The sequence below is a fragment of the Suillus subaureus genome (genome assembly GCF_016647635.1).
Source record: "Suillus subaureus strain MN1 chromosome Unknown BJ212scaffold_96, whole genome shotgun sequence".
Lineage (NCBI taxonomy): Eukaryota > Fungi > Basidiomycota > Agaricomycetes > Boletales > Suillaceae > Suillus > Suillus subaureus.
Window position 1 is genome coordinate 1 of NW_024538652.1, and position 62,404 is coordinate 62,404.

A 62,404-nucleotide genomic window follows, 5' to 3' on the forward strand; every position below is an offset into this window, starting at 1 on the left:
CTATGCGCAATGTGCCTAGGCTGCTTAGTTACTTAGAGTCCGTTCGGGAGCGCTAGCGATTGCAGAAATTTAAAGCACCTGCCAATTGCATGCATATCGAAGCAAGGCCAGAAGTTCGCAACGCGAACTCGTAATTGCGTATCACCCAAATTCGCAGCCTGCCATCTGGATGTAATTATCATACTACATCATCAGCTGTCTACAAGTTAAATAGAAAAACATAAGCAATGCTCTGAGAGAAAACACGAAAGCACAAGGTTACTGTATTGTGTACATTAACATGAACGTTGACGGCACCACCATGAATCTAGCTCGAGATGAAAGTGTATGCTCAAATGGCTAGAGACGCAAGATTGAGATAATGATCCACGACCAATCCTGCACAAACCAACGCTGCGCCATGACGACCTGCCTGTAGTACAATAAGATATCAGAATCAGCTCGTGGTGGTATCAGTTCAACGTACTGTAAATTTCTCCCAGCTGTCTTTAGGATCATTATGATCAAATGACCATATGTGCCAGAGACAGAGGAGGAAGGGCGCAATGACACTCATCACGTAGAATGGGAGGTGCTGGTCGTTCAAGTACCCGGCCCATAGAAGACATGCAAAGAAAATGACATCGAATACGCTCAATGCCAGACGAATGCCATCACCAAGACGGACCGCCATGGACTTGACTCCAGCCTTTTCGTCGTCCTTCTTGTCCTGAGATGAGTAATTAACACCCATGTTTCCATGTAGAATTAAATGGGCTAGTTACCTGACACGCGTAGATAGTGTCGTAAAGACACGTCCAGCTAGGGATGCACCGTCAACCTCTCGAAGAAAAAATGTCTTGCTAGCACTTACCAGCACGACGCAACAGCGACGTTCAGGATCATGCCCCAATCGAACTGACCCGTAATGGCCACCCACGTGAATGGGACGGCCCAGCTAGCAGCAAAACCTTGGAACTAGATAAGACAGTAAACAAGTTTTGATTTCAAAAAAGCCGTACCGAGGTACAAAGACGGCCAATACATCCAACGCTTCATCAGCGGATACGTCCCGCCACAAGCAGGGAGTCCAACAAGACCAAGTGTGAGACTAGAGCAGCTTATCAGAGATGTCTTAAGACTAGTTGAATGGCCTACTCACGCCGTAGGGCCAGCAGTTGAAAACATGTAAAAGATGGCAGCAACGAGCACAAACAGAAGAACCGAGGCCTCTGTCATAGTGACAGCTCCAGACGCGATCGGTCGGCCTTTCGAACGTTCTGATTGAACAGCATCAAGAGATTGGTGACAGTCAGGACGGAATTGACATACCAACTTTGCGATCGAAGTCGCGATCAAGCATATCATTTATGACACAGCCCGCACTATGTACCAGCGTGCCCAACAATGCATAGAACAAAGTGTTCATGATGACCTCATTCATGGGTAATGCAACATGGTATGATGCTGCCAGGGAGCCCCACGCTAGGTACGATGAATTAAACCAACAAGTAATGTCCCACATGCATCTTCTAACTCACCAAAAGGCCAGAACATGAAGTCGGACCCCACTGGAAACCAGTGAATCCTGGTGAGCTCCACCAATGATCTTGCCTTGGAGGGCATTGTGACAAGTGTGCAAGGAGGTAAAAAAAAAGTGGAATGGAGGACCAGGTACACCAGCCGTGCTCGTTTTATATGCCTACATGAGCGCTAGGAACGAATCTTCGAATGTGCTGTTAAGCAGAGCCTCCTAACAGATGTCCCTGAGCTTGCAATACCGGAGGGGGGTATGGCATGCTACTTGACATGGGAATTCCTTGTTCTCACTCACTAATAACATCTTCAATAACGTCTGATTTACGGTGACTTCCCGTAAGAATTCACATCTTTATTCTGTCAATTCTTACGGGAAGTCACCATAAATCAAGCGTTCACCTGTAAAAGTTTGAGCGTGCGGTGCCCTGTTACCACTCCGCCATCATTCGGCTGCTAAGTCGCGGCAAAAACTATTAGGTTCCAGCAGTGTAACGTAGGAACGTAATGAAATGACCTCAGGGATGGCTCAAATTCAGGCTCCTTCCCAGCCGCTGTGTCGAGAGAAGCAAGGGCGGCATCCCAGTACCATGATAGAACTTTATGAATTTCGGGACCCTGGTCTGGGTGCAAAAATGTGAAACACTGATCGTCCCGGACTCTTTATATCCTTTGTTGTTGTTTGTCCCTTCGAGGGCATCTATCGGGAGATGTTGAAAGTCTTACAGGTATCACGTGCACCCGGACAATCCAGACACGCTGAATAGGTTTTCATACTACGAGATGGTCACGCAGGTTCGTGTCTCATGAGTTCGTGTTTTCACTCTAGCACATGCAATTCTACTTATGCACATCATACATGTGAAAATGTGAAGGGGGAGTCAGAATCGTTGAAGTGTTTGATGCAACATACATCCATTGCTAGAAGGGAAGCCATCCTTACAAGGCCATCGAGTATTAGACTCTGAGTCGTAACCAGTCCGAGTCTAATGGATGAACTGCAGACTTCAATAGCGCTGTGGGTGGTTATTGTAGATACATGGAAATGATCCTACTACCTGACCACAGTGATAGAAATGATCGATGCATTGATGAGGACGGTTGAGGCCTAGGATTGATTACAAAATTTGCAATTGTCCATGAAGGTTTTACATAATGTAGCATCTTGATTCAAATGAGGTCTTCAATTTTACATTGGGATGTCTTAATGAATCAATTAATCACTATGTGCAATGTGCACTTAAGTTGCTTAGTTACTTAGTCTCTCCTTTCAAGTAAATCATGATGGAAGGAAGGAAGGCAGGCTTGTTTGATCTCTCTGTAGCCGGACACATTGGAGCAACTCTCAATATTCTACATCATTGTATGTAGGCAGACTACATTAATATTTGCCAGAGTGCAAAAACTATGCATGGCAAGAGACATGTCACTTTGTGGAGCAAGGTCATGTTGGATGGAAGATAATTTGAAATCACATGAGATAAAAGAACATCATAGAAAACAAATGACCTAGATCTAAAATCTAGAAACTCAAAACTGTAGCAATTCCGAAAGTTCAAAGCGCTGGCCAATTGCTTGCATATTGGAGTAAGGTCAGAAGTTCGCAATGTGAACCTGTAGTTGCATATCACCCACATTTGTAGCCTGCCATCTGGATGTAATCATCATACAACATCATCAGTTGTTTGCAAGTTAGATAGAAAAACATAAGCAATACAAACATGAAAGCACAAGGTTATTGTAGTGTATGTCAACACAATTGTTGAAGGCATCACTTGAATCCAGCCTGAGATGAAGGTGCATGCTCAAATGGCTAGAGATGCAAGATTAAAGTAATGATCCACAACAAATCCTGCACAAACCAATGCTGCACCATGATGACCTGCCCACAGCACAATGGGATATCAAAATTAGCTCATGATGATATCAGTTCAATGTACTGTAAATTTCTCCCAGCTGTCTTTAGTATCATTATGATCAAATAACCATATGTGCCAGAGACAGAGAAGGAAGGGTGCAATGACACTCATCACGTAGAACGGGAGGTGCTGGTCATTCATGTACCCAGCACATAGAAGACATGCAAAGAAAATCAAAAATCACATTGAATATGCTCAATGCCAAATGAATGTCATCGCCAAGACGGACCACCATGGACTTGACTCCAGCCTTTTCGTTGTCCTTGTCCTGAGATGATGCAATTAACACCCACATTTCAATGCGGAACAAAATGGACTAGTTACCTGACATGCATAGATAGTGTCATAAAGACATGTCCAGCTAGGGAGGCACAGTCAGCCCCTCGAAAAAAAACACCTTGCTGGCACTTACCAGCATGATGCAGCTGCAATGTTTAGCATCAAACTGACCCGTAATTGCTACCCACATGAATGGGATGGCCCAGCTAGCAGCAAAATTTTGGAATTAGATAAGATGGTAAATAAAATTTGATTTCAAAAAGCCATACCAAGGTACAAAGACAGCCAATACATCCAATGCTTCATCAGCGGATACGGCCCTCCACAGGCAGGGAGCCCAATAAGACCAAGTGTGAGACTATAACAGCTTATTGGAGATATATTAATACTTGTTGAATGATCTACTCGCACAGTAGAGCCAGCAGTTGAAAACATGTAAAAGATGGCAGCAATGAGCACAAACAGAAGAACCGAGGCCTCTGTCATAGTGACAGCACCCATTGTGATTGGTCGGCCTTTCGAATGTTCTAATTGAACAGTGTCAAGAGGTCAGTGACAGTCAGGATGGAATTGACATACTGACTTTGCGATCAAAGTTGTGATCAAGCATATCATTTATGACACAGCCTGCACTATGTACCAGCATGCCTAACAATGCATAGAACAAAGTGTTCATGATGACTTCATTCATGGGCAATGCTACATGGTATGATGGTGCCAGGGAGCCCCACGCTAGGTATGATGAATTAACCAACAAGTAATGTCTTGCATACATCTTCTGACTCACCAAAAGGCCAGAACATGAAGTCGGACCCCACTGGAAACCAGTGAATCCTGGTGAGCTCCACCAATGATCTTGCCTTGGAGGGCATTGTGACAAGTGTGCAAGGAGGGAAAAAATTGGAATGGAGGACCAGGTGCACCAGCCATGCTCATTTTATATGCCTGCATGAGCGCTTGGAATGACATCTTCGAATCTGCTGTTAATAGTGTTGTTGGCAGGTTACTGCCATTCTGCCATTCACCATTGCAGAACTTGAAATGGTACTGGAGCTAGTGTTATTGGCAGATTACTGCCATTCTGCCATTCACCATGGCAGAACTTGGCAGAACTTGAAAAGGTATGTCAACAAAAGTAATATCATCATATAATCACAAATAATCAGTAGAATAGGTACCAGACATGTGACCGGAGCACAGGTGAGATCCCTGACTCCACTTTAGTGGAAGTGGGTTCTGTGGCAAGCAAATAAACATTTCTCTGTAAATGGACTTGTGGGTGTGGAAGGAGTGCTTAGTCAGTAGTTATGGGAAAGCATTGTGCTAGCCTTTTTCTTTCTCAAAATTAAACACTTGCAGATCCAGATACTATACTTGTTCATACATCAGCAAAACCACTGAAATGAACACTTACAGTGTGTTGCATGTGAGATTGCAGTACATGTTTTTCAACAACTCGGTTTCATTACCTTTACTGGCACTTTTACACCCTAATTAGGTCAAGGGATGTGACATGTCACTCTATATGGTGTAACACCTGCACATTTATTATTTGCGTGTTCCACACCTTGTGTGGTGCATGTTTTTGTCAAAAATTGCATGGTGCATGTTTCCCACTCCCAAATTTCCTAAGCAATTCTGCATACTGTCTTTGTATCAGCTGATTGTTCACAGCTACATCAGTAAACTCACATGCTCTGTACAGAGCTGTACAGGGTCACACAGAATGCCAGGTCTACAACCTGGTCCCCTTTGGACAGCCATGTACAGTATCTGACAGAACCTTACAGAAGGCACTCTTGGGACTCTGTATATCATTTTTCCCAGTGCTTCCCAATAGTATAGAGTGCCAGCAGTAGGAACGAATAACAGATAAAATTGATCATATTGCACTGACAAACATGACACAGCTAATTCTACAGAATACAGTGCTGGGTGACACAAAAAAACGATACAAAAGAACACTAGTCGAGCACCACCTTCAAGTGATCAGGTCTTGCTTGCAAGCCACAGCCATCGAGCTTTAAGCTTTGTGACCTGTATCATACAATTAGTGTCATAAAAAATGAAAGAAGAATCACTCACCAGCCATATGCAGCCCACTCTTCAAGCTGTTTGATCAACTTTGGGCTGTGGTATTCATCCTTCAAAATGAGCTGGATCATTTCCATCATCTCTTTGTAGATTGGTTCATACTCCTTCACAGTGAACTTCAGAAAAATCTTGCCAGATCCATTCTTTGAGAAGCCAAGCAGGACACAATCGAACTGCAAATGTAGAAGTCAGTGACTTTAATATTCAACTAGAATAATAAATACCACAGTGGTGATGAGAGCTAAGCATGACAAAGGTAGCTGATGGCGAAATAAATCTAGTCTTTTCTGAGCAATTCTGTATGATCCGGTATAGTAGAATAGTGCAATGACTTCTCGAAGTGCAGGATTTGCAAAGTTATTGGTCTTTCCCTGTTTCCATATGTTAGTGTCATGGGGGATGAACAGGAGAGTAAAAACAAAAACATTTGAATCATATCTGTTTTGCAGGAACAGAGAGTTGATGCATAACTCTAATGCTGCATTTTGGACCCATGTTAAGTGTTCATGTGCAGGTACCTCATCAGGTGGGATGAGATCTAACATTCTTGGGACCAGGGAAATTATGACCTTCTTCAATTCAGACCGCTAAGTTGCAAGATCATTGTAGAGCTGTGATGATAGTGTGAGAGCAGGCCTGTGCTATGACAGACATACTTACCAGCCTTGCCATGTTGAATTTCTGCACAGGCCACACACCTACACTAAGATTTAGACACTACAAGTCAGAAGCATGTGAAGACGTACTGCTCTCAACCTGCTTCCCAGTCTTCTCCCACTTGGTCTTGAGGGACACGAGGACTTCAGTTATTGAACATGGTAAGTCCTTGATCAGATTTGGAAATGGGTTGTCCAATGTGTGGACTGTGTGACACTCTCCCTTCACTTCCTCCAAGAAGCTTTTCCACCCATTCTTGTACCACCCAAGTTGAGTGAGCTTTACTTCAGATCTTGATGGTGGAGCTTCATGTTGAACATTGGTTTCAGATTGCTGGCAGAGTATTTCAAGATGCCCAGGGTCAGGGAGATGACATCAGCCATTCTTCTTCTGGTGTTGCTTGAGGACATTGGTTGGCTTTGGCTTTGGCTGTGCTGATGTGAGATTAGTTATTGCATTGTCTTCATCGTGCAAATATTGAACATTCCACTTTGGCTGTGCTGAAGCCAGAGCAGCTGCTGCATTGCCTTCATCTTCATCATGTGAATATTCAAACTCAAACTCGAGCATCAAAGGACGTGAGTTTCAAGGTGGCTAAGGAGGTTCCTGGGGAAATCCTGAAGGTAAAGTAAGAACCAACAAGGGAAATTTGTGAGTAGAACATATAGGTCACCTGGATGAGATGTGCAGCATCCACCAAATGCTTCCCAGTTACCAATGTCAGTATCTCTATCAGCACCTTCATCTTCCTCTTCAGTGTCCTCATGTGCTGAACTCTCGTCACTGTTTGTGCTCCCACTGTCCTCAGGGTCTGATTCATCACTCATCAAAAGATGATTCTTAGTCTGCAGTGCCGGGCCTGTAACAGGCTTTAGAAGCCTTTGGAGCACAGCAGCCTGAGATTGAACAAAAGACTGATTGACATACTGGGGGGTGTTTGAAAACCTTGGTGCACTTGCACCAGTTGAGGACACCTGAGTCTGTAGCGCTGGATCTATGAAATGCTCCAGAAGCATTGTGGGTGCATCAGGCTGATAGGTACACTGCAAGGTGTTTGGAAACCTTGGCTCCAACTGTGCACTCGTGGCATGTGATGGTGCTGTGCTGGGAGGGAGTGCTGTTACACAGGGATTGATTGTACTAGTGGTACATGAAATTGCATTGTTCCTATGTGGTATCTGACCCATGGCAGCTGCATAAGGGTTATCTGTACCAGGTGGCACAATTGATGGAGGCTGCAACACATCACATTGCAAGTCAGATACCATAAATGATTCTAAAGGATGATAAACCTTACCCCACATATATCCATGGAATTCCTTTCAGCTGCAGTATATGGAGGAGGAGCAATACCCTGAGAATTGAAAAAAATAAGTCTCAATTAACACCTCATGGGGACACATACCTTTTTAGATTTGTGAACCCTGCAAGGTTCAGGAGCCTGTGGATTGTTCAGAATATTGGGGCTGAAGGATGTAGAGCCTTTTGAGAATTGTTTGCGAGATGATCCTTCAAAAACTGTTTCAAGTTTTTCTAACTGCACATTTCATCCACCTATCCCCCCATTTCAACAACCAGAGTGTTGAGGGCCACAGAGTTCATCCGAAAGAGCAGGATGACTATCAGCAGCTTCTACATTGTGAGTACGTGGAGTTTGTATTTTCTTGACTTGTCCAGCTGGAGGTCCATTATCGAGATCTTGACCTTTTCTCTTGCCTCTAGATTTCTTTGGGCTAGGCATGATCATAGAAGGCCAAGGCAACACTGCCAGTGGAAATGTGAATTAGTTGTCTGGACTCATCATTAACTTCTTCAATCCATTGTTTATACTCCAGTGACAGACTTTGAAGCATCTGATGTAATTGTAGCAGCTGCTATTATGTTGTCATGCTATCCAATCTCATATTTCACCTTAAAAACTGAGAATCAGCATGAGGCAAACAGATTGAGCAATGCACCTCAAGGTACACATGTAATATTGTAGCACCATAATCCAATCTTATCTGGTGTCGTGTCCTTTGCCAAAGAAAAAATGAAACATCACGATTGACAATGCAAGGAAAACAAAATGAGTAATGCACATGTAGTAATAATGTTAAGGTTGTACTCAAGGGTTAACGGATCCTAAGGGCTTCAGCCTCAGCTAGTGTGCTGTGCCCCTTATTCGAGTATTGCCCCTTATTTCAGGAAGGCAAGACTAATGCGTCTGGAGGGTTGGACAGGTAGTGTAGTGGATCTGGATGACTTCCAGATGAGGGATAAGTATTGTAAGACTAATCCAGACAAGTCCAGACTAGAAACTAGTGGTAATGGCTGTCATAGACAGAGGCAGATGTGGATAGACTATAAGAATCAATCCTAAGTCTTGGAGGGTGATGAGAGTAGTGGTACTCAGGTCTGGAGGACGGGAATGAGCAGAACTAAGTTGATATTCAAACTAAGGTACTACAGAGAGTTACAGGAGGTTATATACTATAGGTATCTAATGGAATGGTCAATCAGCAGAGTCCAAGGCTATGTATGAAGCATATGGATGGTCTATTGGTAAGTAGAAATGGATCACAAATAATGAAATGGAAATGAAGCATAGGTAATGGATCAGGGAGCAGGACAGATATACAGATAACTGAAATACCAGAGTTAGGGGATTACTGAAAAGAGATGAGCGCTGGTTGTGGATTCAGATGAGTTGTGGACCAGACTGGACAAGTGGACAGAATGGATGATGAGATGTTGGAGGGAGATAAGATGTGGATAGGATCTGAGATGAAATAAGGATCGGATCTGAGATCCAGATATGCGGATATGACAAATAATGATAATACCATCCAGCATTGCCAAAATGATGACCTTTGTGAAAGAAAAATGGTGCAGTGTATATGGACAGTTGCAAAAAGTCTGTGAATGAACTCATCAGTGCAATTGATGAACCTTGGTGAGAATTGGCAAGCATGAGTGTTGTGAGATGGTGGGCAAAGACCATTGTGACGAGGAAGAAATACAAACTAAGACATACAGTTGAATTAGCTACCACCAGCAGCATATGGCTATCATAGTACAAGTACAAGTTCAACCTACACACTAAAAATCATGCTAAATCAAATGGTATGAGTAGTATTCTAAGTAGCCTTCACACGTTTCTTCGAAAGATAAGTTCCCTCAGATTCAGGGACCACAATTCTTTTGTGCTTCACCTCAACATCTTGCCCCAGAGGAAGCTTTAGTGCCTGCGATGAGATATGTCATTCTGGAGAAAATTCATCTACCTGGTATTCCAACAGAAAAGAGTCCAGGAGTTCCAGCACTGTGTCACAGCTTACTGGCTCCTTGTCATTGTGTTGCATCATTTCCAACCAAGTATCCATGAGAGTCATAAGGTCTTTGAAGTATGGGTGGATTTGTGAGAGGAGAGTTGCCTTTCCCAAGCAGTAAAGGACATATTTGGCTCTGATACATGTTGTGGTGTCCGGGTTAATCCACCCATCTGTCATCAACCCTTTTTTCCCCCACTCCATCCCAAGAGGGCCTGAGTAGTTGAGGAGGACCCAAAGAAACACCCATAGCACTGACTCAAGGTCGTCTATGTAGCCTTGTTCTATGGTAGGAAGTGTTTTGGGAGTAGTACCAGATGCTCTCTTATGAGAGTGACTCAAAGTGGTGATGGACCAATTGGCCATGTCAGCCTTGACCAATTGACTGAGCAGCTTGCACAACATAAATAGTATTGTGCCTGTACCACCCCTGGTGAGGATTCTTGTATTATCAGAGGGAGGAGTGCTGGGGGCATGGATTGCAAATTTCCAGTCAATTAGGCACCCTTGAATGGTACCCTTGAGGTCTTCAATCATTGCATTGTGAAGACTACAATCACGATGGACAATATTACACTTTGATGCTGCATGTATGACTGAGGTAGGGAGTGGGGGTGATCAGAGATTAGCTTTGAGTGATAAAAGCATACATACTAGAAATGATATTGTGTAGCACTGTCACCAATTCCCTCTTAGATCTGAATTCATGCAACAGGTGGGTGCAGGGTGTTAAAACAAGATGCACATGTGTGTGATATGACTTGGATGTGCTCTGGAAGTCCATGAAGTGAAGGTGGTTGGTCTGGTCCTGAGTTTGATCACCTCACTCAATGACCCAATAATCTACAAGCTGAGGGACTCCAGCAATGCCCTGCATCCACTTCAACATCTCTACCTTGTTGAGAACATCCTCTACATCCTGTCCTTGTACCCAATGATCCTTGACAATGAATTCCTGGTCTGCAAACTTGACCAGGTAACAGATGGTTCCTTGACCAGTAAGCCCTCAGTTGTAGAATAGTATTTGCAAGATATCATATATCTTCTCTCTGATGCGAATTTTGCTGATGGGGTCTTTGTTGGAAGGGGGAGGGGGGAAAAGTGATGTTGGTACATCTTGTTTGTCTTCATCAGGGTGAGTTTCTGATGGAAGAATTCCCATTGAAGTGAACACAGGGTCAAGGTGAGATGGGCCTTCAAGGTATGACTCATGCTCTTGAACTTCACATGACTCCATAGTATGAGTCACATATCCAGAATCATCTGTGTGTCCAGCAACAGAGTGATTGCAGTCACTGCTAGATGGGCAACTTGCTTCAATGATATTGGGCCCAATCTTGCTCTTCTCTTTGGAGATACCTTCTTCTGAGTTAGGGATGAGGTTAGCTTCTCCGACAATGACATTATCTTGGGCACCATCACATGTAATGGCCTTGTGAGGCACTGCAGTGCGATGGGAACTGCTGGCACATGTGGAGGGGGTAACATAAAATACAATGGTTTGGTCATAACCGAGACACTTGGGAGATCCAAAGACAACAGCACCAAGTATTTGCAGATACACATCTGCATCTCTGTCGATGTTGAATGTAGGGGATACCAGGCCCCCAGAGTGATTGTACAGGTGAACACAGAGTTTGTGGTATGACTTGGAGAATGATAAAAAGAGTATGGATTGCCACCAGGGTTGTTCGCACATTAAAAGATATGCTTTGTGTCAATAGAGTTGCCAAGGTGTCCAGCAGATGAATAATCACTGAATGTGAGTTCAGCACATAGCAAGATATTCTTCCACCCCAGATCAATGATATGATCTGATAAGACCAAGTCAGGCTTCCACATGATATCTTGACTTTGGGCTGCTTTGGTAGAGAAATTTGAGTACCAAATCCATGATGCTTGAGTGAGCTTCAGCCCTGGCTTTGCAAGCAGTAGCACCTCTGAGATGACATTGAGATATACAGTAAACAAAAATTTGTTTGTCTCTCAGGCTCCCTACCAATATAATTTGATTAGACTCACATCCATGGAATCAGCTACATACCACTGGAGTCACTGATGATACAGGAAAGTCCCAGTTCCAATGCATCATCTGACTATCATACAATGGCACCATTTCATCCTCTTTTTGCCCCTGGAAACACACTTTTGCTATACTATTACATCTTAGCTTCCTGAGCTTGATCTGAAGGTCCCAAGTGCGGGGAACATCATTTAGCTTGAAAGATTTGAAGATCAGCAGTAGAAAGTGACCCAAGCCAATTTCTGCAGTTTCATAGCTAACCAAGCAATCTAGTTCTTTACTGGTGAGTAGATCCATGGTGGAGATGTTATGTTTTCCAGGAGTGACAATTTGGGCTACTACAATGACCATGATAGTTGAAGGCACAACCCAATGGGACTAGTAATTGAGCAAAAACTTGTCCTGATATGACTAAAGACTATGTAGATAAGGAGAAAAATAGTTGTTTGTTCCAATATTTATTTAGCCAGAACTCTGAACAATGTTCCAGACTGTTATGAGCAGTGAGATGACTATCTGCGGTGATGCCAAACCGAGGGATGAGGTTCACAGGAGCCTTGATTTGGGATAATGGTATTACATTGCCAAGGCAAGTTCCATTAGATTGCTTCGCTCTCTTGAGGATATGTAACTGTGTAGACAGGTCAGGAGTATTGGATCCCAAGACTGGGATAATATCAAAGCATTGAGCATAAGCAAGGAAGTGATTGTGACATGTGTTCCCTGCAGTTTGAATAGGGTGTGTGATGAGTCTCAATTGAATAATGCTATGACCTAGATATAAATATTAAAAAACATATCAAGTGAATGACATGTGAGAATGTACCTTGGAGGCCACTGGCAGGCCACAAGAAACCTACTTCAGTGTTGACAATAACTGGATCAAAATGCCCGCAAGGCCAAGTATCACAAGGAGGAATGCAGTTGAGTGTTTGTGCAGGTTGTGTGTTGCTGTTTTCATGGAAGTCAGTGTCTTGCAAGCGCAGTTTGAACCACACTTGCAATTTGTTGAATGGAAGTTGCACATGAAGGTCAGCTCTTCATCCTCCACCTATTGAATGGACATGATGTTGCCCATGAGTAGCCTCACAGTAGAGAAAATCAGTGAGGGCAGCATGTAAGTCTGGGAGACCAAATTTTACAGCTACCTCATTGACAGTGATGGTCCTAATGGATGGACTGTATGCAAGATGGAATGCAGTCTGTCCAACTGTGAAAGTGCATAATGGTAGAGGGATGGAGCCAACATCTTTGTAGCATAGACACTGCACAACCACAAAATAATTTGTGATTAGCCAAGAGCAACCAGGGACAGGGATAGTGAATAACAGGTCTGCTGGTATATCATCTTCATCTTCATCAGCCTCATCCTCATCATATCCTTGTTAAATCCACCCAGGGCCAATTTTACTTTGTAAGGATCAAGTAGACCTGTGGCAAGATCGAAGTGATGGCACTTCTCCTCACAATCAAGATAACAGCAAATCTGTGGATTGTAATTATTATTATTGCTGGATTGTGCTGGATCTTTGATGGCAGTGATGTGAGCATGTTCTGTTGTGTCTGCACTCTACTGCATGGGGACACCAGTCTTGCAGATACTGGGGATAATGCTCTGTATGAGCTCAATTTTAGGGATGTGCCAATTAGTGATAATCTTTTTACCCTCCCCACAATGAATACCGGCAGTGATTATGGCATCTTTGTTGGCATGAAATTCAGCCAGTGCAGAAGAGATACACTTAAGATTGTTATCATCAATGCAGCTAGCTTGAATAAGATACCAGAAGTCCATGAGAGCACATACAGCAGTAAGGATGGTTTGAGGTACAGTGTCAGTGCTGACTGCAATGATAGAACATTGGATGTCATGATGACATCAGCCAGTGACCTGTTTTAATTTTGAGATGCCTTGGTGGAAATGTCAAAATCCAGTAACATGAGGCAGGACAGAAAAACAGAAATCAATCTCAAGTTCACCAACAGTGTTGATGAGCCATCTCACATCATGGTCATAAAATTCTTGGTGAAAGTGATGCAGCATTTCAGGAGTGAAAAAGTGTGATGGTTCTGCCAGAATCCAATTGTTCCAAAATGGCTTAATGACACCATTTAACCAGAATTTCTGTGCTTCATGGAAAAACACCTCAAGATTGACAGGGTCTGCATGTGAGCAGACAACTTTGAGCTGTGTAAGGGTGAGTGACTTTGTGTGGGGTTCATAGTGAAAAAGGTCCCCAAACTGCTTAAACATTGCCACAGTCAATGGTGATGTCTTTCCCCCAACAGTAGATAGCATCATCACTTCCAGTGTGTCAGCAATATAACTCACAAGTCCAGTGTAGCAATGCCAGTTATTGCCTGCAGGATCTGACATCATGATGCCAACATGAGCAGCTTGCTTGAGCAGTTTGAGAATGATGTCTAGGCATTGATGGATGAGATGGTCCTCTAGTATGCCTCGCATATGTTTGTTCTTGTGAATGAACTTGGGCACCAGAAGGAGGGCAGTAAGGAGAAATGAGTTGGATGTCATTTTTGCATGAGTCTTCATAGATATATTTGCAAGACTAATAAGGAGAGGGTGCACGACTCTATTGCCAGTCAGAGTGGAAATAGTTGTCTTATCTGAGGACAATATAGTTCCAAGGAGCGTGGCACCATTGGGTAGTGTTGACTGAGATCAAATATGAGCAAGCAGAGGCAAAAACAAATAATTCAGCTTACCTGCATGTTCCATGCATCATCACTTGTCATCCATTCTGAGTAGATACAACAATTCCACTCTGCAGTAGCGTAAACCTTGTGAGGTGTGAAGTGAAAATGATCTTGAAAGGAAGGGTCATTCAGAATGCTGGCGATGCATTCTACAGGATTATGCCAGTACAGGATCATGGGGGATTTTGTGGGATAAGATGTTTCAATAACCTTCAACATCCATTGTGGGCCACTTGGTAGTTGTTCTACTTGGCTTTGTAGTTCCTTCACAGAGCAAAATGACAAGGGAAGGGCCTTGATCTAAACACAAATAGTAAGGCTATCATGGGGGAGATGGGACAGAGTAATACTAACCATCTCTAGCAACAAGAATAAGTCAATTTTGCCCATGCTCAACCCTGAATGCAGCAGCCAAGATTCAACTTCCCAATCTTTCCAATGCACACTGTTTTCATCTTCATCAAACAAACTGAGAAAGGTATGTCCACCTTTGTATATTTCTGCAAAGCCCAGGAACGTGTTAATGAATTTTCTGCTGGATAAATGCTTGTCTGAAAACCCTCCAGTATTGGTTGGATAGTCATTGTAGTGAGTGAAATGTTCCTGGTCCACTGACATATCAATTGGATCATCTTCTGGGGACCATAAATTTGATCTCAGGTGGATGATATCCTCCATCCAGGTATTGCATCCTGATCTGGGCTGGCTCATGTGATGAGCAACTGTTTTGTGGGTATTGAATCTGCCTCTGTGGCATGAAGGACATTGAAGCATTGCTGAAAGATGATACCAGCATTTGCCATGTCATGTGAACTTTGTTTATCACTTACTACTAGTCACTTACTCTAAGTCATATTTCTATTCACCATGCCTTGTGAAGATCTCAACACAGCATGCAGTCAGATTAATCCTATATTGACACTCCCAAATCATTCACCCAACACTTGCACAACTCAAAATTCACACACTAAGCTACATGATATTCTTGAAAGTCTCAATTCATTGGTACATCAGATGTTTCTGATATTTGAAAGGTTAGGTTAATGGCAGTTGTGCAGACAATCGATGATCCAAACAACCCTTGATCACATCTTATAATGGATCTAGCAAGTGTGAAGTGCAACATTTTCAGAGCAGAGTGGCTTCTTGCAGATTGTGTGGCATGGGAGCATGAGGTCATGGCTAGCTTACTCAAAACCAAAGTCACCACCTCACAATGTAATTTCAGGTGGGGTGATACTGGTGATGAGTCCCAGGTTGATTGCAGGACTAGCATAGTAGTGCCACTGAGGCGGCATGTCAATGGTATGTTCAGCCTGTTTTTTCTCCTTATTACACTACTGACATTTTCTAGGGTCCTGTATTTATCGCATGTGCAATGTCACCATTCAACTTGATTAACCTGACTGAGCATACTATGTACTAGCAACCAACTTGGACTGACATGTGTACTATTAATAGTATATACAGTGGCTCAAAAAAGTGTCTCAATGTTTGTGACTTTTCATGTAATTGCTGTATTATGAGCCAGGGCATGAGAATATGACTAAGCCATAGGGAGGTGTGGGAAAGCTCTGCTTCTAAGCTTCACATTTGATCCCTATAGTGTGGGAAGATTATGTCATCAAGTGAAGATATGGTTAATTTAATTTGGTGACTCATTGAGACACTTTTTTGACTTTTAGTTTGGCCAACACAATCTCTATAATTCTAGTATTTGGTGCTTCCTTCTGTTGCTCTAATTACTTCCACCACTCTTCTATGCATATTATCTATCAATTTGAGGCATTCCTCATCAACAATCTTGCCCCACTCTGCTGCAACTCTCTCCCACAGCTGAAATAGCCCCTATTATTATCCTCAGCTCTTCTAATCTGTACACCAGGCAGATTGCTATCAAAACTGGTCTGAGCAGGGTTACTATCATTAGGATCATAAAAAAGTCATGCCAGATAAGAAAAATATCAAACTAGATTGTCCTTTCAAGCTTACACCATATAACAAAAAATCTCTTGTTCATAATATTCCAACTAGGCAGGCTGCCAATGCTACTCAAGTCACCAAACTTATTAATTACATCATCTACACTGCTCTCCACTCAAATAGTCAAGAATACTCCTAAGGCAGCCAATCTTAAAGCTATAAACAGGCAGAAAAAACCTTTCCTGTCTTCAGCCTATAGGAGACCAGCCTTGGCTTTAAAGCCTCAATATTGGATTGTTGAGGACTGGAATAGGGCTACCTGGTCAGATGAGACCACAATCAATAGGATGGGGTCAGATGGCTAGGAATATATGTGATGGAAGGCAGAAGAACTACTAGAAGAAAGAAAAGTCAAGAAAACACTAAAGTATGTAAAGTAGGAAACTTGATGGTATGGTGTTGTATGAGGTGGAATGGAGTAGGAATTCTCTGTGAGGTGGGGGGGAGGATGAATGCAGAGTAGCACATTTCAATTTTGGAAAACTATCTGCTCAGAAGCATGCAAGAATCAAGAATTATTGAATAAGATGTTACCTTCTATCAAGACAATGTCCCTGAGCATACTTCAAGTTGACCATAAAATGGTTTGAAAACTATGGTATCAGTGTGCTATCATAGCAAGTCCAGTCCTCAGACATCAACCCTATTGAACAGCTCTGGTAATTACTCAAGATATCACTTGCAGTTCATCAAGATCCTCAATAGGGGCTATTTCAGCTGTGGGAGAGAGTTGCAGCAGAGTGGGGCAAGATTGTTGATGAGGAATGCCTCAAATTGATAGATAATATGCATAGAAGAGTGGTGGAAGTAATTAGAGCAACAGAAGGAAGCACCAAATACTAGAATTATAGAGATTGTGTTGGCCAAACTAAAAGTCAAAAAAGTGTCTCAATGAGTCACCAAATTAAATTAACCATATCTTCACTTGATGACATAATCTTCCCACACTATAGGGATCAAATGTGAAGCTTAGAAGCAGAGCTTTCCCACACCTCCCTATGGCTTAGTCATATTCTCATGCCCTGGCTCATAATACAGCAATTACATGAAAAGTCACAAACATTGAGACACTTTTTGAGCCACTGTACCTCATTGTATTAGTATTACCTTTGTTCCTGGCTGCAAATAATATTTACTTGATGATCATGATTTAAGCTCTCCATGTGACTTGAGCCAGCACCATTGAAATTTGAGTAGCAGTATGCCAATGTGTAGAGTCTATAGTAGTGTGATATTATTGTACTACAACTATAATAGCCTTGGTACAAACTTCATTGTACTTTGAATATCTGAGTCACATTCAAGTTGTTACTGTAAGTGACTGTGGGCATCTGTAGTCCTTGCCTGTGAAATAATTGTGTGGCTGGGTGAGCTATTGCAGCTGTGGGACTCTGTCAATACCTAGTCGCTAAAGTCAAGTCTGTGGGAAATTTCTGGTTTACTGATGTAGCAGGCCAAGTCACTACATCATGCTCAGGGACAATATATAAAAGCACAACATAGACGAGTAAGTCTGTTTCCTGCTATTTTGTGATATCCTTCTTACCTTGTTTCACCTACAGGAGCTTGTGTTCCATCTCTATCCTGGCTCTTGTTTATTGTGAGTGATGGACAGATATTATATAGTACATGCATCTGACATGCTCTTCTTGCCCAAAGCTTAACACCACAACATGACCTTGGGCTCCCCACACTTCCTTGTCTCCATCTGTTACTGCCTGTAGTTCTCATAGTACAACTCCTTCATCAAACATATGGTCAAACATGTGCATATAGACAAAGTAGAGAGTGCAACTTGTGGAAATCAAAATAGTTTTCATTCTCAACTTCAGCGACACCCCAAGGGTACTCACTGTGACCCTTGACAAGGTGACCATAAAGGGACTGGGCATCTTCAGTTAAGCCAATGATTGAGAAGGGGATGAGCCATCAGTGAACCAGCACTCAGTAAGCCTAAGTGACAACACATCTGCATCAAATGAGTGCCTGCAAAGTAGTAACAAGTAAATCATGTATCTGACTGCAAGATATCATTAGTAGGTGAGGCATTATGAGGGTACAAGTTGAATGTAGCAATATGGAATGAGATGATGAGGATACTAGTATGAATGGCAATGCACAAAGAACAAAAACTATGAAATTAATGTGCCTGTGATTTGGGAAACAGACCTGGTTACCATCAAATGTTGTGCAACATAGCCTATGCCAACTCTCAAATTACTCAGAGGTTGGCAAGATTCAGCATAGAGTAACGGGAGTCCCAAGGATTGATGTATTCTGCAAAAGGGTCATCGTCCTGTATCTTGTCACGCCACAGGACATCTGCTTCACTGACCAAGATAAAGTCTGGTGGAGCAGATATCTTGTTCTCTACTTTGAGGGTAGCTGGCACTCAACCAGTCATAGTATGAAATGATACCATTTCTGAAATAACAGCAGCATAGATGTTCATCAACAAGTAGTGTAAATGAGCAGAATGGTAAACTCATTATAACTATTGGATTGAGCCCTGATCTGGGTTGATGGAGGTGGTTCAAGTTCAGAGGCAGATTCAGAGTTCATTGAAAATAAGGGAACAGCAGTGCCACTTGCAGGTTCTAGAACAACAGATAAAATAAGCTCAGTTGCCATAATATTTGACAGATGAACCCTTTTTGAGTTTCTTCTGAACTGCTTTCCTAGTAGCTTCTGATGGTGATGGGGAAAGTAGAGTGTGACTGCACTTTGCTAATGAAATAGATGAGTTCATCATACTATAATTTGAATCACAAATAGTACTCACCATTCCATCTTCTCATGGGTAACTTAGCAGGTGCTGCCTTGCCTTTACCCTTTGGTTCCTTGGTGTCTGAATCCGAAGACATATTGAGCTCCATCAATGAACTTGCAAGATCATTATCCAACTTGATGTTAACTGAATCATCCATGTCAGACAAAAGGATGTCATTACAATCGTCACATTCAGAATCTGATCCAGCTATCACAGGCTGAGTGTTCCAAGACTCATAAACACTGCTAGGAATCCAGTTCTTTGTGACTAGTGCCAGTAGTATTCCATGAGTACAACTTGAATGAAGCAAAAAACAAATGAGAACACACCAAACCAAAGATGACAATCAGTAACACTTGCTTTGTCCCAGCCCTTATATTTTGCAAGATCACTCCCAGCTGGAAACCCAATATCAATGACTGTTAGTGTTTGTCTGCATTTGTTGAGGAGCCACCAAATTGGCTTCTCTTCATGTTCACACTGTGATGTAGCTGATTGTTGTTTCTTGGCTTGAACATTGAGGTAATTGAAGACTTTATGAAACCAGCTTTGTAGCTGACTAGTCACCTTGTGATAATTCCATCCACTTTTGATGATGAGCTGTTGTTCAAGGTAACAGCCATGGTTTTTCATAGCCTGGATTTCATTTTTGCTGTTCTTGGTTGGGGCTTTGGACACTCTGATAAGACCATCCCTCTGTCAAAAGCTGAGTTAGCAAGTTAACCTGTTTCTCAAAGGCACTTGACTGACATCAACACCACAAGTCAACATGGCCACTGACACAACACAAAACATGTTCCCTGATGTTGAGATACTAGGGATGTGCCTGCCAGTGCATGCTTGGCTTCCAACCATTTGTGAGCTAGTAATTTCCTTATGATCCTGAATGTAATTTTCATGTGAATCTATTTTCATGCACTACTAGGACAACACTTACCTTTCACAAGCCTGCTGATGGTGCTGGGCCCTTGGCCAGCTTGTAATAACCAGCAAGCCGAGTTGATGACATAGTTGATAATGCTTCCTCTCAAGCACTGGTGAGTGGCACTAGGCTTCCTTGCTTGCCTATAGTGGCAAGCTTCAGGTTGTCATTCAAGTTGGCAGTTTTTCCACTAGTGATTTGAGTAAAGATATCCTTGATAGTGGCTGCTGAACTTGGCCAAGGTTGTTCATCAGCATCCTCTTGAACTTCCAGTACTGGTTCACAACTCATTGGAGCTTTCTGGGGATGCTTGCTGCGACCATGGCCACACTCTGTGCAATGGCCTTCATCCTGTGTGCAAGGGAAAAACTCCTCACAGTCACATATTTGACTGTCAGACTTGGGGCCTCTGCAGAAGAGTTCTTGATTCAAGTTGTTGCCTTTGGGATCCATGGCTTGGGAATCGGAAGGCACTAGTGAAAGGGAATGTGGAGACAACTTGAAGCAGTAGACTCAGATGTGCAGATGACCTTAAGCAAGGTAATTACACAGATAGCCTGGCAGTTTATATACACCTAACAAGGATATGACAATTTACATTGATGTGTAGTACTCGTAATTAGTTGCTGCTGGTAGTTAAAAAATATGATAAGACTAATAATGCCTGACACCATAATTTTGCTTGATCAAACCAGATCGGTTCAGCAAGTGAAACATAAAGTTCTTTTGATCCTCATTGACCAAAGGTAATAGTCTCAAATTTCAGGTAGTCATCTCCATCCCACTCATCTAACATTAGCCTGCAATTGTTTGGTGTGATATCCTTGGCTATAACTTCATCAAGGGTGGCAGAAAACTGCTGTCATGTTGTGTTATCAACAAAAGGGTTCTGTTGTGATGGCACACTAATAGCCTCATGATGGACCTGGTGTCTTTGCTGATTGTTGATTGCCTGTACCATAGTATTTAAATGTTCATCATCACTATCTGGGTTGCTGTCTTCTTCATCAGCAGGGTGTCCAGCTCCTGTTTGATGATGCTTTTGAGTTATCATGTGACCATGGACTCTGTAGTACTCATTAATTATGTCAGGATGCATGCCTTCACAGTCATCATGATAGATGCCAAACTGCAAGTGCCCTAAAAAATGTAAATCCTATGTGTCTGTCCAGTAATTTGTCAACATTACATCAAAAATTCAGCTGTGAGTTTACCTTGGGACTCTTATTGTTGGTGTTGGGACCACAAATGGGATGACAGTTCCACTCCACCTGAAAACTTGAGCAATCTAAATTGATTTCATCAAGAAATAAAGTCTGGAGCAGCCAGATGTGATTTGCAGTCTGAGGGTTGAGCCCATGATAATTTTCAAGTCAGGTAAAAAATGCTCTCCATCACCTAGTGAATTGTGTGCCAACCTCAACTCACAAACATTCAATTCAAGTGTTCTGTGTAGAGCTTAGTACATTGGGTGTTAGTACTAAATAACATAAACTAATAGGATCACAACTCACAATCCCCACATGAAGGAGGTATGGTGTGGTCTGTTTTTCATTATCATGTAAGTTGCTATATCAAGATTCTCTCCACCCCAATCTCCTCACACTCAAGAAGGCATCCCAAAAACTTATGTTGCTTGCTTAAAAACATCCAGAACAGTTGTTGAATGATTGTTATTACTTGCTTGCAATCCCATTATCTGGCAGAAATACAAATGAGAATTAATAAATTGTACAAATGAAAATATCAAACTGTTCTGCAGAAACCATCAATAAAACTATGAATGACTATTTCCCAGTGAATTAATTTATGGTGTCCATCTATGTGCCATAATGCATTAGGCCACTTAACATAATACTTATGCTGATGTTTGACCCATCAGTCATGCAACACCTGACCTAATCTGTCAACTCTGCAGAGCGATTCTACCACATGTTGATGCTGCACTCACAGTCCATGCCTGTGGAGAAAACTAATCATGTATCTTATACCTGAATCAGGCTGCTCTTTCTTGAACTCAGTGACAAGATAATCAAGGTCAACATTAGTAAGGTTCAAGTATTTTCTTTCAATTCCATAGCACTTCATATGGCATTGTAATGTGTTCCTGTGGACTCCAAGCATTTCAGAAAGCTCAGTGAGTTTAATTTGTTAGGAAGTAGAGACTGCTTCAGTGAGGAATTCAACATTGATCATTTTTTTTTGGATGGCCTGGATGGCCTGTGTGCAGCAAGGCCACTGGTTCTGGAATCATGACATTGTCATCCATGCTGTTGCACAATCAATGACACAAAATACATACAGTGGCTCAAAAAACTGTCCGCATGTTTTGACATTTTTCACTATCTATGATATTGTGTGAGAATGAACAAATGCCTCAAGGACATGCTTATACCAAATTGTAGTATGGCTTCAGGGCTTTCATTTAAGCCCTACACTGTGGGAATCGGTGGAGATATGGTGGAGACATAAGGCTTATAAAATGATGACTCATGTGGATAGTTTTTTGAGTGTATATTAAAACTATATAAATCATTATTTATGACACCACAAAAATCATGCCACTATTATATAAATTATGAAGTGGTGTCATTATGTTATTTTATGACTATATCTAACTATATAAACCAGAATATCTCATGTATCATAGTCATAATCACCATGAAAGCCATCTCCTCTGCTCAAAGAGATAATATCCTCTCTCTGTCTTATGCTGGCCTCTCTGCTCACCAAATTTCCTCTAGAACTGGAGTATGCAAGTCCACTGTGGCCAAGTTTATCAAAGAAAGCCACCCAGACAAGGAAAACTCTTATGGAGGATGTCCATCCAAGCTTACCTCTACTGACAAAAGGGCTATTATTCAATATATCACTACAGGAAAGGCTGATAATGCTGTCCAAGCCACCCATTATATCAATTCCACCATCACTACCCCTGTCTCTTCACAAACTGTGAGGAATGTTCTCAAGGCAGCTCATCTCAAGGCAGTAACAAAGAAGAAAAAGCCTCTTCTCACCATCAAACATAGGCAGAGAAGACTAGCCTTTGCCTTAGCTCATCAACACTGGACTGTAGAGGACTGGAAGCATGTTATATGGTCAGATGAGACCAAAATCAATAGGATTGGGTCAGATGGAAAGGTATATGTATGGAAAAAGAAGGGAGATGACCTAACAGACAGAGAGGTTAATGGGACTGTCAAGTTTGGAGGAGGTTCTTTAATGGTATGGGGCTGTATGGGATGGAATGGTGTGGGAATGCTTGCTGAGGTTGAGGGGAAGATGAATGCTGAGCAGTATGTGGACATTTTAAATGACCACTTGCTGCCTAGCTTGGCAGAATCAGGGATTGATGAAGAAGATATCATTTTCCAACAGGATAATGATCCCAAGCACACATCCAGAAGAGCTAAGGAATGGTTTGAAGAACATAACATCAATGTTCTTGACTGGCCAGCACAGTCTCCTGATGTCAATGTCATTGAACATCTCTGGGGAACACTCAAGAAAAAGCTTCAAGCCTATGAAAACCCTCCTAGAGGAGTATGGGAGCTTTGGGAGAGAGTAGCAGTGGAATGGGGGAAGATCACAGCTGAGGATTGCCAGAAATTAATTGAGAGTATGCCTAGAAGGATAGAGGCAGTAATTAAAGCCAAGGGAGGTCATACAAAATACTAGAATACCTGGTTATTATTGTAAAATATTTGAGTCAAAAAACTGTTCACATGAGTCACTATTTTGTGAGCCTTGTATCTCCACCATATCTCCACCGATTCCCACAGTGTAGGGCTCAAATGAAAGCCCTGAAGCCATACTACAATGTGGTATAAGCATGTCCTTGAGGCATTTGTTCGTTCTCACACAATATCATAGATAGTGAAAAATATCAAAACATGTGGACAGTTTTTTGAGCCACTGTATAAGAGATGTTATGATATGCCCTGCCCTGCTGTACTTTTTCTTCTCTCTTGTCATCTATTGTCTCCATCTGACTCATCTTACATTTACTGTATTATGTCATGTGCTGCTACTGTTGCCATTAGATGCCATCTATGTGTCCCATCTATGTGTACATTTCCTTTCTGGTATCTCTGACCTCATCGCACCATGCATATTAGGCATATGCTTGTATCTTTACTTACTCATACCTGCCCTAAACTCCTCCCAGTATTCCCTATAAATATGCGACTCATAACTGTGTAGTTTCCTTGCTTTAATCTTACTAGGTTTTACCTGGAATATCCTTCACTTAAGACCCCCAATCTTAAGTCATCTGAACAGTACTTTAAGTCAGAGGCACTCCCTCTGTCTTAGCTTACTCTGAACACCTGGCTTATCACCTTGTGTAGATTCTCAATGGAGGTTCTGACTCTTATTGAGTTGTCCATTGTTAGAACTGTCCTAGTTTGTAACAAGAGATGGATTACCAATTCTGCAAATTGTACTGAAATGATGAAAAAAGTACAGAGATATTTCCCAGCAAATGCACTGTATGAGAGAGCCAATCTTGTATCTCAAGTCCTTGAGGGTCATGTGCATGGGCTTCAAGTAATGGGATAGCATCCCCTGATACAGTGTCTATATGAAATGTGAGCTGGATTGGGTCAGCATCCTCTTGATGAAGAATATGATGGGCATGTTGGTACATATCCAACAAAGTATCATGGGCAGTGAGAATATTTGCAGACCATGGATTCTGATTTAGCATGCAAGATGGTAATTGAGGCAAAGCTGTTGGTAGCGCAGGCATCACAGTAGATTGACTTGAAGACAGAGTAGCATTTGGATGATGACAACACAATCAAACTTTGCATGAGAAGACAAGCAAATAATAGTCACTAATAAAGACATAACAGCAGCAAAAAATGCACCATCAGCAAAGGCAAAAAAGATCCAGGTGTTGATGGACACCATTGGGTGTTACAATATGAGGTGAGGCAGTCCCAAAAAATGTTGCAGGACCATCACAACAGTTGGCAGTGGGTGAAGATTGTGATAATGAGTAATATACTCTCTATAATGTTTATATTGATCAATAACTTAATAACCTTGTACTTTGACAGTTATATTGAGTAGCTACTTCTGTAAGCTTGTCGTGCATTTGCCACTTGTACATCAGTAGTGTTGATTACATAATGCCATGCTTTGTTTGCTGGCATTGCCCATCCCCACTTCCTAGCTGATCATTGTTCTTGTAAAACCTCTTGAATCATCAATATGTCAAAGGCAACTCAACACCCTGTTTACTACTTTCATGCATCAAGCCATATCTTGCAGGTGTGTTTTACTAATTTATTCTTCAGTTTGGACTCACAATTTGAAATATTTTGTGCCAGCAGGTTGAGAACATACTGTACAAGCTCTGCAGTTCAATTTTATCCTCAGCTTCCAATGTGTTTCATGATATGTTTGCTGCTACTCAGAACAGCAGTCAAATGGAGCTGGACAGCATGAGTGATAACAAGCCCATTCACCTCAAAGGAATATCCCAGGATGCCTTTAAGTTGTTTCTTGAGCTTACATTTGGAAGGTATGTTGATGCCCTTGCTCTTCTATTTAGCCACTTGACAATTTGTACTAGGATGCATGCTGGCTCATATACACTCAATGAGCTTACAAAATTCCTCCATTTCTGCAACATGTACCAATGCTGCCATGCATGAGAGTTTGTTGTTTCCCACATGTTTGCAGCATGTTTCTGCTTCCACCCAGCTCAACTAATAAACCTGGCTATCAAATATCATGTCCATTCACTTTTTCCATTTGCTTTTCAGCAACTTGCAGAAACTCCCATTACCAAGATCACCCATTGTTAAGAACCATGTTGCTCAAAGGAGAGAGAGACTGACTCAGAGGGGCTTGGCCTCAGCTTGTACACTGTGCCCCTTACCTGAGTATGTGCCCTTCATTTCGTATGAGGTCCAATGATGGTCCAACGAAGTCCGGAGGACTTCTGGAGGCTGGCTACTCTGCTGGAGAGTGCTAGAGGACTTCTGGAGGAGCACAGGAGAGTTCCAGAGGAATGCAGGAAGTGCTCAGGAGAGTTCCCACTGCAAGGTAATACTTCTACAGGAAACAGGATGGAAGGATAGGAGGTCCAAAGGTCCGGAGGACTGGAGGACAGGAGGGCAGGAGGACAGGAGGACAGGAGGACAGGAGGACAGGAGGACAGGAGGACAGGAGGACAGGAGGACAGGAGGACAGGAGGACAGGAGGACAGGAGGACAGGAGGACAGGAGGACAGGATGATGGAGGACAGAAGGACAGGATGTCCAAAGGTACAGAGGGCAGGATGTCCAAAGGACAGGAGGATAGGATGTCCGAGGGTTAGGAGGACAGAATGTCCGAAGGACAGGATGCCTGGAGGTACGAGGGACAGGAGGTCTGGAGGTCCAGAAGGAATAGGGGCTACATCGGACAAAGTCCGATGTAGAAACAAATGGAGGTAGACTACCCTAAGGTAGAGTTGGAGAGACAAGGGTTGGACCTAAGTCCAGAAAGAGGGTAAGTGCTGGAAAGGCAGAGCTCCAGCCTAGGGAATCAATCCCTAGGCCTGATGGGTAGGACAGACTTAGGTGGACCAAAGTCCGAGAGAGGATTGGGCAAGTCTAAGTTGATATTCAAACTGAGGAAACTACAGGAGTATCTACAGGGGTTATATACTGGAGAATATCTGAGGGGATCAATAAGCAAAGGAGCAGGGCTATGTATGAGCATGTGGAAACACATTAGTAAGTAAGACGGAACATAAGTAAATAAACTCGGAGATGAAGACTTGTACAAGGATCAATAAGCAAGACAGAAGAAGAGGTAACCGAAAGCCAGAAAGGTAGAGATGCCTAAATGGGGATAGGTGCAGGATCTCGGACAGAGGGTGGGAATAGGTCCAGCGTTAATATCCGGAGGTCCGGAGATCTGGGGATCTGGAAGACAAGGTGGATACAGGACCAGAATACGAGAAGGTGGATATAGTCCAGAATCCAAGATGAGGTGAAGTTCAGATGTCTTGCTGGATGGAGTGTGCATAGGGTGGATGGGACAGGGGGGTATGGATCAGGCTAGCAGTGGAGATCCAATGGTCTGGAGCTCAGGGGTAAATCTGGAGTGTAGTCGATCCTGCTGAGGTGTGGAGCACAGTGGAAGGGGATCTGGGAATGAGCTGGATATGAAGTGGGGTCCGGATGTAGGCTCAGAAGGCATGGGAATATGATGGAACATGGGTCCAGATTGTGGGATATGACACCCATGCACACCAGGAGCTGATGGGCAACAAGGTCTTTCTAAATGTGGTTTATGTTCAAGCTGCTCTTGATCACCATCATCAAATTGTGGCTGCGGAGGAACCAAGAATATTGATGCACTCAAATGATTGTGGTGACCCAGCTGGTTGCAGTGAGGATTGGCATGCTACATGGTGGAATAGTATAGGCCATTTTCTTCTCAATGGTAGGAACCCTCAACCATATGGTGATGCCATCAAATGCTTCAAGGACATGTTGTTTGGCCATGTCAGCGAGGGCTGTAAAGATCTCATGTTTAAAATTCTCAATGAGGGTGTGGCATTCCATCATGCAGAACACTTTATTACCAAGGCCTGCCAATTTCTATTAGAGAAACTGGTATATAAGCCCTAACATCTTGCTAGCTACTATTGTGTATTGGTTTACAAGAACTTTGGCATAGTCTTGTCATTCCTGACTTACTTGGTAGTTGGGGAGGAATGTGGTACTGTAGAATATCTGTCCTATCACTCATAATAAATGGGAAATGGACTTCGAGTTACTCATCTGTGTTGTGCTTGTATGTATATAAGCAGTAGAGTGAGCTACAAGAACCCACTCCATTACAGTAGCAGGAATTTTGTCCCTGAGTGTGATGTAGTGACTTGGCCTGCTAGCTATACAAACAATCAGCTGATACAAATATTTGATTTAGAAATTGTAACACTGCATATGTGCCAATTCCCGATGACAAGATTCAGAATGCTCATCATGTGATACTGGCCACATGGCACTTTTTCCTCAACTTACATAATCTCTTGAGGAAAAAGTGCCACATTTTCCTGGTCATGTGACTTGTTGTTGGGAAATTGGGAGTGGGAAACATGCACCACACACTACAGAACATGCAAATAATAAATGTGCAGGTGTTACACCATAACTCTAGGGCCTGCTGCTTACAAGATGTCACATCCCTTGACCTAATTAGGGTGTAAATGTGCTGATAAAGGTAGTGAGGGCCAAGTTTTTGAAAAACACATACTGCAATCTCATATGCAACACACTGTAGCTTAAGTGTGTTACAGAACACTTATGACTTCAGTAGTGTACTCATGTGATTGGTGGAGAGCTCAGATGCTGATATGTTTTATGAAAATCAATGAAATCAGGATTTGATTAGATGTAAACAGGCTAGATTGTACTATCATACTTATCAACATGATCAGATCAGTGCAAATAATCAATTGTACCACAGGCAACATGCAAAATCTACATTAAACCAGAGTGCATCATATTGAAAACTTCCTTGTCTAAAAACATATTCAAGTAGTATTTATCACAAATTTCCATTGCATTTGTAGCAGTTATCATGTGGTCCATCTTCAAGCCATACATAGGAATAAGCTCAATAGCACATGTAACAGCTGTCAGTGGAATGATACTGCCAGGTCAGAAGATCTAACCTGTCCCATCCTGATGGTAGATTACATGCCAGCAGTTGCATCCTCAGTAGGTATTGTTGAAGTCTGAGTGATCTGAAGAGAGAGAGATTGATGAAGCCAAAGAATCTGACCTGATAGGTATGGGCAGGAGAGAGAAGTCTGAGCACATGAGCCAGACAGGCCAATAGGCTGTGCCTGAATGATGTCAGCTTGCACCCTGCAATATATATATGTCAGAAAACTTCTCCTTTGCATTCCTTACTTACCTAGTATAAAACCAAGTGCTTATCAGACACACACATCTCAGTTCTAGTTGAAACTGAGATGTGAGTACCTAAAAACATGTATGTCAGCATTAGCTAACCAAAACCATAGTGTACCTTTGTCTTCTAGGTACTATGCATGTTAATACACTGAGTTCTAGTTGAAACTGAGATCATACCTTTGTCTTTTAGCTTCCTCTCCTGTTGTTCGCTTGCCTGTTATTGCAACACATGTTGCTGTGATCTAAAAGTATTGAACATATAGGAGGGGTGAGTCTTCAAGATAGTGAGGTAATGTTTGACCTTTCTTTGCAACAGCTTGAAAGATGCAATGCACTTGTGCAATATAGGTATCTGCATGGGCTCATTGTTACAAAAACATCTACCTGTTTAGCCCCTATTCATTTTCCCTAACTTTCACACCTCACTGGACCTTCCACTCTCAGGCAATCACCCCTATTTCCTTTTCTGACTTGTTCCTTCCATTTCTCTTTGATTCCACTGATCACTCTTGATAGTTGTATCACTTCATTGGCTCATCCAATGACTCACTGACCCTATGCCCTTACTGCCCAACCAGTATCCTTTACTTACTTTGGCATTCTGATTCATTGCGACTCATCATAACTCACACACCCCATACCCTTACCATTCAACCGGTACCTCTTACTTACTTTGGTATTCTGATTTGTCATGACTCATTCACCCTCTACCCTTACCACTAATATGGCAGACCTGCCCTGATCCCTCCCTACAGTATATATACCTCTCAGGTAGCACTTGTATTCTCTAACTTGAATCTACTTGGTTCTTACTGTCTTACTCTTTGAGCCCTAAGCAAGCTCTCCTCTTTATCAAGTATCTTCATTGGAGCTTATCACTGCCAATGTTCTTAGCCTTGAAAAGAGAATGATTGATGACTCACCATCATAATCATTGATAATCAATCATAGCCCTTGCAACTAGATTGATTGCTGTGAACTTGTACCATTGGATGCTTGCTGGTTGCAGCAGGCTTGGTGTGAGCCCCAATCCAAGTTCTACATTACTCATTCACTTCATTTGCCTGTCACAGACTTAGCTTGATTGTAACACTCATGAGCATATGAATGGTGCCAGCAGTGTAATACTTACCACTACTAGCGGACAATTGCATGAGAACTGCATCACAATTGCCCAAAGGGAAGGCTTCTGGCAGTGGAAATGCCTGGATGATTTGACTTGGCATCATGATTCATGACTGGAAGGTAGATAGCAGTTGTAAATGAAACTCATTCCATGTCCTGACCAAATCTCACATGCATATCCAGGCTGTTATTGGGGTGTTCTGGGACAAATTATTGATATATTCTGTGAACACTGTGCCAAAATCAGGGAGAGAGTAGATAGATTGCATATTGGTGATAGGAAGTAACTTTCAATCAGGAGAGACAGTGACATGAAATGCAGCATTGGCTTCAATGGACAGAATTCCCTTTAAAAATGGTTGTAAATGGGATGTGGGCCATGGAAGTGATTCTGTTCACTGGGGAGCACACACACTATCCAGGCCAATGTAGGATCTGTCTCTGTGACAATATTGTCCTTTATTGCAATTGCATTTATGAGCAGTGCACCATGTGAATACAGAAGGGTATAAAGATTGAAACATTGCATGGTTTCATTATGATTGAGAATTTGGATGACCTGTAGAGTGAAATTCCTGGCTTGCTGACCAGTCCTCTCAAACAGGAATTTGCAGTGTGTAATTAAGAGCCACTCACTGACATCTGCTGAGAATTGTATCAAACCACCAAGTTCTCTAATACACCTTGCAAAGCTGTGAAACAACTCCATCTTTGGGATGAGAAAGTTATTGATCATCTCACTCTTGCTCCTCTGAGCACCAGCATCGAGTTTCAGCCTATGAAACTCATCAAAAGAGCACACCATAGCATCAATGGATGAGTCAGTGTGCATAGGGCTCTGTGCCTGGTAGATGAATTTGGTAAGGGAATGGATAGTATGGACAAAGTCAGGAGTTGTATTTGCTGTGCCAGTGATCATGGGGATAATGGTCCATTTAATATTGTGATGTTCCCAGCAAGTCATTAGATTGATATGAGAGATGCTGGACCCAAAATGACATGTTCCTACTCACTTATGATGAGCTTTGAAGTGATCATCAAGCTTATCCTCCCCAACAACCTCTGAGCTTACATCATTTTAAAGGATGGTTGCCAAAATACTTGTGATATGTGTGAAGCATCTCACTGGGCAACAAATAGGACAGGTTTGCATATGGCCAGTCTCCCAAAAATGGCTAATGAATGCCACTCAACAACAATGCTTTAGCTTCATGTTGGAAGAGCAGGACATTCCACAAATTGACACATTTGTGTAGGTTGTAGATGAGTTTGAGTGTGTGGTTGCCTGTTTGATGGGGGAAAAGGTGTGAACTGCTGAAGTTGCTTTGGACAGCCATAATGAGTGATGATGCATTCTTTGAGACACAAGCAATTAGCTGTGCCTCAGGGAGATCGGCTGTGTATGTAACAAGTGGAGTGAAGCAGTGTTGCACATAACCCATGGGGTCTGGCATGTATTTGCCAGTCCTTGTGGCTACCTTACATGTGGCAAATATTATATCCATGCACTTATGAAACAGATGACTGTGGAAGAGCATTTGGAAATTCAAGTAAATGTCAAACTTTGGGATTAGGATAAATGCAACACAATGCCATGCATGAGTGGTTGCCTTCATTTGAACCTTGGATTGGATATTACCAATTGTAAAGAACACTGGGTGCATTTATAAATCCCCCAACATCCTCATCACAGGTGTTTTGTCTAACACAAGAATAATCAGTACCATGGTTGCACCTTTTGGGAGGTTGTTCTGTCATAGCACTGAGTGATTCCACCATACTACTAACAAAAAAATCATACCTGAATAGTGAAAACCCCATTAGCAGTAAAGAATTTGCTGTATTCACATTCTGAGCCAGTCATAACAATGTAAGGATCATACATCATATAGTTAGAAAATATTGGGTTTGCAAAAAGATCTTTGACAACTTCAAAGCCATCATACCAGATACTAAGCTCAATCAGCCTTTTAGTCGTGTAGTTGGTGAACTCAAGTGTTGTTGATTGCCACTCTAGGCCACTTGGTAATACATTGATCCAGCCAAATAGCTGGTTGGCTCTCTTGAAGGATGGACTATGTCTAGTTTTAAACTCATACAAAGCTCAAAACCACACAAATCCAAAACTATTCAAAATCATACTACTCACCCAATCTAGTTTTATAAATTTATTGATATTAGTGGGGTGGGGCACCCCTAGTGCAGGGGGTTGCAGAGGCAGATGTTTGTGAGGGTTTGAGCAGCTTAGTCAGGACAGAGAGACCATTCCAGATGAGACTGTAGTAGACACATCATTACTTCATCAGGATCATTGCCCAGGGCACATTGGCTGGAGTGACCACTCTATCATGGTGAGAGAGTGGGACTCAATCAATGCAACAGCTTCTACCAAAGTGTTTTAATGAATACTGATTAGTCAAAACACAATGAATGTCACAACAGTGAAATGTTAATGAGAAGCACCTGAAACATCAACAGACACACACAGAACGCACCTCATCTACATAGCCCCAGAGAACAGCCTACAAAAGCCTAGTGAACACCAGAATACCACCCAAGCCTAAACAATCTATCTGCCTCTTCATCTACAGTAGCATCTGTTGAATCTTCTCCATTAGATACCCCAGAAATGAGAATGTATGAACTCATTGATGATGACCTCAATCAATAAGACTTAGAGTACAAATCTTATGAGGTTCAACATCAACTAGAAAAAGCCAAAGAAGACCAGGAATTATTATTAGGAGCACCTGACCTAGACAATACTGAACTCCCCATATTTGACTTGAAGCCATAACAACTCTATTTCCAACCTTACAGCCATATATCCCAATTCCACTTCTACTCACCCAGCCTTGTCCATAAACACTGATCAAAGCTCCATCTGTACCCACCATCCCTACTCTAGCCCCAGCACAGAAGAAGATGACCAGTTCAAACACACCAGCCTGGTTCCATGGCAAATCTGACAAAAATGTGCAGAACTTCCTATGGGAGGTTAATAGGTATGTCATACTTAATGACCTGAAGACAGAAGCAGGGAAGGTCATGGTATTCAGTACCCTGCTATTAGCAGGATCAGTGGCAAACACTTGGTGAATGAAGCTTGATAGCAAGCACAATGCCACATGGCCAGACATAAAATTGGCCTTCTTGGAATGATGGCCAGCTATTATAGTAGTAGAGAAGACTAGATTGGATTACCAGCGCAAAATCCTAGCATCACATCTAATGGAGGAACAATTAGGAAAGCAGATCACTGTTGCTGGCATGCTGACAAGGTCACACCTGCAGTTCTGTACTAGCCTACAACAGCCTGTCAAGGAAGCAGAAACAGCCACAATGGCTGGTCTCATCTACCAAGTGTGAGAGAACCTACCAGCAGTAATGAAGGAGCTCACAACTCCAGAGTTAGCAGAGTGGAAGAAGTTTATGTTACAGTCAATGTATGCCCCTATTCATTTTCTCTTACTCTTATGCTGTATTACATCACATGCCACATGCTGCTGCTGCTAGACTTATCTCCAACTTACACTTGTATTATGCCACAATCACTATCGCCATCGCTAGGTACCTATTCTTGTTATCTCTGACTCGCCTTGTTATCTCTGACTCATCCTTGATCCCACATCTGCCCTAAAGCACTTGTGTTCACTATATATAGTCTACCTTGTATGCCTTGATACTGCACTTAATCTTACTAGGTTTTACCTGGAACACTCTTTGCTTAAGACCCCCAATCTTAAGTCATCTGAACCATATCTTAAGTCAGAGGCACTTCCTCTGCCTTAGCTTACCTTGAACACTTGACTTATTGTCTCATGTAGAATCTCAACAGAGGTCCTGACTCTTATCAAGTTGTCTATTGTTAGAACTACCCTAGTTTGTAACAGTTCATGGATGAGATCATGGCCATTGACACTAATAAGCTGTGGGAGAAAATAGAAGCAGCTCAGAAGAAGAAAGACATGGAAAAGGTGCAGAACACCTGTATCACAAGGCTAGAGAACTTACAGATAGATGCTGTGGAGGTTTTATGACTGCCACTACAATGAACCAACTTTGGAAGCAACCACAAATGCTAACACCCATCCATTCTCCAATACAACAGTACCATGTATATGCTATGTCCCTAGAGGATCCCCTACACCATGCCAACCACATTAACACCAGCCATTGACCCCAGAAGACTGGGACATGCTGAGGAAACATGTTGAGAAAACACCACACCACCAAGACAATGCAGCAGGAAGAGCAGCTTACAAAGAACAGTTGAAACAATGGTTTGTCACGAATAGTCAAGACAGTAGAGTCATGGAAGGAACTCCATTTCCATTATGACCAGGTAGTACTATGATATGCTCAGGGGAATGCTTTAGGTGTGAAGTGCATGGTCACATCATGTGTCATATCTGCATATCCAGATCTCAGATCTGACCCTTATCTCATCTCAGATCCACATCTTATCTCCAATCCTATCCACATCTTATCTCCCTCCAACATCTCATCATTCAATCTGTCCACTTGTCTGGTCTGGTCCACAACTCATCTGAATCCACAACCAGTGCTCATCTCCTTTTGGTAACCCCCTAACTCCGGTATTTCGGTTATCTGTATATCCGTCCTGCTCCCTGATCTGTTACCTATGTTTCATTTCTGTTTCATGATTTGTGATCTGTTTCTACTTACCAATAGACTATCCACATGCTTCGTACATAGCCTTGGACTCTGCTGATTGATCATTCCATTAGATACCTATAGTATATAACCTCCTGTAACTTTCGGTAGTACCTCAGTTCAAATATCATCTTAGTTCTACTCATTCCCATCCTCTGGACTTGAGTATCTCTACTCTCATCACCCTCCAAGACTTAGGATTAATTCCTATAGTCTACCTGTATCCACTGTCGTGCATGGTATGGAGTTCATACCATGACATATATAAGAAGAAGTATAGAAGAAGATGATTAGGAGAGTATATGAGGATATATTTCTCACTCATGAGCTTAGTCATCTATTTCCCTTTATTTATTTAGTTGTATTTATAGTTTCAGCCACTTGATTACATCAGTGAACCACTCAGATATGTTTGTAAGCATGTCATGTGACTGGTAATATTCTGATTTGTAAGGATTTTTCCATGACTTATCATGTTTTGTCATGATTTGTCATGCTTTGTAATATTTTGCAGTGCTTTGTAATATTTTACTCATGTACTTTAGTAAGCAGCTGATTCAGCACACCAAAAGGCTTGGTTTGTAAGCATATTCTTACCAATCCAGTGATGAGTCATTGCTTAGTAAGGATGGTTTCTAAAATGTATATAAGGACACATAATCAACAAGTTTTTCCCTCTTCTTTCTTGTCTCAAACCGTGAGATTTGTAAGATTTGAAGTGCAGGAGTTTTCCCTCTGTCTCAATAGTGTGAGATTACAAAGAAAGTGAAGGCCTCGAGATTGCCTTTGAAAACTATAGTATTTCTAGTCTAGATTGGTTGTATACTATCTTACAGGGATCGCCTATACAACAGTCTATCATATTTGATTCAGCAGAGGTCCATATTACCTACTAGGTTTAAGTTAACCTGACAAAATATATACTTCCCTTTACTATCAAGAAGTGATCTAGCAAAGAAGTAATTTATTACCCTTTGGCCACCCATGAACAACATGTTATCAACCGAGAAGTAGAAAATCCATTGACCGTGAACTTGAGGAGCTGGCACCTTAGTCTTATTGAAGTACAATTGTGATAGTCATTGTATTTCACCTCAACTTATATAAGACCCTCAAGTAGTAAGACACCACCTCTGTCTCCAACAGTCTATTACCATTAGTTTCTAGTCTGGACTCATCTGGATTAGCCCCATGATACCTATCCTGCATCCAGAAGTCATCTGGATCCATTACGATACCCGTCTGACCTTCCAGATGCGTTAGTCTTGCCTTCCTGAAATAAGGGGCAATACTCGGGTAAGGGGCACAGTGTACGAGCTGAGGCCAAAGCCCTTCAGATCCAGTTATCCCTTGAATACAACCTTAACATCATGGCAGAATGCCCAATCCCAGAGGCATCACAGCTGTCCCTGCAGGAGGAAATCTGGTGCAGCATCACAGCTTGCTTGCTAGGGAACTTCAATCAAGGACAAGCTGTGCAAATTGCCCTAGTGTTTGAGGATGAGTATGTACAGCAATGGGAGTAGGGAAAAGGTCAAGGGTTGTTAGCTTAAAGGACAGCCAGACGACCCAACTAGACACCTTACCTCAATCAGTTGGACACTCTGTCCTCACATGCACAGAGGCAGCATGTGAGGACTAGCCCAGTAGCCCTGTCAAAAACATGTTATGCATGCAGTCTACCATTGTATCAGTACCAGAACAATATGAAATCATTGACTTGTATTTAATGGAGGATGTGAAAAGCAACACACCAGGAAACCAGTCCTGCAGACCCTTCTTGCAGTACATCTCACTTGCAGGACCCAACAGTAAGACCAACAGAGTTAAAGCTCTATTCAATGAAGGCACAATAGTCAGCATGATGTGTACATTGGTGTTTGACCACATCAAACACAGATTAGGGAATTGGAGACCATCAATCAAAAGACTCTGGATGGCCAATGGAACAAACATCCCATCAGAAGCAGTGTGGAGAGGCAAAATTGTGCTAGGAGGAGTCTTAGTGCAAGGTGAATTCTGTTATGAACTAGGATGGTTTGAAACAGTCAAAGTTCAAAAGAGAATATTCAGAGACTGAGTTCTCATTCTCAAAAGAGAGAAGGTCTAAGACTAACAACAAGGAGTGCTTGTTATTAGAATATTGGTTCAGGCAACTAAGGATTGGAGGTCCTTAGTGAAAGATCAGGTAAAACCTAGTAAGATTCAAGTAAAGAGCTACAATGTATAGAGTTGCCTATTTATAGGGAATAGCTAGGAGAGTTTAAGGCAAGCATGAGTAAGTAAAGATACAAGCAAATGCCTAATAAAGGTGAATGTGACAGAATTGGTTAAGACCAAAAGCAGTAAGTCAGAAAATAACAAGATAAGACAATCTAACAATGGCAAGCAGTGATCATGATGTAATACAATGTGAGATAAGAGAAACAAAAGAATAGGGGCGCACATTGATTGTAACAAATTCAAAGTCTTCAGGAGTGGAGGCAGCTGGAAATTCCTATTGGGCAAACTGTTACTGCAAGCTTTCAAAGCTGTTCATGACTATGACAAGGATAAAGTGCAAGTAATGGGAAACAGAGGGACAACAACACTCCACAACCATGAAGTGCACACAGCCAAGATGGTCAAAGTGGAGGACTATGAAGCAGCAAATGTCATTATCAGCCAAGGGTCAACATAGGGGGAGGGCATCCCCCCTCAAGGCAAGTCAATTGAGTAGAGCAGAACCTGACACCAGATTGCACTAACAAACCTGTTGAAGGAGTGGGAATGATGGAGGAAGTCAATGTGAAAACCAAGGACAAGACCCTGAAAAATGATGAGGAGGAATATGAACAAGGAAAAGAAGAGAATGCACACAAATAGCAGGAATGCAACCTGAGGAAGAGAACGAGCAGGCAAAAAGACAGAAAAGAAACAATCACACAAGCAGGACAAGTAGCAGCAAGAAGGATCAGAGGGCAACATTATAAGGAGAAGAGGTTGCAAACACATGTTCAGCAAGCAATAGAAAGGGAGAGTGAAACACTCCCCTCAAGGGAAGTACCTCTCATGAGCAAAACAATGCAGAGCAATCAAGTAGACACTGACACTGCTCCTGCACCAGAACCAGGAATAATGATATGCATCAATGCAGATGGAGACCCAATACCAGAAAGCCAACTTGACTCACCTCTACACAAAATTCCAGTTGAATTCTTATGGGATGATGAAGCAATATTCACCCACTTGTCAGACCCACACAATCCATGATGTGTAGTCTGGATAACCAAACACGTCCAGTTCAGCAATGACCTCAGCCCAGAAGAACTAGAACATGCAAAGAAATTAGTTGGAGAATATGCTGATATATTTGCAGGCTCACTGAAGGAAGTCTTACCAGTTCCAGGAGCAGTACACAGACTCCACATCCCAGATAGCAAAACCTTCAATCTATGGGTACATCAATGCCCATTAACGCCACCTCAACTGCAATTCATACATGGCAAGATTGACAAATTGTTGGAAGCTGGTATTATTGAACATGCACCCCTGGAACTGGTCAAGTGCTGTCAACACAGTACTTGCTAAGAAGGCCCATGAGCAAGAGGGAATGACCCTAGAAGAACTGCAATACATGGTGAAAGTTCAACAACTCTGCTAGGCTGCAGAGCTAAAGAAAGAAAGAAGTCTCTGACTCTGGTGAGAGAGGAAGGCCTACTGACTATCTAAATTGTTGGTCAAAGTGTGCCAAGCAATGTGTTCAACCCTTAAGGGAAGCAAAGAAAGCAAATATCCATGAAGTGACACCAGGTCAACTCTGGTGGAGTGTGCTGAAGGTGAGGAATTTGGATGGGGTGATGGGGGAAACTAAAGATATGAACTCTTCAGAGCTCCTCTGGATGTGAGTCAAACTCGACCCAAGGGGATTGCCACTGAGAAAGGATTCCTCTAAAGAATTGAGGGGGAATGCTAAGAACTAGCTCTCAACAGAGGGCCTGGTGGAGTGCGAGAGTATGAAGTGTGATGATAGGCACCAAAGCACACTGGATGCGACAGGTATGCGAAAATGTGTGCTCAATATGTGAAATGTGCACTTTGTGGCTGGGCTCTAGACCTCAAGGCGAGTGATACTGATCTTTTACTTGGATTGGTAGGAAATGATGGAGATGAGATGATCCTTTTCAGATCTCAAGCACAAAAATCAACAAAGGTGGTAGTCAATTCAACTATTTGCTGCTGCTCTGAGGGATACTAGTGGAAGGGAAGTAACTAACTAAAATTTACCCAGAGGCATGTGCCTTGTAAGCACGTTCCCAGGCTTTGGAAGTGAATAGGTAGCAGTAAATATTGTAAGTGATGTAACTTAAGTAAAAATAGCAAGGCAATGAGTAATTACATACCATATGTAACTCTGTGATATGTGATTGAAGTAAAAATAGATAGAACACACACAAATGGACCTTGGAGGACAAGGACAGGACATGTGGACGGTTGGCGACAAGGATGCAAAAGTGCATGAAAGTGCATTCATAGTGTGTCTGAAGCATGCCAAATCACATGTCATCACAAATATTGCGCATGTATCACACTTATTGGAGGGTGTCAGTACAGAGGCCAAAATGCGAAAATATGCCTGATATACGGCTGTAGAGGACAGAGTCTCTACAGTGCACAGGAATGTAGAGTGCATAGGAGCATGAAGCATGGGAATATGGTGCATGCAGTGCACAAACATACAGTGGCTCAAAAAACTGTCCACATGTTTTTGCATTTTTTACTATTTACAATATTGTGTGAGAATACATAAAGACCTCAGTGACATGCTGATACCATATTGTAGTGCTGCTTCAGGGCTTTGGATTGAGCACCACATTGTGAGAATCAGAGGAGATATGGTGGAGATACAAGGCTTACAAAATCATGACTCATGCGGACAGTTTTTTGAGCACATATTAAAACTATATAAATCATCATTTATGACACCATAACAGTCATGCCACCATTAAATAAATTATAAAGTGGTGTCATTATGTCATTTTAAAACCATATCTAACTATACAAACCAAAAATTTCCATATGTCATGGTTATATTCACTATGAAAGCCACCCTCCCTGCTCAAAGGGATAATATCCTCTCTCTTTCCTATTCTGGCCTCTCTGCTTGTCAAATTTCCTCTAGAACTGGAGTATCCAAGTCCACTGTGGCCAAGTTCATCAAAGAAAGTCACACAGACAAGGAAAAATTCTGTGAAGGGCATCCATCCAAGCTCACCTCTACTGATAGGAGGGCTATTATTCAACATATCACTACAGGAAAGGCTGATAATGCTGTCCAGGTCACCTATTACATCAATTCCACCATCACATTCCCTGTCTCTTCACACACTGTGAGAAACATTCTCAAGACAGCTCATCTCAGGTCAGTAACAAGGAAGAAAAGGCTCTCCTCTCTATCACACATATGCAGAGAGGACTAGCACCCTTCTTGTTTCACATATATACCTTGCCATCTGACCCAATCCTATTTATTGTGGTCTTATATGATCATATAACATGCTTCCAGTCCATGTAATCCAATTCTGATGGGCTAAGGCAAAGGTTAGTCCTCTCTGCATATGTGTGATAGAGAGGAGAGCCTTTTCTTCCTTGTTACTGACCTGAGATGAGCTGTCTTGAGAATGTTTCTCACAGTGTGTGAAGAGACAGGGAATGTGATGGTGGAATTGATGTAATAGGTGACCTGGACAGCATTATCAGCCTTTCCTGTAGTGATATGTTGAATAATAGCCCTCCTATCAGTAGAGGTGAGCTTGGATGGATGCCCTTCACAGAATTTTTCCTTGTCTGTGTGACTTTCTTTGATGAACTTGGCCACAGTGGACTTGGATACTCCAGTTCTAGAGGAAATTTGACAAGCAGAGAGGCCAGAATAGGAAAGAGAGAGGATATTATCCCTTTGAGCAGGGAGGGTGGCTTTCATAGTGAATATAACCATGACATATGGAAATTTTTGGTTTGTATAGTTAGATATGGTTTTAAAATGACATAATGACACCACTTTATAATTTATTTAATGGTGGCATGACTGTTATGGTGTCATAAATGATGATTTATATAGTTTTAATATGTGCTCAAAAAACTGTCCGCATGAGTCATGATTTTGTAAGCCTTGTATCTCCACCATATCTCCTCTGATTCTCACAATGTGGTGCTCAATCCAAAGCCCTGAAGCAGCACTACAATATGGTATCAGCATGTCACTGAGGTCTTTATGTATTCTCACACAATATTGTAAATAGTAAAAAATGCAAAAACATGTGGACAGTTTTTTGAGCCACTGTATAAAAGACTGATAGATGGTGTGATGTTGTGAACTAAGACTGCTTAATGGAGGCTGATGATGATAGACTTGTGCTGATGACTAGGGTGATGACTGAAGCATGCTGACTGAGGATGATAAATTCTGACTCTAGGTGCTAACTGACATGATGGTGGTTGTTGTATGAAAACTTTTCTAGGCAACAGGTAAGCTGTGCCTAGGCACACTCCCAGGGCTCAGAAGTGAACAGGGAGCACTCTAAGTATGTAAATGATGTAACTAAGGGTCCATGATGAAATATAGTGTCATATAATGCTAAATATGGTCTGATAGTGAGAATAAATGAGAAAGGACTCACTAGGGAAGTGGTTGGACAATGGATGGATGCTCTAGGATGCTGCACAACAAAGGGTGCCCAAGTGTGGGAAGAGCGCACTAAGCATGTGCGCAGGAATGTGTCATGTAGTGTGGGAAAGCATCGCGCCTCTGGCGCATTTTGTGGGAAAGTCATAGATAGTGAGTTGCACACTATACCAATAGTCATGAGTCATAATATGCACAATATACACCTGGAGGAATCTTGTTCTCTACAACAGTAAATGAGCAATGTTTAGCACAAGATCACCCACCAGCATTCATGCTACCAGAACAGGAAGCTGAAGACAGACCAAACAAGGCTGATATGGGAGCAGGACCACAAAAATGGAGAATATGTCAAAACTTTAACAAAGTTAACAAACTCACCATGATAGCACCAATGCCACAAGGCAATATCCATGCAAAGCAATTACAATTTAGTGGACATAGGTACATGTTGGTTTTTTATGTTGAAGGGCAAGGGTATTTTTGGTACCAACAAATGCCCATGGGCCTAACAGGAGCTCCATCAACATTTGCAGAGATGACAGCCACACATCTTCACGACTTCATCACAGATGGAACCATGGAGTTATTCATTGATCTGTGCAGCAGACAGCTATGAGGAAATGATGGAAAAACTTGAGCACATCTTTCAGCAATATTGGGAATGCAACTTGTCACTTTTGCCAACCAAGTGCTGGTTATTCATGACAGAAACAACATTCGCAGGCACCACAATAGGACCAAAGGGTGTACAACCAGACCTAGCAAAACTCATGGCTGTCATATCCCACAATCCGGACTCACATTCCATAATATTCCCACACCTTCTGAGCCTACATCCAGACCCATATCTGACTCATTGCCAGATCCCCTTCCACTGTGTGCTCCACACCTTAGCAGGATCAACTCTGCTCCAGATTTACCCCTGAGCTCCAGACCATTGGATCTCCACTGCTAGCCTGATCCATACCCCCCTGTCCCATCCACCCTATGCACACTCCATCCAGCAAGACATCCAGACTTCACCTCATCTCAGATTCCAGACAATATCCACCTTCTCATATCCTGGTCCTGTATCCACCTTGTCTTCTGGATCCCCAGATCTCCGGACCTCTGGATATTAATGCTGGACCTATTCCCACCCTCTGTCTGATATTCTGCGCCTATCCCCATTTAGACATCTCTGCCTTTCTGGCTTTCAGTTACCTCTTCTTCCGTCTTGCTTATTGATCTTTGTATGAGTCTTCATCTCTGAGTTCATTTAGTTATGTTCCATCTTACTTACTAATGTGTTTCCACATGCTCATACATAGCCCTGCTCCTTTGCTTATTGATCCCCTCAGATATTCTCCAGTATATAACCCCTGTAGATACTCCTGTAGTTTCCTCAGTTTGAATATCAACTTAGACTTGCCCAATCCTCTCTCGGACTTTGGTCCACCTAAGTCTGTCCTACCCATCAGGCCTAGGGATTGATTCCCTAGGCTGGAGCTCTGCCTTTCCAGCACTTACCCTCTTTCTGGACTTAGGTCCAACCCTTGTCTCTCCAACTCTACCTTAGGGTAGTCTACCTCTGTTTGTTTCTACATCAGACTTCATCCAATGTAGCCCCTATTCCTTCTGGACCTCCGGACCTCCTGTCCCTCATACCTCTGGGCATCCTGTCCTTCGGACATTCCATCCTCCTAACCCTTGGACATCCTATCCTCCTGACCTTCAGACATCCTATCCTCCTGTCCTTCATACCTTCAGACATCCTGTCCTTCATACCTTTGGAAATCCTGTCCTTCATACCTCTGGACATCCTGTCCTTCTGTCCTCCATCCTCCTGTCCTCTTGTCCTCTTGTCCTCCTGTCCTCCTGTCCTCCAGACCTTCAGACCTCCTATCCTTCCATCCTGTTTCCTGTAGAAGTATTACCTCACAGTGGGAACTCTCCTGAGCACTTCCTGCATTCCTCCAGAACTCTCCCACGCTCCTCCAGACATTTCCTGCACTCCTCCAGAAGTCCTCTAGCACTCTCCACCAGAGTAGCCAGCCTCCAGAAGTCCTCTGGACTTCATTGGACCATCATTGGACCTCATCTGAAATGAAGGGCCCATACTCAGGTAAGGGGCACAGCGTACAAGCTGAGGCCAAGCCCCCCTGAGTCAGTCTTTCTCCCTTGAGCAACATGGTTCTTAACAATGGCAATCATCAAATAGGAATAACTACCAGATGCATTGAATTTAGAATTGTTTTTAGGACTAACAGGTCACTTTAGGGATATTATACAGAGTTATTCAATGAGAGAAGGGCCTCTATGCAACCTAGTGAAAGCAGCACCACTCACAGTCCCATACACGAAGAACAGCTACTGACAAATTCTATGGAGCTTCAAACTGTGGGATCTATGGGTAGACAAACATACCACAGCTTTTTTAGACCTCAAAGCAGCACTAGTTTCAAAACCAATCTTGCAAGCCCTGAAATATGACAGGTCAAACTTTGTCATTACCTCATATGGATGTGCTGAAGGATTTGCTGCAGTACTATCACAATATTCATGCACCAAGAGTCCATCAGGGAAATAGACTGAAAGACTACATCATATCACCTTTGCATCGAAGTGCACATCCTCAATGGAACAGAACTACAAGCCATTTCTACTGGAGTTCACAGCATTAATGTTCCCCCTTGATAAGTTCTCTGACATCATATGGGAGTTTCCAGTCAAAGTTGAAACTGACTGCCAAGCACTGAAAGACATTCTCATTAGCAACAGACTCAATGCTGCACATAGAAGATGGAGGGATGGCATCCTTGCACACAACATCATCAACATAAGGCACATTCCCAGGAAACTCAATATAATCGCCAATGGACTCAGCCACCAGTGAGAAGGGCATCCACAAAATATTGGACTGCTGGATGGTAGTGAATGGACTGTCAGTGAAGATTTGGAAGCACAGTCAGGACTAATCAACAACTTACTACAGATATCCACAGAAGTTGAAGACCCCATCATGTCAAGCCTATGGCAACACTTCACAGAGGAACCAGTTTTCCTAAAGGTAATAGAGGCCATACTTCAAGTTGATCAAGGTAAGGAGGTAAGGAATTGCAAGAAGGCACAACACATATCTTCACAGTACATAATCAAGGAAGGTAAGCTATGGTGATTGTGAGAAGAAATGGCAGTGCAAGCATGAAGTCAAGTGGAGTGCATTACACACACAGAAGCTAAAGAGTTAGCAGTCAAGCAACATAGCAAAGGAGGGCATTGGGGACAAGATGCCATCAAAATTCCCTAACAGACCACATTTACAGTTCAAAACTTGATGCATCAATTCTGACAGCCATCAGCAACTGCACAAAATGCAAGAACTTCAGTATGCCACACTTGTTGAACCCACCATCATCCATTCAAGCTCTTAGTCAAAGACTACCTCACATTACCTAAAGCTAAGGGATTTCACACTGTAGGAGTGTATCTTGACACATTCTCACAACATGTGTAGGCATTTAAGTACAAGATGGCTGGTACCACAAAGAGCATGGTAGATAGCCTGGGACACATCTTCCAGGGCTTTACCACATCAGAAACATTCATGTCTGATGGAGGTCAACACTTCAACAATGCAGCAGTGAAAGGTTTTCATGCTAAGTGGTCCTGTAACACTCACATTGTGGCAGCTTACTTGCCATGGATCAATGGTCTAGTAGAGGGCACAAATAAGATTCCCCTTCATGTACTGAAATGAATGTGTGCACTGAATATAGGGGAGGACAATGAAACCCTCACATGGGATAATCTCCCTCTCAACTGGCCCAACCATTTGGATGATGCCATCATTGCACTCAACCACTGCATCCTCCCCACATTGAAATTTTCACCAAAAGAGCTGCTATTAGGGCAAATTGTCAACACCACCCCACACACAGATCTTAGCAACAGTGCATCAGCCACACATGTGTTGGACATAAACACACACATGGCATACATGGCACAGCAGCAACTCAACAGGTATGACACCACAGTAAGATACACACTCAAGTGAAAAACAGCATTTGATAAAAGGGTCCTTGAATGCAAACTGGGTGAGGTTATATTCCATCAAGGGCAACTAATCCAATTCTACCACAGCAGTCTTGATTATACATTTGTAGCCAAGCACAAGCTAGTACCCAAATGGTCAGCACCCTATCAAATCACAACACATCTACACAACTCATACAAGATAGAAACCATCAACAGAAACACAATACCAGGAGAGTTCCATGCTCAACATCTACGAGCATTTAAGATTTCATGGGGAGACAAACAGAGCATAATCTTGTGCCACAGCAAGTTGTGCCAGTTGGCTTGGTGTGTTAGAGCCCAATGAAAAGTTAGTAAAAGCTTGAATAAATAGTATGTGGTTGTATTTGGTTCCTGGCTATTAGGATTAAGGCTCTCTACACACCAACTAGTTTGGAGTTTGTTCCAGCTACTGTGAGTGTGAGGGGAATAAGGTTGTGCTGAGTTTCAATTGTTCACGTGATTTCAGATAGTCTAGTAAGCCGGTTGGGAAGGAGCCTTGGTAATAACCTACAGCAAAGTGATGCTGATTGCTGGTGATTGTCGATTATTGGTGCATAGACGCACGTGACGATGGGACGCGTGCTAGTAGAGTATGACTGACAGGAATTCAAACCTTATATACTTGCTTGCATTGTATCACCTATTCCCTCACTCCATTCCATCGAGATTGATGGGGCATCTGTGTTTTTTCATTCTCTCACTGCGAGCAAGTAGACACTAACGCATTACACTAGTGTTTACCAGTGTCTAGGTGCTCAAGTCTGTTCCATCGAGATTTGGGTCTTCACCAGTGCCTAAATTTAACATCGATAGTATGCGTCTGATATTTCCATCAATGAGCTAATGATATTCTCTCTAAATACTCGTCCAAGCTAATTACGCCAATTAACATCAGTGGTCTACAAATGATATTGAAAACGTATGCCACAACCCAAGAGAAAATACGAAAGCGCAAGATTACTGTAGTGTACACATTAACATGATCGTTAACGGCGCCACCATGAATCTAACCCGAAATGAAATTGCATGCTCAAATGGCTAGAGACGCAAGATTGAAGTAATGATCCACGACCAATCCTGCACAAACCAACGCTGCGCCATGACGACCTGCCTGTAGTACGATAGGATATCAGAATCAGCTCGTGATGATATCAGTTCAACGTACTGTAAATTTCTCCCAGCTGTCTTTAGGATCATTATGATCAAATGACCATATGTGCCAGAGACAGAGGAGGAAGGGCGCAATGACACTCATCACGTAGAACGGGAGGTGCTGGTCGTTCAAGTACCCGGCCCACATGAGACACGCAAAGAAAATCACACCGAATACGCTCAATGCCAGACGAATGCCATCGCCAAGACGGACCGCCATAGACTTAACTCCAGCCTTTTCGTCGTCCTTCTTGTCCTGAGATGAGTAATTAACACCCATGTTTCCATGTAGAATTAAATGGACTAGTTACCTGACACGCGTAGATAGTGTCGTAAAGACACGTCCAGCTAGGGATGCACCGTCAGCCCCTCGAAGAAAAAAACGCCTTGCTGGCACTTACCAGCACGACGCAACAGCGACGTTCAGGATCATACCCCAATCGAACTGGCCCGTAATGGCCACCCACGTGAATGGGACGGCCCAGCTAGCAGCAAAACCTTGGAACTAGATAAGACGGTAAACAAATTTGGAGTTCGAAAAAACCGTACCGAGGTACAAAGACGGCCAATACATCCAACGCTTCATCAGCGGATACGTCCCGCCACAGGCAGGGAGTCCAACAAGACCAAGTGTGAGACTAGAGCAGCTTATCAGAGATATCTTGATACTAGTTGAATGGCCTACTCACGCCGTGGGGCCAGCAGTTGAAAACATGTAAAAGATGGCAGCAACGAGCACAAACAGAAGAACCGAGGCCTCTGTCATAGTGACAGCTCCAGACGCGATCGGTCGGCCTTTCGAACGTTCTGATTGAACAGCATCAAGAGATTGGTGACAGTCAGGACGGAATTGACATACCAACTTTGCGATCAAAGTCGCGATCAAGCATATCATTTATGACACAGCCCGCACTATGTACCAGCGTGCCCAACAATGCATAGAACAAAGTGTTCATGACGACTTCATTCATGGGTAATGCTACATGGTATGATGCTGCCAGGGAGCCCCACGCTAGGTACGATGAATTAAACCAACAAACAATGTCCCGCATGCACCTCCTGACTCACCAAAAGGCCAGAACATGAAGTCGGACCCCACTGGAAACCAGTGAATCCTGGTGAGCTCGGCCAATGCTCTTGCCTTGGAGGGCATTGTGACAAGTGTGCAAGGAGGTAAAAAAAAAAAGTGGAATGGAGGACCAGGTACACCAGCCGTGCTCATTTTATATGCCTACATGAGCGCTTGGAAAGATGTTTTCGAATATGCTGTAACTTAAGGCGAGCTTCTTGACAAATATTCCAAAATACGTTCAACTTGAAATTGACCGGATTCGGATCCTTAACGGGTGCCACTGGATTCGCTTCATGTTCGCCTCGCATCTTTGTTTGATAAGGACCAGAAAAGCATTGTGTGATGGCTGGTGAGCATAAGTCGGTCCTATTTGTAAACGTGAGGTAAGTACATCATCACAAACAAATGTGCGCTCATGATGTTCCGCGAGACTCGACTGTGACTTTGATTGCACAGGTCAATAATTCCCTGTGCCAACCAGCCGCTCAACCCACATGAAGTCTTTGCTGGGGGGAAATGGTTTCATTTCAGCCAATTGGACCAAAATTTGCCTTCCCCCCTTCCTGTAAATGGGACGATATTTGATATCATTGATAAGGGCACAAGAGAGCCTAGGTCAAGATAAGATTCTCGGGACACAGGAAACATGCAATTTCGGCTTATGCAGGACGTACGACAGTCCTGGGATCACTTCGGCAGGGATTGGTGGTTTAATGCGGATCTATCGATAAGGTATACGAGCACCGCATGCCTGATGGATTAGAGAGGGTCGTATGTTGGCGATGATGGATTTATGTACTGGATGCCGGGAGTGGCATCTTTGATCTCGCATGGGGGCAAGCCAAGTGAATATTTTCCAACATACTAGAGAAAATGGGCCTTGCTGGGAGTTCACGGCATGACAACTGGTCCATTCAACACTGCCCAAATTCCGTACGATCGAATCAGCATCTAGCCTGTCAAAGGAAGATCGAACTAGGAGCTCGATTGAAGCGCTGTTTGATTAGCACTATCCTATTCCAGTCAAGAAAGTATTGTGGGTACTTACGAAGGAGATAGATTGTACAAGGCCGCGGCGGCAGGAGATGACCTATAATGACCCTAGTGTGGGAACGAAGGAATGGCGCTCTTCGATCACGTAAGGTTACCCAGTATTTCTTCAAAATTCAGTGGTCTGCGAAAATTTGAAACATGGCCAGGATTTGTGGGTAACCGGGCAGGTGCAACACTTCGCAGATGGGCGGTTAAAGACTATTTAATAGGGATACTCAATTCTAAAATGTCGTTGTCGCTTGGGACGCTCACACCGTAACCTATGCTACGCGCGTCTAGACTCTAAACGCGTAGTACGGCACGCAGCGCCAACAACTTGAACTTTACAAATTATCTCAACCCTTGTGACACAGCAATCTATAGCGATATATCGGAAGTGTATTATTATATTCATATACATACTGCATAGTACCAGGCATACTCTATGGAAAGGGTCAGAAAAGGTTTAGGAACACTGCTGATCAGAGGTTTATGATAGGTTGGATTTTAAGACTGCAATTGTTTCAAAGGCGCTGTGCGCCGTCACGCGCAAGGTTTAGGCACGAGTATGATGTGTTTAGCAAGGCTTGGCACTCGGTACCCGGTGCTCGCCGAAGGGTCCTACTACGTACGATATTTTAGAGTTGAGTATCCCCATTGATTTATTAAACATATTGACCCTGTTATCATCCGGGTCTTTCTCGGTTCCTTTGAACGACTCAAATAAACAAAGTTCGGACTCGACGCGTACGAGAGTATCACATCACTGTGCCTAATTTAGATGCAAAAATCCTGGTAAAGGCAGTGGCTTCGTTCGGATGTTGTGTTATTTGTATCTTAGCGTGTGGCATATTAAGGAATACAATAACATGATGGATAGTCTTGTACAAGGGCACACATCGCACAACCGCGAAGCCTGCTCGTGACCGACGACCGTAAAATAAAGCGCGCCTTGAGTCGCTGGAGCAGGACGAGAGCAAAGAGTTTGGTGCGGTGAAGTGCGTATGCCATCAAATGGGAGAGTTATACTAGAAGCAGGGGGGGTACTCTGATAAAAAGATGGGTAAAAAGCATATAGCCGCGAAGCTTGCGGCTCGTGGCCGTAAAATGGGCCAGAGGGTCTTGTTGTAGGTTGGTTAGACTGAGGGTTGGGTGGCACTTAGGCTATCATCATTCACATAGTGCACCAACAAGAGTACTGAACTGCGAGACGGGAAGTGGAGTAGAACGAGTGAGTCGTCAAACTCGCTAGTCACGAGTGCAGTGATATAACTGTGTATAGTACGCCGCGACCACAGACACAGCTCCGGCACTCCTCTAATATCCGGTTGAAGGGCACAAGCATGCAGGATGGCACTGGCCTGAATGGTATGGTTATTCGGGACGCTGGTCGCTGCTGATGCGTAACGTAATGTTGGGAATCGCAGGGCTGGTGTCTATTGCCTACAGGTTGTGCCCTGGGTTTCGAGTGACATGGCGGCGCTGCGATACTATGGGCTAAATCACTGTTAAGAATGGAATGGTGTAATAAAATGCATACCTTGAGTCCTTGACGAGTGATACTTCTTAGGTACTATGAGTGGAATCACGATCACGAGTGCCAATGCTCAGTGACGCGTGAATATCGATGTGCTCTGTACTATTCGGTCGTCAAAAGCTCGTCCTCCAATAACACCACCCAGAAGTGTCAAGTTCACGCCGTCATGGTTGACATTGCGGTTGAGCCTGCTCATTGCCGTTCGTGGTGGCCAGATATGTTACAAAGTGTTGAAAAAAGGAGAGCTAATACAATAAAAATTCAAGTCAACATGTCGAAGATGCCACAAGGAGAATATCAAACCGACAAGGCTGAAACTGAAGTTAAAAGAGGAGTTGAAGCCAAGGTCTGCCAGGCGTCCTTTCGCTGTAAATTATGACGTGAAGGGTGTCCGGACATTATTTGCTCCGAGTCAAAGATGATAACAGGGTACGTACAACACCCGGGTATGTGGAAATTGTCCGATCACTGTTCAAACGTTCAAACGTTCACGCGCACGTTCCAGCCTATCTTCCATCCGAGTCCGATGGACTTCTCATGACTTCTGATTCGGACCAATGTCAACTACATTTAGAAAGTTTTCATAACTCCGCGCTTCGACTGCAACTCGACTTGTCCGTGGTTATATAAGGCCCTGAGCTTCGCTTACTCAGCTGCAGGCATCTGTAAGTTAAAATAGACGAGGACAGAAGTCTTTGAACAAAGCCCGTGAGTTGAAGTACTCGATCAACTGTTTGACGCATCCTGTCACTTGTGCTGTTTCACAGCCTCTGGTATATGTTGATGGTTTCCATGCATGATGATGGTGATCACCGGCAGTCTTTGTACTAGACTTCCCAACTTGATGATGATGATGATGATGATTTACAAAAGTAGCTACATATCGTGAGCACTCTCGGCGGCCTGTCGCTCTAGATCTAATAACAGATAAAAGCGGCTAAGTGGATTTTGCATGTTCTAGTCCATCAATATGAAGTAAGGCTCAACAATGTTGGTTGCTATAATTTTAATATACTCACTTTTCCAAAAAAAAAAAAAAAGTGAAGATAGCTGTAAGATTTTCTTAAAGACTTTATGTACATAAATCCGGTTGTTGCTTATGATTCTGAGTGAAATTCCGTTCATTACAAAAGCAAGCGCTTGTACACAATATTGGCACTATTTTTTCCTCATTCAGTGACGCAAGCAAACAGACTCAGTGTATCCCGTCAATGTTTCACGCGTGACAACACAGTATAGAGTCGACCATGCGCAAAAGGATCAGCTCTGAAATCCAGAAGTACTGTTTTTGACAAAGTCAGTCCTTAGCATCCATTGAACAGTTGCGTAAGCAAGTATCAAGGAAAAGTGTTTACGATTCACTGTCCAGCTCCAGCGATAGGTATTGAATGTAAAGGTAATCCGCGAAATGCAGTAGCTTTCGAGGTTGTCCAGTAGCCAGACTTCGATGAATCGAGGGTAGAGGGCTATTATGCGTGCTCTTGCATTTCTAACTAATCCATTTTCGACAGAGAGATTGCGCCGTATTATGCAATTGACCTTCAGGTCCAGGGGGATCGTCGAGAATTTTATCACCAAATTCGTCAATAAATAGATTGCGTGGTGAGACAATGGTGAGAGGAAAACGCGACCGAGGCGTGCCTGAGCATCTACAAGTATGTGTGGTGGAAAAGGAGTCCAGAGAGCGGTTGGCGAATCCTAGGTTTCAGCGATCTTGAGCAAGCAACAGAGCCGGATCAACAAATAGAGCAACTTAAGACCAAACAACTTTGGACCAGCTTTCGAGGGGCCCCCGCGACACGTCCGGATCCCCCCCCCCCTTCGCCACCCCAACCACACGCTCCGGAAGGGGTTGAGGAAACGTCATCAGATGGAGGGTCTGCCACGACATTGTCACCAGGTCCTAACACGATGTCTTTGATGGAAAGGATACGGCGCTGATGCTCGATGCGTAAAATGGTCACCTACCTCGCACTATGACGTGCTTAGAAGCAGAGGTAAGGAGTTTTGGGCAGCCGAGAATAAGCTTGTGGATAATAACAACGAACATGTGCGTGAATATTTTACTGTGGTGCAAAAACGTATTAGGAGATGTCCATGTCAAAACCGTGATCTTGTTTCAGTATCGGAATAACTGCCTCGAGCAACTTTCCCACCTATAGTATGGTGAGAATAGGCAATGCACGATTTCCATCTCTGAGAGATTGTAATTTCTATGAGAATCGTGTGAGTGATGTAAGGATGCCGCGAAGAGCTGGAAAGGAACGGACATCATTGACATATAGATATAAAAAGTGAGTAGCCGCGCGGCGGGAACGGCGGACCGATGGAGGCTTGTCAAGTTGTCTCACATCACGACATTCATAAATCTAGAGGTGCGCCGCGGGAAGGGGGGAGCACAGGGGCCCCCTATGACTAGACAGTCAGTACGTAGAGTAATACTCTCAAAGACAAAAACTTGAATGTTTTTTTTTAAAAAAGAGTGGCGGCACCGTCGTCGTTCACTGCTGAACCGATCATGGTGCGAGCATGCATGAGATAAACGCCATCCTCGACAGAAGCTGTATTAGCTCCAAAGATAAAACGATGACGGCTGAGTGTTAAGTCACCGTCAGGCAAAGTAATGTAACCGTCGTATTCTCGATAACATTTGCTCTCATATTGATACCTCGACACATTTTTGAACACCGACTAAACCATGGAAGGTGCAGGTGGCAGCCTTGTTCGGCTGATAGTATCGTGAAAGTGGAAACAAAATTGAAGAGCAACTTGAAGAGGAATAGATCGCAGCACACCGAGCCGCCGATGTTAGACAGGATTTCCACTGGACACTCTTTGGAGCTGCAAAGATGGTGCTTTTGTGTTTCTTACACTGTAGCATGAAACGATGAGAACGGGATAGAATGTGATGAGGAACACAGTGATGATGATCCACTGATCACGGTGATGATGAATATAGACGAAAGCGTGAGACTCCTCGGTTGGAGGGAAGGGAAGCCCTTTGAATTTACACACTATCCCGAGCTCATCGTCGAAAGAGAAGCCAGCCAGCCACACGCTAGTACTTGGCCAGGCCGATTGATGAACCTAAGCGTCATTAAAGATTTCAGTCTTTGACAACCTGCTGGTAGACAGTCTAGTCAACGGTGCCTGCGTACATGTACTTACATACAAAAAATGAAATGGATTTCGGAGAAGTCGTTGAGCGTCTTCAACGACGAGCAGGACTTGTTTTCAGGTTTTCAAATTCGAGTACACATGAGAATGTAGGAAGAGAGCGGTGCCAGCATGGAACTCGCCGATCCTGAGAAACTGACGCTGCCAGAAATCCCGTTGCTTGTTTGAGTCCGTTACCGTGTCTTTCTCACTCCTCCTCGTCGTCAAGCAGCACGAGCTCACAGAATTCCGATTGCGCGCCGTCGTCCACTTCAACGTCTACAGGGACATACAACGTCGACGCTGTTTTAACGTGGACCGCATCACGACGACCTCCAAATAATTATACTGGATCACACTCATTTTTAAAGTTTCTCTTTGACCGAGCAACACAACACATTACCGTTACCAGCAGTCTACGAAAACTGGAATCGTCGGTTCTCGATGCCCAGCATATTCTCGCGGGCCCGCACTACTTCGATACCAGGCAAGAAGCGCTCGAGTGGCAATCAAGACGCACCTTATGACGAGTTTGGACGTGTAAATAGTAGGAATTCTGCCAAAGATGTCACTAGTGGCAGGCATACCCCTCCTAGTACGCTCGTGAAACAAAAGCCACGGAACCGAACCCTCAGTACTCCCGAGACAGAACCATTCGCTCACATCCCTGATGGGTCTTTTCTCCCTTTGAATTTGGAACCCAAAGATATCGACCACGAGCAGCAAGAGCATGATTACGGATACTTGTCTTATCAGCGACACGTTGTATTAGGTCTTGATGAAGTCGCACGCCTCGTGGATGTTGTGGCCAGCGAGCTAGGCACCAGAGCACTGACCACTCCATTTATTTTTTCGACTCTGGCGCTTGATGTCTCTGCTAGCTCTGTTAGGAGGCTTGTCAGAGCATTTTTGGAAACGTGTACGGGCGGAATCGATGCGGAACACCGTTGGAGAGAGGAAGCCAGACTCGCAGGTCCGCATGAGCTTGGCATGTGCATACGGTGGGGACTTGCCAGAGTAGTCAGAGTCGTTGGTGGACAGGCTGTGAGAGGCCTCATTGCTTGGGACCATTATACAGAGTTCCGAGACTCCGAAGCAAGTGAGCGTCCTTTCTGTCCTTTTCCATTTCACCCTCACCCTTCACTTTACATTGCAATCACTCTTTCACATTAAACGCCCACTTCATCTATTGGCGCTCACATTATATTAAACGACCTTACTAACTTTACTGTAGCACAGAACTATCCCCCGAAACACTTCTCCACCTTCCTCCCACCTCTTCCCTCCACTCTGCGCTCGATCCTACTCACTCTGCTAAGCCTGCTCATTCGGTTCACAGCGCACAGCGCCAGCTCTGGACACACGCCTCCAACCCTCTCCCCCTTATTCGGTCCTTTGCTATTCGGCCTCGGTCCCGCTACTCTCGCATTCCATCACACCTATATCCACTACCTCCGCGCTGTTAACGCCACCGAACATCTCCTTCTTTCCTTCATCCGTTGGCAATCTACATCTGACCTTGGTGTTCCTACCCGGCTCAAAGAATGGATTCGCTCCTATCCTTCCACCCTCCCCGCCTTGCACCACTCAGCCAAGCATGAGCGTCCACAAGCACGCAGGGGTGCACGTACGGTGCGTGTCGTGAGCGTAAGACGTAATGTACGGATGTATAGCCCGGATCTAGTGAACACTGCTGCAAGCTGGGCACATCGGTCACATGGACATGGCCTAGCGGGATCAAAGGAATGGGAAAGGATTGCCCCATCTTGGCTCAAACAGTCTCCGAGATACTCAGAAGCATACAAGAAGCGCATGGACCTACCGTCCCATGTGCACCCGTACACCGGCCCCAGTATCACCCCAGCATCTGCGACTAACAGCACTTCGTCTTCTCTGTCTGATGACAGGGATGCTGGAATGGGCTTGGGACTTCGGGAGGGCGAGGAGAGGTTTAGGAGCCTTACAGATTTGAAGTGGGGTGAATTTGAGATGATGGGATTCGGGACGGTCGCTACGGATGAAAAGAAGTTGCAATTTGATCTGACGGAAAGTGCACGCACGGTACGTGTAACATTCATGCTAGGTTCTCGGAAATGCTTACCACTCTGTCGACATATAGGCCCGTGCTGCAAAACGCGCTACCCTCACCTGGACCGATTTCTCTACAACCGGCTTCACACGCACAGACGCACCTTTAAGCGCTACCCTCCAATTTAGCACGCCTCTCACTCACACAATCTCCTCGTGGCCCTCGCACAATGCCGATCTTACCAAAAAGCTCAAGAAGACCGCTAGAACCTTGCCTGCTTTTGGTTGGGACACAGAGCCTGTCCTTGGCACGGAAGAAGTAGTGGAAGAGGCGTTTGTGGACGTATTTTGCGATTTGGTTTGGGGAGGGGGTTGGCGGGAGGAAGTTTGCGGGATCCCGAGTGCAGAGGGACCCACAACAGAAGTCGAGAGGGAGTGTAACTGGGCATTGGTGGGTGCTTTTTCTTCTTTATCTTATCTTTCCCTTCTCTTTTGCTGACCCAGCGCTTAGATTGAATTCAAGTCTCTTCCGATATCCGCATCTATATCCTCTCCCTTACCTACGGCTGGTAGTGGTCCTGATCCAAGAACGAGCACAACGCTCGTCTTGTTTGAGGAGTTTGTGCCTCTAGAATACCGCCAGCAGCTTGCTAAGGATAGCGGCGGGAAGCGAAGGCTGCCGTTTCTGTTCATGTCCCCTAATAGTGAGTAGTCATTTCCTTTTCAACGTTCAAACCTTTCTTCGTTTTGATAATTTCCTACCTTGTCCTCTCTTTTATTCCACCCGGATACTCCTTGCCAATTACAACTAATCGTCTTCCACAACCAGGCAAATCTCGCCCATGGAAACCTGCTGCTACACTCAATGGACGTCCCTACGTTGTTGGCCACGTACCTAAGAGCCCGTCATATCGCGAAGTCGAATTTGAGGGACTACTGAGATCAAATGGGAGCAAGGTTCTTTCACTAGACAAGCCCGGCGTTTCAGGTAGCGGGGTTCCGATGTTGTCCGGCACAGCAGGGGTCCTTTCTCCCACAGCTTCAGACGAACGACCCTCTACCCCACGCCCAGCCCCTCCCACTCGACCAACTGTGACTATCTCTTCGCCGCTCTATGCTCGGCCAAAAGACAACGACAAGCCGCCAGTGCCGCCCACAAAAGACAGGGACAGAAACGCAAAGATCGAGCGCCGAACCTCCGATTCACCCATCTCCCCGACATCTGCACGCAAGCTTACCTCGCGCTTTCGCGTCCACCCCAGTTTTCGCCGCTCAGGGGTCGCCCCTTCTGAATACGCAGAGGCCATAGTGGATTTTGAAACGAGGCTGGCGAGCTACTCAGATGATGAGCTGAATAACATGTCATCTTCATCTGCAGGAGGGAGAAACAGGGAGGAGAGAGGCGCTCGAAGGACGATGCGTGGGTGGATATCCTGGTCGCGACACACGGCCGGCGGATGGGTGGGCAGGATGCGGATATTCGCCCGTTCAGCGCGCGCGGGAAGGGCATGCAAGACCCGGAAATAGCGAGCCACGAGGTAGCACAAGTGCTTGCCGGCGTGGCGCTTGCGCAGTTACCGTCAAGCGATGATGAGCCTGAGCCAATACCTGAGCCCACCGTGGCGCCAAGCGTAATAAGCGATGATGTGGATGTGGACAGTGTAATGTCGTATCCAAAGACGATGACGTCCAGTGTGCCGAAACGTTTGGGGTACTTTGATCTGCATCCGGAACGCAGGCCTGGACCTTCGCCAAGACCAATGAGCTTTGGTGAGGATTCAGATGGAGATGAGGTGCGCTATGGAAGCCCCGAGAGACCCCCGCCGTTGAAGTTTCCCATGCCTGCAAACACCGATACAAGTGCTTACCCCCAGCCCCTGCGAGGCTCGATGGACACCGAAGAAAGCGACTATGCACCAACTTCCACACATTCCCTCCAGCTCGATGCGCCGGATTTGGATTTGGTGTACGAAGACCACCGCGCAACTAAGGATAAAGAGGGCAGTTACTCGGGGACAGGAATTATGACTATGCCGCAGCTTATAGCTGTGGCACCCGTGACACCCGAGAAGGGAGAAAAGGATAAGGAGAAGAGCCGGACGGCTGCGCTGATCGAAATGTACCGCGAGCGCGAGAAGAAGTCGTCCACGACTAGTCCCGTGCCGATCTCCAGACTCCCCGTGTGTTCGACATTGTTACATCCTCAAATGAAGGAGTCGCCGTTACCACCCGTGCCTGTGGTTGAGCTAGAACCTGTTGTAGTGACCCCCGCGGAGGATGTTACCGAAGAGCCTGTGCGCACGGAAGGCTCGCAGGGTGAGGAACTTCTGCAGCCTCAGAATTTGTTGTACGAGGGGAACGGGCGGGATAGTCCTGCTAGGTATGTGCATGGTGCACCGTTGCATAATGTGATGGAGGAGGAAGAGGAGGAGTGAGTGATTATAGCCTTCACCTCCTTGATCACCCACGCAGGCCTTTCTTCCCTTCGCCATCGCCATTGTTGATCCAAAAGCCAATCTAGCGAGGAATGCACCATGCAACTCGTCTTTCTATCATGTGTACCTGAACACCTACGTGTATATGAACCATCCATACCAGTCATCGTCCCAACACCACTGACATCCTATTCTAAATACCACCGCCGTTTCCTAGATTTCTTTCGATACCAAATCTTGTCCAAGCGTTGCAAAGAAGGCACGTCAAATCTGGCCGATACCGTATCTTGAAACTGGTCGACTGGACTCTGGAATATTTCTCTATTCAACAGCATACATACACATTCTTTTAAAATTGTTCCCCCAATCCTGACCTTTCGCTAGCGCATGCTAATATTCCCGGGTTTGTCTCTATAGTCGTAGCCCTCCCCTTGTCCCTATGTTGTCCCCCTTGTTTGCCCTGTTTTATAGTGGAATTTATTTGATTTATGATGCTTAATGGATAGAGTGACTGCGGGGCAGCGGCCCTCCGATCCGCGAAGTGGCAATTCACCTGACCTCGGTCACTAGATTAAGACTAGTTATCTGCGGCTCCTGCTATGATTTTCAAAGGACCATCCCAACCCACTAGTTATTACTGTGTTTCTGGCTCTTTTATTCTACGAGCATGATTGGGATTCCCGACAGATCCATTCGCATCTGTGCAGACAGAGGAGGGACGTTTTGTGATGTTCATGCGTAAGGCCAAGTCGAGATTCTCAATTGCCTTCGAAGCTAAGATAGAACAGATCGTATCCTGACCCAGCAAATGCAAACGAGCGGAAAGACATCGTCGTCAAGCTCCGTGCGTGTCCTCAGGTACATATTCTCTAGCTGCTTAATTCCCCTGCAGTGTCACAGGACACAGCCAATTACGGTGATGCACCGACGGAGGGTATCCGCAGGGTGCTTGAGATCGCGACAGGAGAGACGATCCCCCGTGGGTCTGTGCTTGACACTAGCAAGATTGGTCCGTGCTACTCCTCCTGACACGTTCAAGTCCACTTATCCTGCGTACAGATTACATTCGTTTGTCGACGACAGTGGCGACAAATGCGCTGCTGGAGCGCAAGGGACATCGTCATGCGTTACTCATTACAAAGGGGTTCAAAGACCTCCTGCTCATCGGGAATCAGTCACGCCCACGCATCTTCGACTTGAACATTCGCCGTCCAAATCCTTTGTACTCTGAGGTCGTTGAGGTGGACGAGCGCGTAACTCTCGTGGGGTACATATCAGATCCCAAGTCAGAGGAGAACGCTATTCAGTGGAGTGATGATGGGTCGTCCATTCAAAGAGGCTATAGGGGTCCAGGATGGGATGGGGAGGGTGATGCTGAAGGTCCGGGAGATATTGTTCGAGGGATCTCAGGAGAAGCAGTGAGGATCTTGAAGAGACCAGGTGCGCGTCTTACAGCATTTATAGCATTATGTTTGTTGATAACGATTTCTAAGACCTGGAGCTTGTGAGGCGCGACCTACAGCGATTGTACGACGCTGGATATCGCTCCCTCGCGATCGTCCTTGTTCATTCTTACACTTTCCCCGAGCATGAAATACAGATTGGCAAGCTCGCACGGGAAGTCGGGTTCGCCCAGGTCTCGGAATCCTCGCAGTTGCTGCCCATGATCAAGATGGTGCCTCGTGGTGTATCGTCCACGGCGGACGCGTACCTCACCCCTATCTTGCGAGAGTATCTAGATGGGTTCTTTTACAGTTTTGACGCAAAGTTGAAGGATGGACGGATAAAGAGTCCCCGTGTGGAGTTCATGGGTAGTGATGGGGGACTTTTAGACCTTAATAACTTCTCGGGTTTGAAGAGCATTCTAAGTGGCCCGGCAGGAGGCGTTGTGGGGTATGCACTGACGAGCTGGGACGCAGACAGGAAATACCCCATCATTGGGTATATTATATCATTTATTCTGTATTCTCAGCCTGGCTTACCCACCTGCTCTACAGCCTTGATGTAGGGGGGACATCGACTGATGTATCTCGCTTTGACGGCCGTTACGAAGTAGTTTACGAGACGACAACCGCCGGAGTCACTATTCAGTCTCCACAGTTGGACATTAACACTGTCGCAGCTGGTGGAGGCTCTTGCTTGACCTTCCGAAACGGCTTGTTTCTCGCAGGACCCGAAAGCGCTGGTGCACAACCAGGTCCAGCCTGCTACAGGTATGTGCAAACTGAAGGTAGAAGTCTTTAATTGAATTCGCACCCAGGAAAGGCGGTCCGCTAGCGGTTACAGACGCCAACTTGCTCCTAGGTCGCCTCATCCCAGACTATTTCCCAAAAATATTCGGAAAATCAGAGAAGGAGCCTCTCGACTCAGAAGCATCACGCGTAGCCTTTGAGAAGGTCGCGAAAGAGATCAACGAAAGTCATGAAATGAACCTTGGCTTGGATGACATTGTAGACGGGTTGGTACAGCATGGTTATTCATGGTGATATACACTCATACTTGAGGTTAGGTTCATCAAAGTTGCCAACGAGACGATGTGTAGACCCATTCGTGCACTAACGGAGGCGCGGGGATACTCGACAGGAAAACATGTGTGCGTATGGTGTCTATCTCGTACCTCTGTTACTCTTATATACTTGTTCTCAGACTCGCAAGCTTCGGTGGTGCAGGTGGTCAACATGCCTGCGAGATTGCAAGTTTGCTTGGCATAAAGACCATTCTCATCCATCGATACAGCTCCATTTTGTCTGCGTATGGACTGGCATTAGCAGACCGGCAAGTGTCTATCCAGCAGTGCTATTGATTTCGTTCCTGAACTGAAGTCAACAGAGCATACGAGCTTCAAGAGCCCTCATCAACGTTCTACTCTGCGCAGACACGCCGGTACCTCACCGTCCGACTTGATAAACTCACGAGTGACGTCAAGGCTGAGCTCAAACACCAGGGATTTGAAGACGACCGCGTGAAAGTCGAGCGGATGTTGAACATGCGGTTTGAGGGCACTGATACTGCGCTCATGGTTCTCCCTAACGAGAATGACGGCGACGGTGCCGAGGACTTTGAGGCAGCGTTTAGGCGCGTGTACAAGGCAGAGTTTGGCTTCCTGCTTGATACCAAAAGCATCATCGTGGACGACGTGAAGGTAAGTACGATCCCAAGTGACTTCAGGGTTCCGGGTGAACATGTCCCCAGGTTCGTGGCATCGGAAAGACCTTTGACCAACTCGGGGAGTCCGTCTACTCGGAGGTAGATCGGCTTGAGAAGCATCCCGTCACACGCGGTCGAGCGGATTCGACATATAGCGTATACTTCGATAAAGTCGGCCGAGTGGCCGATACGCCTGTGTTCCTCCTGGATAACTTAGTCGTGGGCGATGAAGTGACGGGTCCTGCGATGATCATTGATAATACGCAGACTATAGTCATCGTACCAGGCGCACGGGCTGTGCTCACTAGCAAACACTTGTATATCACACTCGAAGGATGAGTAGTAATGAGCCACGACTAGGACATGGTAGTCTAAGACACAAGAGTCTGTAACTTGCACGTGTACAAGGCTTATTGCTTCATCGTTCATCTCCTACGACATCGGATATTGGACCTATCCAGAGGCGAAGAGAAACAGGGTCCACTGCGGTCAATCGATCAGGCGTAGGGCAAATTAATGGCGACGTAGGAATGTCACATGGTGCAGAATGGAACGAGTTGATCCTGGAGGTTTGACCTTCTGGCTCGGGGCAACACATCACTTGGTAGTGCCCGGCACAGGCAAAATGAAATGTCCGGACCAATAATATGGTACAAACATGGTAATAACATGAACATTTTATTATTTTGTATATGTTTTGGTTTAAATATGGAACTATGGCTGCTGTGCTGAAGTCATTAGCCTAAGTGCCGGGTCGGAATGATCGCTCTGAAATAAATATTGACACAACTGCCGGTACTCCCAGCTGGCTTGACGTCTGGCCGTAAGCAGTACACTATATCAGACTTTTGATCAAGGTTACTTTAGTTAGCCATAGGTTATTATGCGGAACCGACCAACTTCAGCCCATATATCTCGCTCAGGTCTCCCCTTACATAAAGTCGTTCCTATCTGCAGTTCCTCGGTACGTACAGTCTTGCCATGGTTCTCCACAAAGCCAGTCACGGTGGACTGGTCGACTCCCTCGCTAGCCTGGCTACCGCTCCAATCGTTCATTCAGAGCCAGAATTGGACACACCTGCTCCCTCATTCTTTAAGAATTCGTCAGACATACCTCCCTCCGGAAAAAATGAACAATCCTTTGACTTCAAGCAGGCACTCAGAGACCTCATGAAACGGTAAGTGTTTTGTGGTGATTT

General features: G+C 44.1%; 10 protein-coding genes across 10 annotated transcripts; 2 read left to right on the forward strand and 8 right to left on the reverse strand.

Annotated features, from left to right (window-relative positions):
* Window positions 1-5,677: 5,677 nt before the first annotated feature.
* On the reverse strand, window positions 5,678-8,205 carry BJ212DRAFT_1305081 (uncharacterized protein; the record flags this gene model as incomplete). Its single annotated transcript, XM_041333712.1, has 10 exons — window positions 5,678-5,750; window positions 5,799-5,980; window positions 6,032-6,394; window positions 6,468-6,505; window positions 6,554-6,797; window positions 6,873-6,997; window positions 7,138-7,699; window positions 7,762-7,818; window positions 7,870-7,973; window positions 8,040-8,205. 10 exons carry the CDS (start codon window positions 8,203-8,205, stop codon window positions 5,678-5,680), a joined length of 1,914 nt encoding a protein of 637 aa, XP_041186051.1.
* A 1,378-nt stretch (window positions 8,206-9,583) lies between these two features.
* Window positions 9,584-10,141, reverse strand: BJ212DRAFT_1487697 (uncharacterized protein; the record flags this gene model as incomplete). The annotated part of the gene is made up of 2 exons (XM_041341307.1): window positions 9,584-9,691; window positions 9,731-10,141. The coding sequence occupies 2 exons, from the start codon at window positions 10,139-10,141 to the stop codon at window positions 9,584-9,586; spliced, it is 519 nt and encodes a 172-aa protein (XP_041186052.1).
* Window positions 10,142-10,781: 640 nt separating this feature from the next.
* On the reverse strand, window positions 10,782-11,474 carry BJ212DRAFT_1487698 (uncharacterized protein; the record flags this gene model as incomplete). Its single annotated transcript, XM_041341308.1, has 1 exon — window positions 10,782-11,474. One exon carries the CDS (start codon window positions 11,472-11,474, stop codon window positions 10,782-10,784), a length of 693 nt encoding a protein of 230 aa, XP_041186053.1.
* A 2,248-nt stretch (window positions 11,475-13,722) lies between these two features.
* Window positions 13,723-15,134, reverse strand: BJ212DRAFT_1487699 (uncharacterized protein; the record flags this gene model as incomplete). The annotated part of the gene is made up of 3 exons (XM_041341309.1): window positions 13,723-14,475; window positions 14,526-14,816; window positions 14,871-15,134. 3 exons carry the CDS (start codon window positions 15,132-15,134, stop codon window positions 13,723-13,725), a joined length of 1,308 nt encoding a protein of 435 aa, XP_041186054.1.
* A 7,004-nt stretch (window positions 15,135-22,138) lies between these two features.
* BJ212DRAFT_1286616 (uncharacterized protein) lies at window positions 22,139-22,327 on the reverse strand (the record flags this gene model as incomplete). Its single annotated transcript, XM_041331949.1, has 1 exon — window positions 22,139-22,327. A coding segment is annotated over one exon (189 nt), but the record flags the coding sequence as incomplete, so codon positions are not given.
* Window positions 22,328-25,408: 3,081 nt separating this feature from the next.
* Window positions 25,409-25,854, forward strand: BJ212DRAFT_1305084 (uncharacterized protein; the record flags this gene model as incomplete). Its single annotated transcript, XM_041333713.1, has 3 exons — window positions 25,409-25,468; window positions 25,528-25,721; window positions 25,773-25,854. 3 exons carry the CDS (start codon window positions 25,409-25,411, stop codon window positions 25,852-25,854), a joined length of 336 nt encoding a protein of 111 aa, XP_041186056.1.
* A 1,578-nt stretch (window positions 25,855-27,432) lies between these two features.
* On the forward strand, window positions 27,433-27,825 carry BJ212DRAFT_1286628 (uncharacterized protein; the record flags this gene model as incomplete). Its single annotated transcript, XM_041331950.1, has 1 exon — window positions 27,433-27,825. A coding segment is annotated over one exon (393 nt), but the record flags the coding sequence as incomplete, so codon positions are not given.
* An 855-nt stretch (window positions 27,826-28,680) lies between these two features.
* On the reverse strand, window positions 28,681-28,857 carry BJ212DRAFT_1286641 (uncharacterized protein; the record flags this gene model as incomplete). Its single annotated transcript, XM_041331951.1, has 1 exon — window positions 28,681-28,857. A coding segment is annotated over one exon (177 nt), but the record flags the coding sequence as incomplete, so codon positions are not given.
* A 3,259-nt stretch (window positions 28,858-32,116) lies between these two features.
* Window positions 32,117-32,425, reverse strand: BJ212DRAFT_1204417 (uncharacterized protein; the record flags this gene model as incomplete). Its single annotated transcript, XM_041329130.1, has 2 exons — window positions 32,117-32,318; window positions 32,355-32,425. Coding segments are annotated over 2 exons (273 nt in total), but the record flags the coding sequence as incomplete, so codon positions are not given.
* On the reverse strand, window positions 32,421-33,383 carry BJ212DRAFT_1305086 (uncharacterized protein; the record flags this gene model as incomplete). The annotated part of the gene is made up of 4 exons (XM_041333714.1): window positions 32,421-32,520; window positions 32,739-32,743; window positions 33,093-33,231; window positions 33,268-33,383. 4 exons carry the CDS (start codon window positions 33,381-33,383, stop codon window positions 32,421-32,423), a joined length of 360 nt encoding a protein of 119 aa, XP_041186060.1.
* Between the last annotated feature and the right edge of the window lie 29,021 nt (window positions 33,384-62,404).